This window comes from Mirounga leonina, unplaced genomic scaffold (assembly GCF_011800145.1).
Source record: "Mirounga leonina isolate KUSES-001 unplaced genomic scaffold, KU_Mleo_1.0 Mir_101609, whole genome shotgun sequence".
Classification (NCBI taxonomy): Eukaryota; Metazoa; Chordata; class Mammalia; order Carnivora; family Phocidae; genus Mirounga; species Mirounga leonina.
This window is the reverse complement of record NW_023270164.1, coordinates 11,069,022-11,141,110: the sequence shown is the minus strand read 5'-3', so window position 1 is coordinate 11,141,110 and position 72,089 is coordinate 11,069,022. Positions and strand designations below refer to the sequence as shown.

General features: G+C 39.6%; 1 protein-coding gene across 1 annotated transcript; it reads right to left on the bottom strand.

The window, feature by feature from the left end:
- Nucleotides 1–14,877: 14,877 nt before the first annotated feature.
- Nucleotides 14,878–69,348, bottom strand: RP2 (RP2 activator of ARL3 GTPase). Its single transcript, XM_035003683.1, has 5 exons — nucleotides 69,090–69,348; nucleotides 47,701–48,366; nucleotides 43,136–43,250; nucleotides 19,072–19,157; nucleotides 14,878–17,316 (listed from the first exon to the last, which is right to left on the bottom strand). The coding sequence occupies exons 1-5, from the start codon at nucleotides 69,189–69,191 to the stop codon at nucleotides 17,233–17,235; spliced, it is 1,053 nt and encodes a 350-aa protein (XP_034859574.1). The 5' UTR covers nucleotides 69,192–69,348; the 3' UTR covers nucleotides 14,878–17,232.
- Nucleotides 69,349–72,089: the final 2,741 nt, after the last annotated feature.

The following is a 72,089-nucleotide window of genomic DNA, read 5'->3' as shown; positions in this document are numbered from 1 at the left end:
CCCTCCCCAGTGTCTATCACCCAGTCACCCCATCCCTCCCACCCCACCCCCCACTCCAGCAACCCTCAGTTTGTTTCCTGCGATTAAGAATTCCTCATATCAGTGAGATCATATGATACATGTCTTTCTCTGTTTGACTTATTTCACTCAACATAATACCCTCCAGTTCTATCCACGTCGTTGCAAATGGCAAGATCTCATCCCACCTGAAGGATGTTTTTTAAAAAGATTTTATTTATTTATTTGACAGAGAGAGACACAGAAAGAGAGGGAACACAAGCAGGGGGAGTGGGAGAGGGAGAAGCAGGCTTCCCACCAAGCAGGGAGCCCGATGCAGGGCTCGATCCCAGGACCCTGGAATCATGACCCAAGCCAAAGGCAGACCCTTAACGACTGAGCCACCCAGGCGCCCCACCTGAAGGATATTTTTGCTGAACATGGAATTCAGAGTTGGCAATTCTTTTATTTCATCATTTGAAAAATGTACCTTTTGATTTCAGATGAGAAATTTGCTATCAACTGAGTCAGCGTTCCTCTACAGGTAATAATTTTTTTCTCTCTAGCTGCTTCCGAGAATTTTTCTTTATCTTTAGTTTACATAAGTTATTTATGATGTGTCTCGGTATTGTATTTTTGGGTTTTCCTGTTTGGGTTTCACTGAGCTTCTTAAATCTGTAGGTTTATGTCTGCCAAATTTGGGACATTTTTCAGCCAATTATTTTTTTGTTTTTTTTGTTTTTTTTGTTTTTACATTATTACTTTTGTTTATTGATCTATTCAATATTGTGTTTTTTTAAATGTTAGTTCCAGTATAGTTAACATACAGTGTCATATTAGTTTCAGGTATACAATAGAGTGATTCAACACTTCCATACAACACCCAGTGCCCATCAGGACAAGTGCCCTCCTTAATCCCCATCCCCTATTCCACCCATCCCCCCCCCACCTCCCCTCTGGGAACCATCAGTTTGTTCTCTGTAGTTAAGAGCCATTATTTCTTTGAATTCATTTTCAGTCCCACTCTCTTCTCCTTCAGGGACTTCAATGATATGAGTATTTACTTTTGTTATTGTCCAACTGGCCTCTGAGACTCTGGGATATTTTTCCCTCATTTATTCTCTCTCTTTTGTTCAGATTGGAGAAATTCTATTGTTCTGTCCTCAAGGTCACTGATTCCATCCTGTCATCTTCATGCTACTATGAGCCCATCCAGTCTGTTTTTAATTCTGATTATTTTTCACTTCTGTAATTTCCATTTGGTTGTTTTTCGTAATCCCTGTTTCTTTGCTGTAATTTTATATTTTTTCTCCATTTGTTTCAAGAGAATCTGTAATTTGTTGAAGCATGTTTATATATATATATATATATTTAAGGATTTTATTTACTTATTTGACAGAGAGAGAGAGACAGCGAGAGAGGGAACACAAGCAGGGAGAGTGGGAGAGGGAGAAGCAGGCCTCCCGCAGAGCAGGGAGCCCGATGTGGGACTCGATCCCAGGACCCCAGGATCATGACCTGAGCGGAAGGCAGACGCTTAACGACTGAGCCACCCAGGTGCCCATTAAGCATGTTTTTAAATGATGGTTGCTCTAAAGTCGTTGTAAGGTAATTCTAATATCTGATTTATCTCAGTGTTATGTCTTTGTTTTTAAAAAATTGTATTTATTTACTTGAGAGGGAGAGAGAGAGCAGGGGGGAGGGGCAGAGGGAGAGGGAGAGAATCCTCAAGGAGACTCCCCGCTGAATGCAGAGCCTGACCCAGGGCTCAATCCCAGGATCCTGAGATCATGACCTGAGCAGAAACCAAGATTTGGACACCTATCCGGCTGCTCCCACCCCCCCCCCGCCCTCCCCCCTCCATTATGTCTGTTGTCTTTTCCCATTCAAGTTGTGATTATACTAGTTCTGGGTATGATGAGGGCTTTTCCATCGTCTCCCGGACACTTGGGATGTTAGGAGACTCTGGATCCTACTTCAGTCTTCTGTGTTAGCAGGCAGTTCCTCCAGGTGTAGTGCACGGGGCGTGGCCTAATTTTGTGGACCGTGGTTCCAATGGCAGTTTGGTTTGTAGGACCCTTGCCCTGCTATTCTGGTCTACGTTGTCCTTGCGCCGCTTAAAGCCACTTTGAAAACTTAGGTGGTATTCCGCACTGTGGTTCTGTTCTCAGACTTTTGGGCACGTTGATTTAGTTTTACCTTTGGGTCCCGCAGGTGTCTTTCCTTACTTCCCGTGCAGATTTAAAGAATCCCTTTCTCCAGCTCCCTCCTCCCTGAGATCCTTCCTTCACGTTCTAACTGGAAGCCTGAGGGGCACCAGCTGCCACTGGCAGACCAGGGTGAAAGTCCAGATTCCTCACTCTGTCTCGGCTGACACGGCAACACCCTGTAGGGGAAGCATCTCTCTGGATCCTCCCGCAGATGCCAGGTGGGAGGGAAAGCGGCAGATGTCCACACTCCCCCACAATCTCTCGTCGGACACCACTAGAGGGAGAGGAAAGTGCCTTCCCCGCCACCTGCCACGTGGTGGGGGTCAGGAGATCACCAGATGGGGGATTGGGAGATGCCGGGCCTGCAGGGGCTGGAAGTGCTCACCCTGGTTACCTGCTGCTGGGGGCGGGGCACAGTTACGTGGACCCTTTGCTGGGTACCCGCTGCTGCTGTTGGCGGGGGCAGAGCATGGGGCTGCCTGGGGCGGTGGGGGCTCCAGCTTGCTCTGGATGGGTGCCAGGGGCAGGGGAGGAAAGTGCTTCCCCAGGCTGCCTGGTGCTGCCGACACTCCCACTGTCTTGGCGGGAGTTCCCAGAGGGAGAGAACGGCATCCCGCCCTAGCCTCCTGAGGCTATTGGATGGGGAACCGAAGTCTCTAGTCCCTCTTCAGTCTCTGCTGACACCCTGGCTGGATTAGGGTAGGTGCTGTCAAAGGTTTCTCTCCTACTGCACTGGGATTCTCTCCTACTGCACTGGGATTCTCTCCTTTCCTGGTCTTTGGCCAGAAAGGAAAAGTTTTTCTTTGGTTTTGTTGGTCTTTGTTTGTTTGTTTTTGTCTGCTCTGGAGAGTCTAGGTTGCAGGCTTCTCCAGAACCCAGGCTGGGATTTTGAAAAAACAGGGAGCCACACCACTGGGTTCCCTCAAGTCCTGTGGTCTCCGGCTGGCCCACATTCCTCTTGCCACCACCAGAGTCTCTTTATTACGGGCTTTAGTATTATTTACAGGGATTCTAGTTAGCTGTACTTAGCAGGGAGGAGCAAGGAGAAACGAGTCTATGCCCTCTTGTCTGGAGCTTGAAGTCACCTCCTATTTTAAAAGAAATTAATGAAATGATTAACAAAGGGTTTGTTTCCGTTGGAAAACAGAATTTGCCTTTGGTGACTTCAGTTTGCACTTTTTTTTTTTTTTAAAGTCATCACTACGCCCATTGTGGGGTTCGAACTCACCACCCAGAGCTCAAGAGTGGCAAGCTCTGCTGACTAAGCCAGCTGGGCGCCCCCAGTTTGTACTTGAAAGCCACAACTATTTTTCTTCTTTTTTTAATTTGTAAAATGGAACTGATAATGGACTTCAGGGGAGTGAGACTTTCAGGAAGGCATAGGGGGCTGTGTATCTTTGTTGACCCCACCCCTTGATGAGACTGGATCTTGCAGACACTTTGATGGCGTAACTTGCCAGAAATAGGCTCAGAAGACCAAAGTGAGAGGCCAAAGAAAAAGAAGTAAATGATCACTCTTGGCAAGACCTCTCTTCCTTTTCTCCTTCTCTCCTCTCTCCAATCTCTCTTACCCATCACACCAAATTTTGCATGATCAAAATCAATAATGCTCCCCATTTTCCTTAGGTAAGTAAAATAGCTACTTTCCATCCAAGTTTATCTGCCTATACATGTAATATATGTGTAAATCCAGAGACAAATGGTCTGGAAGAATACAGACCAAACTGATCATTGTAGCTACCCATGAGTAGTGGGGATCAAAGTGGATTTTAGATTTATTTCCATTTTTTAGGGCAAATAAAATGGTATTATTTGTATACTTAACAATAAGAAAACAAAACAACCTGTGCATCTGCCAACCTGCAGATCAGACATGAGAAAATCTGAGATGGAGAAGAATTTAAGAATGCTCCCTTTTTCCTGAGTCAAAAGCTATTTCAAACTTGTGAAATCTGGTGGCATATCTAACATTTGTTCTGAACTTCACCACTATGACTCACAGGAACATGTTCAGATGAAATTTGGAAAAATGCTGATTTTTCAAACAAAAAAGCAATTGTAAATACCTGGCAAATTTCTCTGCACTCATGGTTGAAATGATTACTTGTAAAAATGGTCTTTATATGCACATAAGTAAATACAAAGGAAACTACAGTGAGAGAGTGTATGTAGCCAGTGTGACAAGTTCATGGGCACTGGTAACCTCACTTGATTCTTTGCTACATATTGATAATCCAACATAATGCTGTCAAATTGAGACTATATTCATGGAAAGAGGCAGAAAATCAATATTTATAGGGCATCTGCCGTGTTCCAAGTGTTTAACATATTTCCTCATCTAATCCTCCCCCAAACCTTCAAGAACACCTCAAATAACCCCCATTATTTCCATTTTACAGGTAAGCAAACTGAGGCTCAGAAAGAAAATAACTTGCCTCACATCATTAGTAGATGGTAGGTACACTTCAAGACAAAATGCTTTCTACCCTTGTATAGGTTTGAGTATTTAAAGCATCCACCATTTTTAATGGTTATTTATTTAGGTTTTATTATTTTTTAAAAGATTTATTTTGGGGGGGGGAGAGGCAGGGGGAAGCGAGAAAATCCTGAGGCAGACTCCCTGCTGAGTGGGGAGCCTGATGTGGGAGTGGGGCTCAATCCCAGGACCCCCAGATCATGACCTGACCGGAAATCAAGAATCCGATGCTTAACCGACTGAGCCACCCAGGCGCCCCTGTTTATTTAGGTTTTTAAAAAATGTATCCTTAAGTCAGTTTTGGTAATATTTTTCTACAAGTGTAATGGCAGCCACCATTTTTATCCCAAGGGAGAGTGGAAATAGCCAGCTAAGCTAGCCCAGTACTCATTAAACATTTGTGGCATGAGGAAATGATTTACAAATGAAGAAATACACACGGGTTCCTTGAAATACTTTCTTTTTTATGTGTTTCCCTTGAACTGGAGAACTAATTTTCCTACCAATAAACTGAAAACAGTTTAGTGGAATCAGGCAACAGCAGACACCCAAAGGATGAATTGTAATCAATGAAGCTTCCTTTTACCAGATGGTTAATGACCTTCATAGACCAAATATGTATTAATGCCAATGCCACAGATTGATGATATTGACTCTTCTCTCTTCTTGGAAGCCTGTCTGGGTTTGTGATTTATTTTCACAAAGAATAAAGTGTTCACTGATGGAAACTGAAAACAAAATGAAACACCAACCATCACTGTAATGGTCAGTTTTATATGTCAATATGGCTAGGCTGCAGGCCCCAGTTTTTCAATCAAATACTAATCTAAGTTTGGGGGTATTTTGTAGATGTGATTCACGTCTATAATCAGTTGACTTTAAGTAAGGAAGATTATCCTAGATAATCTGGGTGGGCTGGACTCAATCAGTTGAAGGCCTTTAAGAGCAGAATTGAGCTTCCCTGAAGAAGAAATTCCACCTGTGGATGGCAGGATCAACCTGTGCCTGAGTTCCATCCTGCCCTTCTTGATGCCCTGCCCTACAGATTTAGCATTTTGGATTTGACCTAGCCAGCCCCCACAATCACCTAAGCCAATTCATTGCAATAAAATTCTTAAATTAGGGGCACCTGGGTAGCTCAGTCGGTTGCGTGTCTGACTCTTGGTTGGGCTCAGGTCATGATCTCAGGGTCCTGGGGTTGGGGCCTGCATCGGGGTCCCCACTCAGTGGGGAGTCTGCTTGTCTCCCTCTCCCTCTGTCCTTCCCCCCACTCACTCTCTCTCTCTCTAAAATAAATAAATAAATCTTTAAAAACTCTTAATATATGTATCCTAATGATTCTGTTTCTCTGGTGGAATTCTGGATGGTACACTCCCTATTATCACTTTTATGTATAAAACCAGAATCTATATGCACTTAAGAAAAACATTAATTTTCCCTGAACTTTGTATTCTCACTTTAGATTGGATTTCCTAAGTCAGAAATTTCGGAAGGGATTAAGGAAGTATCTGATTCCAGAGAATACTCAACGTTAGAGACTAAACATCATTTTCCATATTGAAAGTAAACCGCACCATGTGTGGCTTAGGAGTAGTTCCTCTTGGGAACCATCATCTAAATGAATTCTCAGAGTCTGTATTCAGCTTTCTGAAGATAGAAGCACCACGACTTTATGGGACAGAAGCCCATGAAAACTGTCGCAGCCGTTCTATGCTCCATCCAAGTCCATCCATAAATCTTACATGTCTGATGGGATACGTGAACCAGTTGTTCACAACAGCAATAATTTTGTTCCTAAAGTTTTTTTTTTAAGATTTTATTTGACAGAGACACAGCGAGAGAGGGAACACAAGCAGGGGGAGCGGGAGAGGGAGAAGCAGGCTTCCCGCGGAGCAGGGAGCCTGACGCGGGGCTCGATCCCAGGCCCCTGGGACCATGACCTGAGCCGAAGGCAGACGCTTAGCGACTGAGCCACCCAGGCGCCCCTGTTCCTAAAGTTCTTTTGAAATTTCTTGGGAATTTACTTTCTGGGAGACCTTACCCAAATTATTTCATCCCATTCTTTATATCTCTGAAAGAACCTTTGGGTTACTTTTGGATATGTTCTGTTTTTGTTTTAAAAAAGGTTTTATTTATGTCAGAGAGAGAGAGAGAGCAAGTGCACAAGCAGGGGGAGCAGCAGGCAGAGGGAGAAGCAGGCTCCTCACTGAGCAGAGAGCCTGATGTGGGGCTCGATCCCAGGACCCTGGGATCATGACCTGAGCTGAAGGTAGATGCTTAACTGACTGAGCCACCCAGGCATCCCACTTTTGGATATGTTCTTAAACTTTTCTCCTCCATCTGTTCATGGTGTATTCTAACTAAACAGATGGTAAGCTTCATGTGGCAAACACTGGTAGTCGCTTACCCAATATCCATCCTTTTCACCTTCACTGCCAGAACCTCCATTTCTCAAGGAGATGATGTACCCAGGAAGAATACTCACCTCCACAGCCTCTCTAGAAGGTAGGATGGCCATGTGATCCAGCTCTGGCAAATGAGACAGTAAGTAGATGTCTATTGAGTAAGGCTTCTGGGAAAGTGTTTTCCTGACAAAAAGGACAGACTTAACTGGCCTTTTGCCATTCACCTTCTCCATTCTTTCTACCTAGAATGCAGTCACAAGACTTAGAGGTATTGATGATGAGAGCCATCTGACCAGTGCAAAGAAAAAGCTAGAGGTTTAGGATGGCAGAGCAGGGAGAGCCTGGGGTCTTACAGGCATCATGGAGTAGCTGGGCTGACTCGATGCTTACTGCAAGACTGTGTTACATGGGACCCGGCATGTTCTTCTTCTTCTTTTGGTACCCTACTAACAGTTCCCTCCATCTTCCTACCCCATCCTACAGTGCTCAGCTCACAGGTTCGATACTCATAGCTATTCAAAAGAAGTTCCTGGTTAAGTGGCATCTATAAGAGCAGTAGAGCCCCCTCAATCATGTTCATATTTGTATTCATCCAAACAGTACTTATTTGTCTCAAGTGGCCAACAGGGGGCAGGTACAGAAGTCTTGGTGTCTGTCCAGTGAGTTTGGTGTCATTTTGGAAAAACAAGACATGAGAAAAGTAATACTCGAAGGTTTTGTATGACTAAGGAGAAGAACTAACACTGAGGCTCGTCCTTTTACTTAATTTCACCAAATACTCAAAATAACGGCAAAGCAGTCATAATTCTCATTTTACAGATGAGAAAACTAAAAACAACATAGCCTGTGGAGATCTACACGGGGAATATGTAGCAGAATGTATACCAAACCCAGGTATAATGATGCTCAAATCTACACTGCTGTTCTTCGCCACTCTGACACGACCAGTTCAAACGATCAGGGGTTGGTGGCTTACCAGAGCATACAGAACTCATGCCAGTCCCAAAGGAAGGACAGAACTTGAAGATTTGGGGTAAGGGAGTGGGAAAAGGGGGATAGTGATCAAGGGATTCCAGACAGGGGGAGGAACATAAGCAAAGACCAGTTTCCATTGATCATGTCGTATTTGACAAGAGATCAAATGGCTGAAGTGGAGGATTGAGTTCTTCAAACAGGTAAGTATCTGTTGGCTTATCTCAACATCCTGTGATAATCATTGTGGGATATACCGAGGTTAATTTTATGAAAGTACCTGGCATGTAAGTTTCTGCTCAGTTTTTTTTTTTTATTTAAAGATTTTATTTATTTATTCATGAGAGACAGAGAGAAACAGAGGGAGAAGCAGGCTCCCAAGGAGCGGGAAGCCCGATGCGGGACTCGATCCCAGGACCCTGGGATCATGACCCGAGCCGAAGGCAGACGCTTAACCATCTGAGCCACCCAGGCGCCCTCTGCTCAGTTTTTGAGGTTGTTTTTGTTCTCTAAGAAAGTGGTCCCAGGCTTAAAAACAAAGGTACACATTATTTGGATTACTCAAAAAGTAAACAATCTAGTTTGGGAGAAAATGAAATGATTTAAGAGTTCCAAAACAGAAAGTGTCACAAGATGATACGAAATTATTGATAACAAAACCACCCCCAAGGGCTACGCTCTTAACTTCTAAGCTCTTTTCCCCTGCTGTGTATGGGACGCACGGCAAGAAGTAAGCAGAGATCTTCAGTAGGTGCTCCAACGAGGAGGCTGATGGAATAACCATGGGGCCAACAGCACACATTAGGTTGACAAGGATGGGCATGAAAAGGAGAGGATGGAGAAAAGAAATATTTCAACAACCAGGCTAGTTAAGAACAGATCTGTTGTAGTAGTAGCTCTCTCTTGGGGTTGCTGAGATCAAATGAGATTTTTTCTTTTTTAAAGATTTTATTTATTTATTTGACAGAGACACAGCGAGAGAGGGAACACAAGCGGGGGAGTAGGAGAGGGAGAAGCAGGCTTCCTGCGGAGCAGGGAGCCCGATGCGGGGCTCGATCCCAGGACCCCGGGATCATAACCTGAGCCGAAGGCAGACACTTAATGACTGAGCCACCCAGGCGCCCTTCAAATGAGATTTTATATGTAAAGTGCTTAACACAGAGCCTGACATATATAATAAGTAGCTGCTCTGTCTAGCAGCATTTAAAAACCCAAACCCAACCACACTTAAAAGATTTCTGCCTCTTCAAATAAGGTGGGAGGTACCTCTTCACATGTATTTGAGGTGGGGGCGGGGAGAGGATGCAACATTTTCCCATAAAAATGCACTCATTTAAAACTTAAGAGGGTAGCTCTCATGTTGTGTCCTTTTTCACAATTTAAAAAAACCCACTCATGGGAATGAGTTTTATAAGGGTGAAGGAAGGGCACTGTAACATTCTGAGCATCTATTTACTATGTGTCCCATGGTTTACATTTTTCCTTATACAGTTGACCCCTGAACAGCGTAGGGATTACGGATGCTGACCCCCACCTAGTGTAACTTTTGACTCCCCCAAAACTTGACTACTAATAGCTTTACTGTTGACCAGAAGCCTTACCAATAACACAAACAGTGGATTAACACGTATTTTATATGTTCTGTGTATTATATACTATATTCTTACAATAGAGTAAGCTAGAGAAAAAAAATTAAGGAAGAGAAAATACATTTACAGTACTATACTGTATTTATCCAAAAAAATCTGCAGAGAAGTGGACCTGCACAATTCAAACCCACATTGTTTAAGGGTCAACTGCACTTACTGCTGTTATAACCATCATCAGGATAGCGCCTATATGTAGTGCTGTCAGATTCAGTATGTAGAATACCATATAGGCCTCAAATGCTGCCCCATGGCCATAGCCTTCGATCATGTAGTTTCCTTTACATGTTAGCACCAAAAGATTTATAATACAATACACTTGAACAAAGATGTATAAAGAAGATCAGCATTTTTTTTTTTTATTTCAAGCTGAGTCCTGGTTCAAGTTAGAAACCTCTGACTTTTCAAACCTGAGCATCACATTTATGCACATTTTTCTCTTTTCGGTGTTATATTACCTTTAAAACAGTAATAGGAAGGGAGTGATCATATGCCACCTGAGTCTTGGTCCACACTGACTAAATGCAAAGAAATACTTTCTACATAAGAAATTACCATTAAGGGGCACCTGGGTGGCTCAGTCATTGGGCGGCTGCCTTCGGCTCAGGTTGTGATCCCAGAATCGCGGGATCGAGCCGCATATTGGGCTCCCTGCTTGGTGGGAGACCTGCTTCTCCCTCTCCCTCTGCTGCTCCCCCTGCTTGTGTTCCCTCTCTCACTGTGTCTCTCTCTGTCAAATAAATAAATAAAATCTTTAAAAAAAAAAGAAATTACCATTAAGTCTCATACAAAGACATCAGTATATTTCTACTGAGGAAACAGAAAGAAGAACCACTTAAAGTAAGTGACAGGTAGAGTGTGCCGTTTAGGGTTTTACTTTTCTTTCAAATTTCACATTTATAACGAAGCCTTTGTTCCAGGAAAGAAACAAGTCATCGCCAGCACCATATTCCCCCACTCCGACCACTCCCCTGAACAGTCCTGCACGTGGCTTGTGGATGATGGCCAAGCTCATCCCTGAACACCAGAAGTGGGAAGATATCAAGAGACAAAGAAGGAGGGTAACAGATCGGAGAGAGACTAAGTGACTAACTTTCCCCATAAACCCAAAGCAAGTAGCCGACTGATTTTTTATTTTAACTCAGCCCCGGGCCTCAACAAGTGACCACAGTTGGCTTTATGCAACGTGTTGCCCAATCGAATGAGACAAACTTGAATACAAACACACGTCAGAAGAACATTTCAGTCAGAAATTGCTGTGCTCTTATCTGTTTCCAGTGAATACCACTGATGCTCTCAAAGCTCCCCAAGAGCCCCAGTGGGCAGAGACCGTGGTTACTATTTCAACACAGACCAGTTGGGGGAAAATAAATGCTGTGGAATGTCTTTATTCCAAAGCCGGTCAAGGAGAGTAGAATGAAGCATTAAAAACATTTATTCAATGTAGATCAGCTTATTGGACCCTAAGCTACTTTCTAGGATATACAAAGATTTCCAAGCCTTGATGCTAGTGCTTGAGGAACTACTGGTCGAGGGCAGAGCTTCTTAAACTTCAACGTGGCATATGAATCCCCTGAACATCTTGTTAGAAGCTTGGTCAACAGATCTGGAGTGGGGCTGGAGGTTCTAACAAGCTCTAGGTGCTGCTGTTGCTGGTCCACAGATCACACTTTGAAGAGCAAGGGAGGCATGGAGAGAGAACTAGTATAAGGTGTTAGAAGTACCTGGACATCTATACAGAGTACCGTGTGAGCGCCGAGGAGGAAATGCACCTGAGAGTTAGAAAAGGCTGCATATAGAAGACGGGTGAGCCGAGTCTTGTTCTCCCGGTGATCCCAGGGGAAAGTCAGGGAGCCTACACTGTAGTTCAGTGATGAAACTCTCTGACCCTCGGTTTTCGCATCTGTAAGATGAGGGACTGAAAATGTCCAGACCCTTCAAAGTCCTAAAACCAGAGGACTCCACTGAGATAAGCTTTCAAATCGCTTAAGATATGATCTGTTTGGAAGTTAAGGTGAAATAGTATAAAAGATTGGACTTTTACTTATTTACTTTGCTAGGCAAAGAACTTTATTAACCTTGCTTCAAACTTTATTTCCAGGCTACTTCAGCTTAATCAGCAGCAAAGAATGAATTACGTATAAGCAAAACCTGAAAAGAGTGGAGGCGTTCAAGGGGCTTGGGCTTAAAAATATTCGAGATCTATGTCTTATCAGATCCATGAACAACATTTTTTTTTAAAGATTTTTAATTTATTTATCTGAGAGAGAGAATGGGAGACAGAGAGCATGAGAGGGGGAGGATCAGAGGGAGAAGCAGACTCCCTGCCGAGCAAGGAGCCCGATGCGGGACTCGATCCTGGGACTCGATCCCGGGACTCCAGGATCATGACCTGAGCCGAAGGCAGTCGCTTAACCAACTGAGCCACCCAGGCGCCCCATGAACAACATTTTAAGAAGCAGTCATAATATCGAATAGCAGCTCCCAGTAACTTCCTCAGAAGTTTTATCTTCTTCAGAAGTTGACTCAGTTTGGTTTGCTTTGGAAGCCTCCTCAAAATTCTTGGAAGCCTCCTCAAAATTCTCCACAAGATCTGGAACTTTATTATCATCCTCCTCTCCGGTAGCGAGTGGTGCTTTTCCGTGTACAGATCACTTGGGCAGAGCTTCAGCCAGTCTTCTTCAAGCAGTCAGACGGTTGGCACCATCCTGGCTGAAGATGCTAGGTAGCATTCCTGTCAGCTGCTTTGTCTCAGCATGGCCTGGGATGGTGCGGGTGTTTGCTGCCGGGGATGGCCGCACTTCAGGGCTGTGAGAGTGGACCACTCACTGTTCCTTGGCTTGGGAACATATTCATCTCTTCAGTATGATACTGTTTACCCCTAACTTCTGTAAGGAGAGCTGAAGTTTTTGTTTTCACCATCTGCTTTAGCTGTTCCAGGAAGCATCCTCTTTTGGCGAGCAGTCGCTTTCCCACCAATGCACACATGTGCCTACCGTTGGGCGAGTTTCTCCTGGTTCGTGCTAGTTTCTTCGGTCTTGTTGGAGTAGAACCGCGACAGTGCTGGGGACTAGGGTTGGCGCTCAGGGGGTCTCCAGCAGACCAGCTGGGGTTAGGTGGGCACACACAGGGACACCTATAAAAGGTTTTATTAATGGGCCTAACAAACTGACCTACATTTGACACGTGGAAGTGTGTCAATCATAAGAAAACAGCACTTAAGTCTTAATAGCCTCTTATACTTGTTTTCTCCTATTCAGTTGCCTATTTGTAGGTGGGTGTACGGCTCCCCAGCTGAACTCCTTAAAAAGAACACCATACTCACTTTATGAATATTTAACATTCATAAAGTGTATTTTCAAGGTATACTTTATAAACATCATTTCATTACTTGTCATATAGGCCAGTTACTTTTCATTAGGACAATTACAAGCAGATCAGATTAAACTGAAATTGGGGGCACCAGGCCCCCCTGAGGAGGATCAGTGCCCAGCTGACGATGCCAGGGCTCTCGCCCACCTGTGCTCCTGCTCCCTCACCATCTATTTATAGGTGAGAACCTGCCCTCCCCAGGAAAGCCCCAAACACTAGAAAAGGAAGAGATTGCTTTTTGGAACATCTTGCTGGAGTTTGCCACTAAAAGCTGAAATGTCAAAAGAGAAAGATGTGGTTTAAGTGCTGACTGCTTTTCCTCCTGTGTAGGACTGATTGCCCTCCAACACTATCTACCAAAAAAGAAAACCAAGTCAACAGTGAATTATTCCATTTTTGCAAGAAAAAAAAAAAAAAAAAGGAAAGAAAAAAAGAAAGGTTTTCATTACTAAAATTCAAATTTTTTAGTGTTAGGCTTTTAAAGGATGAAGTATTTTCTAGAATGGATTTTGAAGGAATAATCACACCCTAATTACAATATCATTTCTTTCTATAGAGAACAAAGTTAAATATGTCGCTTTTAAATGAGAAAAATAAATTTTAAACTCAGCACAGCAAGAACTACCCAATAAATAGGAAATAATTTGTTTTCTTTTTTTTTTTAAGATTTTCTTTATTGATTCATGAGAGACTGACAGAGAGAGAGGCAGAGGCAGAGGGAGAAGCAGGCTCCCCGCTGAGCAGGGAGCCCGATGTGGGACTCGATCCCAGGACCCCGGGATCATGACCTGAGCCGAAGGCAGACACTTAACCAACTGAGCCACCCAAGTGCCCAGGAAGTAATTTTTCTTTTTCTTTTTTTTTTTTTTAAGATTTTATTTATTTATTTGACAGAGAGAGACACAGCAAGAGAGGGAGCACAAGCAGGGGGAGTGGGAGAGGGAGAAGCAAGCTTCCTGCCAAGCAGGGAGCCCGATGAGGGGCTCGATCCCAGGACCTTGGGATCATGACCTGAGCCGAAGGCAGACGCTTAACGACTGAGCCACCCAGGCGCCCCCAGGAAGTAATTTTTCAATTGTCTGGTACATTTCTATTTCCCCTTCATGCTCTAAATGTACATGGAGACGCTTCATACATAGAAAAAATAACGAATGTTATTTACAAACTAACCAATCTGTAGTTTCAGTATTTCTGATTTTATTGAAAAAACTAACCAATCTGCAGTTTCAGTACTTCTGATTTATGAGCTAGGAGGGGGAGAGGTTGAATACAAATGGCTGGTTAATTTGGTAAATAAGGTCCATTTGTATAAACCTGCAAGAAATTATACCATAAACAATTCATTGTTTTCTTAAATATGGAAGAGAGAAATGCCTAATCTTAGTATTCAATCATAATAAAATGTATCTTTCAACAAAGGAAGCATTATATTGGAAATTCCTAAGATATAAACAAGTTTTCTACTTCCTTTGCATTTCTCTAGAGTGCTTTGTACACACACACACACACACACACACACACAGGGTACACAGCTCACGTCTCATTAACATATGACAGAGATTAGAACCATCTATTTTACTTTTATCATTAAAAAATTTGTGCCATGATCAAATCTTGGCACATATATGAGTAGCTGTATGTTACAGAAGCGCACCTCAAAAATTAGTGTTAAGCCATTTTCATTTTATTTTTTTTTTAAGTAACTCTACCCCCCCAGCGTGGGGCTTGAACTCACGACCCTGAGATCAAGAGTCGCATGCTCTACCGACTGAGCCAGCCAGGCGCCCCAGCCATTTTTGTTTTAACAACATTTATTACAAATCACGTTTTATAAACACTAGATAAATTACATACAAAAGCTAGACAGAAATATACAGAAGCAAAAACAGCAGTACTAATAACACAAGAGAAATAAGCTAGTATAATGTTTAAACATGTATAACTTAATAAAATTACTAATTTTTCCTTGCTAATAAATGTTCATGAGTTAAAAGGCTATTAAAAATGAAATGTAGTATAATTACTATCAACATTTGTTATTATAGAAACAACAACCATAGCACTACTTATTTTTAAAAATCTTTTCAAACATTCAGAGGCCAAATGACTGTCCTTAAAGACAAATTAAGCTTGGGTGAAAGCTCTTACCCAACTGAAGAATATAAAATTTTAGGCTTTGGTTAATAGATACTAAATTTAGTGGGTATTTTAAAATTAACATCTCCCTTATATGTTATATTCCTGAGTTTTTTGCTAAAATACTAGATAAAGAACTCAGTTTACAGCTTTGTGTACCATATTTATTTTTAAAAAACAAAAGGTACTATAATTACTGTAAGTGTGAATAATGGGATTTAATAATGTAATCACAATCAGAAGAATAAGTTTAATTTAGCTTAACCGTGGGAAAAATCAATGCCCTCTGACTACTAATTGCAAAGCTTATTTGTAAATTATGATTATAATTATGTTAACCCTGTCACCAAGTTTTATTTGCATCTCATGAAATCATTCTGATTTAAAGAAGAGGTTGAGAATGTAGTATAGAATGCTCTTACAAAAGACTGAAATGATACAATGCTAATGGTTAGCACGAGGCCAGACACAGGGTAGGCAGTCAATTTTACTTATTAAAGTGAGAAGTCTTTGAATGTATTATTTCGGAACATCAACACACAGTTCAATATAGTAGTTATAAATTAATCTGATATATTCAAAAGCAGTTTACACATGAAAATACATTTTTAGTAACAATCGTAAGAGGGATTTTTATAAGCGGCTATTTTCAGTCTTGGTTTTACCAAAATAGATTTAAATTTAAGGTTCCTTTTAAAAATAGACCTATGAAAGCTCATTTCCTATTAGCTGCTATATACGATGTGCAAGGAAGGTTCAGTCCCTTCTTCTCCAGATCACCCAATCAACATCTTCTGAACTGATTACTTTAGCTTACAACAAACTCCTCACAACCGGGTTTCCCCTGGAGAATGAAGCAGGGTATCTGGGGCCTGGGTCCAAGGATGTGGATTTTTAAACAAGTAGCTCTCCCCTGCCTCCTGGTAAATAATTACAGTCAGGTTGATTTGGGAAATAATGCTTAAAGCAGCCAAAAACAGTTTCATCATGCTTGAACACTGCTTGATAAATTAGGTGTATCTGATGAAAATCAAATCTCTCTAGTTTTTTTTTTTTTTAAATAATCTGCATAGCTTATCATCATGATTAAGCATTTCATACCTAAATTCACAAGATTTTGTTCTAATTCTCCTGAAAAACCACAAGAGCTAGTGATCTCACCTTTCGGAAAGCTGCCTGTGGTCGGGCTTCTATACGTTTAGCCTTGGCCTTGCATATGCCTTTCCTTACCAGGAAGTACAAAGGTCACCTAGCAGTTGTGTTCAAAAACTAAACGGTGTAGAATTTATTCACAGAATCCTACTACTCACAAAGTAGTCTTGAAACAGCTACACCAACATCAGTTAGTAGAGTTAATTGCAAAACTGGTTATCAAACCCCTATTAATTAAAAAAATGCGATTTACAAAGTACTATATCAATTCTGCGTACAAAATCTCACTTGCCACATTAAGCAATTATTTAACTGGCTATGTATACATGAAAAAAATGTGCAGAGGTTCATTCTAATTGATCAACTAGTAATGAATCTCTAAATTAAAAAAGAAAAGCAGCAATGGAATGTATTCTCAAACAATATGGAGCACTGAGGAAAGTTTAAATTCTTAGAGATTTGAAAGGATATTTAATTATGATTAAAATCATGAACTGCTAGCCACTTCTATGTTCTAATAACGATACCATAAGCAGAGAAACAAAACCACAACCTTACTGAAGTAGGTTAAATAGTTTTTAAGCTGATTAAAACTACTGAATTTAAAATGAACTTTTTTTTTTTTTTTTTTTTTGGTAGGCTCCATGCCCAACACGGGGCTTGAACTCCCAACCCTGAGATCAAGAGTCCTATGCTCTACCGACTGAGCCAGATGCCCCAAAACAATTTTGAACCTGAAGTAAATGATGCAGTATTCAACAGTTTACTAAAAAATAAACATTAACAGTTTTATCATTAGTAAAAACCGTTGTTAATACACAAATTAAAAAGGGCTTAATACCAAGTCCTTGGTTCCACATTGCACTTCATATTCCCATCTGTATGTCAGCAAAGTTGTAGAAGCTGTCTACATCTGCAGATGCTGTCTCCTTGCTTTCTGATACAAACATCTATTTTAAATATAAAAGAAGCAAAAAATAAATACCAGTAATCCCCAAATTCCAAAGCCCATGTTGTCTACAGAACAGTCACAAGCTTGCTATTAGAAGAAATTCAAGTACACCATTTATATAATATATAATCAGTATTCTACAGAATCCATACAATATAGTTTCAGTAGCTATAGTGTAAATTGAGCTCTTTTAAAAGCACTTACGATATAATTAAGGTCTTCGCTTCCATAATACTTCAGTTGTACTTTATCACACTTGGAATTTTACTGTTTTTTAAATATACAAGAGTCAATATTATGAAAGCTACTGAATAGAGGTTTATTTAAAGAATTCTTAGTTTCTTCTATTTCCTAATAACAATCTCAATAGGCTGAGAAGCAAGACTTGAGATTATCATTTTTAAAGCTGCTAAAGATATATTACTAATTTTAAATGAACTATCTGCTAAACATAAGTAAAGCAGTACTCAGCAGAACCCTCCAAAAATCGTTTTTACAAATGTCAGCCAGGAATTAGAGGAGACCTGGGCTCTATTCTAGCTTTATCATAAACTAGCTGTATGATGCTGACAATTCATTCAATAAATCTCTGTGGGCTCACTTTCCACACCTGCAAAATGAGAACACTGGAATTAGATAATCTTTGACTCCTCATTCAGATCTAAAACCTCCAAATCATATAACCATTTTCTCTTTGCTTCCTTTTCTATTCAACCTAATCATATTTGCCCTTCCCCTTAGTACTGTTGTGATGGTAAAATGAGACAAAAGACAAAGTACTTTAAATTATGCGAATTCAAGAAACTATTAGCCAAATCAGACAGCAAAACCAAAAATTTTATCTCAGATATTTATCAAAAAATTATTAGTTATATCTATACTCATTTAGTACTCTTAGATGTTTGGTTTTTAAGTTATATTAAGTCTGAAATTCTTAGATACACCAACCTAATCAACATATCTAGAAACTACCTACATGTAACGACTTCTAGATATAGCTCAAATTCATTTTTTTTTTTTTTTAATGGGCTCTGTGCTGGGCTCGAACCCACCACCATGAGATCAGGACCTGAACTGAGATAAGAATTGGGACACTCAAACGGCTGAGCCACCCAGGTGCCCCCAAATTCAATGTTTGATGAAGCATTACTGAAACAAATAAAAATGAACAGTGGGCAACAGGATCATCCATCTAAAGTATATAATCTTAGAAATATAACATTTTTCAACATATCACTAGTTTTCAGAAAAGGAAGGACTTAAAGAGACATTTAATGAGACTTTTTACTTTAGAAACTCATGTGTTATTGATGGTTTTTAAATTAGTAGATTCTTGGGACGCCTGGGGTGGCTCAGTTGGTTAAGTGTCTGCCTTCGGCTCAGGTCATGATCCCAGGGTTCTGGGATCAAGCCCCACATCGGGCTCCTTGCTTAGCGGGGAAGCCTGTTTCTCCTTCTGCTTGCCATTCTCCCTGCTTGTGCTCTCTCTCTCTGACAAATACATAAAAAAAAATCTTTAAATTAGTAGATTCTTATTTTGTAAATTTTTAAGCAGTTAAAATTTTAATTTGGCAAGGAAAGACCAAAGCTTAGCTCCCAATTGTTTACCATAGATTCTAAAAATCATGGTCTGTTCTTTTTTTTTTTTTTTTTTAATTCCAAGCAACAACGGGGATAAAAGTACTATTTAATTGTAAGGAAAAGGAAATGACATGAAAGGTCTGACTGAAATAGAAATAATAAAATCTTGTACCTTGGTCCCATTGAATATCTCATTGACAATAAGCTGGCATCCTTCTACAGCTCCATCTCCATTAAATTCCAAGGCAATAACAGGACCTATAACCAAACACAAGAAGTGTTGTCTGAATATAACTACAAATCATTTATTTATTTACCTATTTATTTATTTAGAGGAAGTGTGGGGAAGGGGCAGAAGGAGAGGGAGAATCTTAAGCAGGCTCCACACCCAGCACGGAGCCCGATGCGGGGCTTGATCTCACAATCTTGAGATCATAACCTGAGCTGAAATCAAGAGTCGGATGCTTAACCGACTGAGCCACCCAGGTGCCCCCAAATCTATTTTAAAATTTATCTTTTTATTCTTTACATTGTAAAGACTCTCCAGCCTCTTCCTTGGGGGGTAAGAGAAGAAGTAGTAGACAGATGAGACACATCACCTTAGCTACTTCTTCCAACTGTAATCATAAAACAAATTAACACAGTCTCATCTTATTATGATGGGTAGCTTCACTGTTATTACAGGACTACGGCCACATTCTTAAGTGTTGTAAATAGTCTGACTTTTCTGGATTTCATTCGTTAAAAACCATAAAAAGTCGACTCATTGAGCAGTACAAAAAAACAGTTGATAAGATGACAAATAAGATCAAAAGCAATTCAAGTCACCCCAAGTAGGTTTTGCCAGGCAGCCAGTCTTGCTTCCAATTCTCCTACTTATCAGCCAAGTTCTGGGCCACCAATAATGAAGCTAAGCCAAGCAGGAATTGAAGCCAGGCACCAGAAGTAATGACCATCTGAAAGTAGTTTTCTTGAGTGTGCCTTAAAACTACATTCTAGAACCAAAGACCAAGTTTTTATTCTCTGAATAGAATATTTGTGCCTCCTTTCCCATACATTAATTTGAATACTTCTAAAGCCCCTGTACTTGAAATTCAAGTGTAAAGGTTTATGATTAAGTTTGGCTTGGATTTAAATACCGCATTGGCACTGCTGGTGTCAAACTGTTGGCAAACGTGGCCATAAGTTAGCCCAGCAAAATATGTCCTTCACTTCAATTACTACTTATTCAGTTATCACTATATTCCTTAACAGATTTTCTTTTTAACTTATAAAGTAGTGGATATGTCCTAACCTGTAGAAAATTATAAATTTCTTGAAAAAAGACATAAACCCATTACACAAACATGGAGCAACAGGGACTAAGAAGTACTAAGCAGGGCGCCTGGGTGGCTCAGTTGGTTAAGCGACTGCCTTCGGCTCAGGTCATGATCCTGGAGTCCCGGGATCGAGTCCCGCATCGGGCTCCCTGCTCAGCGGGGAGTCTGCTTCTCCCTCTGACCCTCCCCCCTCTCATGTGCTCTCTGTCTCTCTCATTCTCTCTGTCTCAAATAAATAAATAAAATCTTTAAAAAAAAAAAAAAAGAAGTACTAAGCAATGAAGTACTAAGGTGAATGTAGGCATGTGCCATATGACGAGACACAAGAACAAGGGAGAAGACCACGCTACACTAGGCACCAAAAGACCTGAGGGCCTGTGATTTAATATAAACAACAAATACAGAAAAGGCATGATACATAACAGTAAACTGTACAATGAGATACAGAGAACAAAGTATGAGTTTTTCAGGATCACAGTGTACAGAGCAAGATAGGCGCTATATAAAGAAGATAACCACGGAACATTTTCTCAGAAAAATGCATGATTCTCTGTCTGGGGCAAGAAATGGGTAAGATTAACCTGGAATATCTTGTTGAGCCAAAAAGCAAGGAGGCTATCAAAGGCCAATACAGTTGTACCAAAAGGACACAGGAGCCAGCTTGAAGGGGCTCCCAGTGGCCAAAGATGAGACACTGACATCAGAAGGAATAATGACTGCGATTTATTAAAACCTACTGAATATATAAAAAGTCATGAGCTCAAAATGATATTTAGAAGAGAGAAACAAAATTCACTGGACGCCAATGTAGGTTGCTAATGCATCAATTCATTACTGTGAAAACTGATAATTATTTTCCCTTTATTTATTCTGCTTTTCTGTTATGAAGCATATTTCAAGTTAACCAAACGGCTCTGGTATACAAGAGGAGTTCTGTTAACATCCATTAACATATGCAGAGGTAGTGACATGGTTAGCAAATGATCACTTTGCAACTCCTAATAAAATAATTGGATCCTGGGGCGCCTGGGTGGCTCAGCTGGGAAAGCATCTGCCTTCGGCTCAGGTCATGATCCTGGGACCCTAGGATTGAGCCCCGCATCAGGCTCCCTGTTCAGTGAAGAGCCTGCTTCTCCCTCTCCCTCTGCCTCTCCCCCACCCCCGCTCGTGTGCTCTCTCTCTCTTTAATAAATAAAATCTTTAAAAAAATAATTGGATCCAGGCAATAATCATCAATGGTTTTAGCATCCCACAGAGAAGACTGACAGGAAACCCTATGATGAAAAGCTAAGACCGAGATCACCTAAACCTATTGATCAATCAACTAAAGGTTCAACAAACATTATAAGCCTTCTCATTTAATACTATAGGAAATAGTAACACCAAAAAAGTAACTAAACCTGAGTTTAAGAAGGCTTTGCTCTAACTTCTGGTCTACAATAACTCTAGAGGAACAAATGAAACAAACCCATGCATACTACAGGACAACTGACCAGGTTTTTTGTGTTTTGTTTTTGTTTTTGTTTTTTTACAAGAGAAAGGCATGTAACAAAAAGGGCGGGGGATGACAGACCACCTGTTTCTGGTTAAGAGCGATATAAGGTAACAAAACTACACACAGTGAGTGGGCCAATTTTCGATCTGGATCAAATTAACTGAAAATACAGAAAGAATGTTTTCAGATTTGAGGAAAATGTGAATATGGACTGGGTATTAGATGATATTAAGGAATTGTTGTTAATCATGATAGATGTGATATTATATTGTGGTTACTTAAGAAAACATCCGTCTTTAATTTGGTTTTAAGATACACACAAATACTTAGGAATGAATAACAGCACATATCAAAATTTGATTAAAATATTTCAGCAAAAAGGAGATTATAGATTACTTTTTGAAGTATGGCAGGAAGTTGATAAAACTGGGGGAGAGGTACACATGAGGTCATTGTGCTTTCTACTTTTGAGTAGTGATAGTACATTTGGAAATTTGCAAAAAAGAGTTTTAAAAGGCATATTAAACCAAATAAATACTGAATTAAAAAGAAAAAGTTGAGGGGTGCCTGGGTGGCTCAGTTAAACATCTGCCTTCGGCTCAGGTCAAGATCCTAGGGTCCTAGGATCGAGCCCCACGTCAGGCTCTCTGCTTGGCAGGGAGCCTGCTTCTCCCTCCCCCACTTCCCTGTTTATGCTCTCTTTCTCTCTCTGTCAAATAAAAAAATAAAATTAAAAAAAATAAAAAAATACACAAGGGACAGAAGACTAAGACTGGAATTAAAAAAAAAGAGAGAAAGTTGATAATAAAAGTAGGGTTTCCAGTTTTTACGAGTGGAAAGTTTAAATTAAGGTAAAATAGAGCATGCTTTTATTCAGGATCACTACAAGGAAATACAATAGATACATTGTTTAAAGTCAAACATTTATTACTGAAAGTTCCTGTATTCTATAAAGAGAACATAAGCTAGAATTCAGGAACACAATTTTGGTGGAATTACCCATGCATGTAACTTGGTTGACAGTCGTCTTTTTTGTTTGTTTGTTTAAGTAAGCTCTATGCTCCATGTGGGGCTTAAACTCAGGACCCCGAGATCAAGAGTTGCATGTTCTACCAACTGAGCCAGCCAGGTGCCCCAACTTGGTTGATATTCTTTAAATAGAATATGATGAACTTCCAGGAAGTGACCTAATAATCTTCCAACAAAGAAACGCCAACAAAAAAGGTAGACTGGTACATCAGTTTTGGTTAACATGTTGTGGATAATTCTAAATTAAAAAAAAAACAAACCCTACAATGCTGACAATGCACTTTTTAAGCAGTCCTACTTGTATAATGATGCTGACTACAATTACTGTGATTATTTCAAGCTTAACTATGAGGTCAATAAAGATCACTGGTTAACTTTTTAAAAAGTATTTTAGTGTGAACATCTTATCAAATAGTTTGCAGTAGCTTTGGGGCACCTGCACCCCAATGTTTATAGCATCAATGTTCACAATAGCCAAAATACAGAAAGAACCCAGATGTCCATCAAGAGATGAATGGATAAGTAAGATGTGGTATGGAATATTACTCAGCCATCAAAACGAATGAAATCCTGCCATTTCCTACGATGTGGTTGTAACTAGAGGGTACTATGCTAAGTGAAATAAGTCAGAGAAAGACAAACACCATATGATTTCACTCATATGTGGAATTTAAGAAACAAAACAGATGAACATAGAGGAAGGGAAGGAAAAATAAAATAAGATAAAAACAGAGGGGAGGCAAACCATAAATGACTTTTTTTTTTTTTTAAAGATTTTATTTATTTATTTGAGAGAGAGAGAGCATGAGAGTGGGGAGGGTCAGAGGGAGAAGCAGACTCCCCGCTGAGCAGGGAGCCCGATGCGGGACTCGATCCAGGGACTCCAGGATCATGACCTGAGCCGAAGGCAGTTGCTTAACCAACTGAGCCACCCAGGCGCCCCAAACGACTCTTAACTATAGGGAACAAACAGGGTTGCTGGAGGGGCGGTGGGTGGGGGGATGGAGTAACTGGGTGATGGGCATTAAGGAGGGCACTTGATGGAATGAGCACTGGGTATTACATGCAACCCATGAATCACTAAATTCTACTCCTTAAACTAATACACTATATGTTAACTAAACTAATACACTATATGTTAACTAAATTAAAAAAAATCTAAATATTTGAGCTGTCATGAAAAACTGAGATTTTGAAGCAAACAAAAAAGATTCCTGGAAGTCCTAATACCCTCCTTCTATGTTGTTAAATGTGACCTTAGAATAAGTCCCTAGCATGTCTTTTTTTTTTTTAAAGATTTTATTTATTTATTTGACAGAGAAAGACACAGCTAGAGAGGGAACACAGGCAGGGGGAGTGGGAGAGGGAGAAGCAGATTCCCCACTGAGCAGGGAGCCTGATGCGGGGCTGGATCCCAGGACCCTAGGATCATGACCTGAGCCAAAGGCAGACGCTTAATGACTGAGCCACCCAGGCACCCCTATTATGTCTTAATTAGATTATAGCAACAGCCTCCCAGGTGGTCTCTCTGCTTCCCCCTTAGTAAGACTTACATTTTAAAGGGACCATGACATTCTTCTGCTCTAAAACCTCCAGTAAAATATGACCTATATTTTTATTTTTAATTATTCTAAAAATAACTGAGTTTTTCAGATTTTTATTTTCATTGAAGTATAGTTGACATACAGTATTTTATTAGTTTCAGGTATACAAAATAGTGATTCAACAATTATATACATTATAAAATGCTCACCATAATAAGTGTAGTTACCATCTATCACCTTATGAAGTTATTACAATATTATTGACTATAGTCCCTATGCTGTACTGCTTTTCATCCCTGTGACTTAATTATTTTATAACGGGAAGTTTGTACCTCTTTATCCCCTTAAAAATAACAGACAATTTATTTTATTTTTTTTAAAGATTTTTTTTTTTTTTTGAGAGAGAGAGAGCGAGCGAGTGCAGGAGTAGGGGGAGGGACAGAGGGAGAGGGAGAGCATCTCAAGCAGACTCCCTGCTAAGCATGGAGCCTGACGCAGGGCTCGATCTCACAACCCTTAGACCATGACCTGAGCTGAATGAAATCAAGAGTTGGACGCTCAACTGACTGAGCCACCCAGGTGCCCCCAAAATAACAGATAGTTTAAAGCATTAACAAAGCTATACAAGTTAACAAGGTATTTAGGTGTTTATAGCATATATAATAGTAAAATATATAACAACGATACAGGAATGGGAGGGAAGACTTGAGAATATAATGTTATTAAGTCCTTATATACAACAGGTAAAGTGTTATTCTTAGAAGATGTATTTGAATTATTTAAACATACATACTGTAAAACCTAAGGTGACCGTTAAATAAGTTTTAGAAAAAGTAGTATAAATAATAATAGAGGAGATTAAATGGAATCATAGAAAATGCCCAATTAAACAGAAGAAGAGGTAACAAGAAACAAAGAACAAATGGACTAAAAAGCAGCTAGCAAGATGGTAGATGTTTGTCAAGGCATATCATAATCAAATTCACAAAATACACAAAGAAAGAATCCTGAAAATAGCAAGCAAGGGAAAAAACCCCTTAACCTACAAGGGAAGACAGATCAGGTTCACAGCAGACCTGTCTATAGAAACTTAGCAGGCCAGAAGAGAGTAGCAGGAAATATTCAACATGCTGAATGGTAAAAAAAAAATATGCAGCCAAGAATTCTTTATCCAGCAAGGCTGTCATTCAGAATAGGAGAGATAAAGCTTCCCAAACAAAAACTAAAGGAGTTCATGACCACCAAACCAACCCTGTGATAGATTTTATAGGGGGACTCTTTGAGTGGAGGGAAAAAACCCCAAAGCAACAAAGACTAGGACCAGAGAACAACACCAGAAACATCAACTCTACAGGTAACACAATGACACTAAATTCATATCTTTCCATAATCACTCTGAATGCAAATGGACTAAATGGTCCAATCAAAAGACACAGGGCATCAGAATAGATAGAAAAACAAGATCCATCTATATGCTGCCTACAAGAGACTCACTTTAGACCCAAAGACACCTGCAGATGGAAAGTGAGGAGATGGAGAACCATCTATCATGCTAATGGACGTCAAAAGAAAGCTGGAGTAGCCATACTTATATCAAACTAGATTTTAAAACAAAGATAGTAACAAGATATGAAGAAAGGCATTATACCATAATTAAGGGGTCTAATCAAGAAGATCTAACAATTGTAAATATTTATACCCCCAACTTGAGGGCACCCAAATATATAAATCAATTAATAATAAACATAAACTCCTTGATAATAATACAATAATAGTAGGGGACTTTAATAGCCTACGTACAGCAACGGACAGATCATCTAAGCAGGAAATCAACAAGGAAACAATGGCTTTGAATGACACACTGGACCCGGACTTAACAGACACATTCAGAACATTTCATCCTAAAGCAGCAGAATAAACATTATTTTCGAGTGCACATGGAACATTCTCCTGAATAGATCACCTACTGGGTCACAAATCAGCCCTCAACAAGTACAAAAAGGGGCACCAGTCGGTTAAACATCTGACTCTTGATTTCAGCTCAGGTCATGATCTCAGAGTCATGAGATCGAGCCCCGCATCAGGCTCCACAATGAGCATGGAGCCTGCTTAAGATTCTCTCTCTCCCTCTGTCCCCTCCCCTGCTCATGCGAGCGCGCGCGCTCTCTCTCTCTCAAAAAAAAAAAGTACAAGAAGATCGAGATCATACCATGCATATTTTAAGACCACAATGCTATGAAACTTGAAGTCAATCACAAAAAAAATTTGGAAAAACCTCAAATACATGGAAGTTAAAGAATATCCTACTAAAGAATGAATGGGTTAACCAGAAAATTAAAGAAGAAATTAAAAAAATACATGGAAGCAAATGAAAATGAAAACACAATAGACCAAAACCCTTGGGATGCAGCAAGGCAGTCCTAAGAGGGAAATATATTGTAATACATGCCTACCTCAAGAAACAAGAAAAGTCTCAAATGCACAACCTAACCTTAAACCTAAAGGAGCTAGAAAAGGAATAGCAAATAAAGCCTAAAGCCAGCATTAGAAGGGAAATAATAAAGATTAGAGCAGAAATAAATGATATAGTAACAAAAAAATCAGTAGAGTGGATTAATGAAACCAAGAGCTGGTTATTTGAAAGAATTAATAAAATTGGGCGCCTGGGTGGCTCAGTTGGTTAAGCGACTGCCTTCGGCTCAGGTCATGATCCTGGAGTCCCGGGATCGAGTCCCGCATCAGGCTCCCTGCTTGGCAGGGAGTCTGCTTCTCCCTCTCCCACTCCCCGTTTGTGTTCCCTCTCTCGCTGTGTCTTTCTCTGTCAAATAAATAAATAAAATCTTAAAAAAAAAAAAGAATTAATAAAATTGATAAACCCCTAGCTAAACTTATTAAAAAGAAAACAGAAAGGACCCAAATAGATAAAATCATGAATGAAAGAGGAGAGATCACAAGCAACACCACAGAAATACAAACAATTATAAGAGAATACTATGAAAGATTATGTGCCAATAAACTGGGCAACCTGGAAGAAATGGACAAATTCCTAGAAATTTACAAACTACCAAAACTGAAACAGGAAAACATAGAAAATTTGGACAGACCAAAATCAGCAAAGAAATTGAAGCAGTAATCAAAAATCTCCCAACAAACAAGAGTCCTGGGCCAGATGGCGTCCCAGGAGAATTCTGCCAGATATTTAAAGAAGAGCTAATACCTATTCTTCTCAAACTGTTCCAAAAAATAGAAATGGAAGGAAAACTTCCAAACTTACTCTATGAAGCCAGATTACCTTGATTCCAAAACCAAAGACCCCATTAAAAACGAGAATTACAGGCCAATATCCCTGATGAACATGGATGTGAGAATTTTCAATAAAATACTAGATTTGCTAGTACATTAAAAGAATCATTCACCATGATCAAGTGGGATTTATTCCAGGTCTGCAGGGTGGTTCAACATTCACAAATCAATCAACATGATACACAAAATTAATAAAAGAAAGGATAAGAACCGTATGATCCTGTCAGTAGATGCAGAAAAAGCATTTGACAAAATACACCATCCTTTCTTGATAAAGTCCCTCAACAAAGTAGGGATAGATGGAACATACCTCAAAATCATAAAGGTCATATACGAAAGACCCACAGCTAACATCATCCTCAATAGGGAAAAACTAAGAGTCTCCCCTGCATCAGGAACAAGACAAGGATGTTCACTCTACCATTACTATTTAACATAGTACTGGAAGTCTTAGCCTCAGCAATCAGACAACAAAAAGAAATGAGAGGCATCCAAATCGGCAAGGAAGAAGTCAAACTTTGACTATTTGCAGATGACATGATACTCTATAAAAAACCCAAAAGATTCCACCAGGAAATTGCTAGAACTAATACATGAATTTAGAAAAGCTGAAGGATAGAAAAATCAGTGTGCAAAAATCTGTTGCATTTCTTTTTTATTTATTTATATGTTTATTTAAATTCAATTAACATAGAATGTATTTGGTTTCAGAGGTAGAGGTCAATTTTAACTCTTACAGTTAGACCTATTATCCATTTTGAATTAATTATTTGTGTATGTATGAAGGGTCTAAATCCACCTTTTTACATTTGGCTATCCAAATGACCTAGTACCATTTGTAGAAAAGACAATCCTTCCCTCACTGAATTGCCTTAACAGCCTTGTAAAAAATCAATTTACCATAAATAAAAAGATTTCTGAACACTCAATTCTGTTCCATTGATCAATATGTCTATCCTTATGTCAATACCACACTCTCTTAATTACTGTAGCTTTATAGTACATTTTAAAATTGGAAGGTATAAGTCCCCCAATTTTGTCTTTCAAGATTGTTTTTACTATGCTGGGAACCAGGCTTGCATGCCTGGACCAACTCCCACCTGTTCATGGTGTAGAATTATTTTTATATATTAAAATATTTGGCAATATTCTGTTAAAAAAAAGAAATCTGTTGCATTTCTATACACCAATAATGAAGCAGCAGAAAAAGAAATCAAGGAATTGATCCCATTTGCTATTGCATCAAAAACAATTAAGATACCTGGGAATAGACCTGACTAAAAGCAAAAGATCTGTACTCTGAAAACTATAAACACTTACGAAGGAAACTGAAGAAGATATAAAGAAATGGAAAAGCGTTCCATGCTCATGGACTAGAAGAACAAACATTGTTAAAATGTCTGTACTACCCAAAGCAATCTACACATTTAATGCATTCCCTATCAAAATCCCACCAGCATTTTTCACAGAGCTAGAACAAACATTCCTAAAATTTGTATAGAACCACAAAAGCCCCAAATAGCCAAAGCGATTCTGAAAAAGAAAAACAAAACTGGAGGCATCACAATTCCGGATTTCAAGCTATATCACAAAGCTGTAGTCATCACGACAGTAAGACACTGGCACAAAAACAGACACATGAATCAATGGAGCAGAACAGAGAACCCAGAAATGGGCCCATAACTATACGGTCAACTAATCTTTGACAAAGTAGGAAAGAACATCCAATGGAAAAAAGACAGTCTGTTCAACAAATGGTGCTGGGAAAACTGGACAGCAACATGCAAAAGAATGAAACTGGACCACTTTCTTACACCATACACAAAAATAAATTCAAAACAGATGAAAGACCTAAATGTAAGACAGGAAACCATCAAAATCCTAGAGGAAAACACAGGTAGAAACCTCTTTGACCTTGGCCATAGCAACTTCTTACTAGACATGTTACCAGAGGCACGGGAAACAAAAGCAAAAATGAACTATTGGGACTTCAAGATAAAAAGCTTCTGCACAGTGAAGGAAACAATCAACAAACTAAATGGCAGCCTGTGGAATGGGAGAAGATATCTGCAAACAACATATCTGATAAAGGGTTGGTAACCAAAATCTATAAAGAACTTCTCAAACTCAACACCCAAAAACCAAATAGTCCAGTTAAGAAATGGGCAGAAGACATGAATAGACACTTCTCCAAAGAAGACATCCAGATGGCTAATAGACACATGAAAAGAAGCTCAACATCACTAATCATCAGGGAAATACAAATGAAAACCATGATGAGATACCACCTCACACGAGAAACAACAGGTACTAGTGGGGATGCAGAGAAAGGGGAACCCTCTGGCACTGCTGGGAATGCAAACTGGTGCAGCCACTCTGGAAAACAGTATGGAGGTTCCTTAAAATGTTAAGAATAGAATTACCCTATGATCCAGCATTTGCACTACTAGGTATTTACCCAAAGGATACAAAAATACAGATTTGAAGGGATACATACACTCTGATGTTTATAGTAGCATTATCAATAATAGCCAAACTATGGAGAGAGCCCAAATGTCCAACGACTGATGAATGGATAAAGAAGATGTGGTATATGTATACAATGGAATATTACTCAGCCATCAAAAATGAAATCTTGCCATGTGCAATGATGTGGACGGAGCTAGAGTGTATTTTGCTAAGTGAAGTAAGTCAGTCAGAGAAAGACAAATACCATATGATCTCACTCATGTGGAGTTTAAGAAAGAAAACAGATGAATAGGGGTGCCTGGGTGGCTCATTCGTTAAGCGTCTGCCTTCGGCTCAGGTCATGATCCCAGGGTCCTGGGATTGAGCCCCACATCAGGCGCCCTGCTCAGCAGGAAGCCTGCTTCTCCCTCTCCCACTCCCCCTGCTTGTGTTACCTCTCTCGCTGTGTCCCTTTCTGTCAAATAAATAAAATCTTAAAAAAAAAAAAAGAAAACAGATGAACATACAGGAAGGGGGGAAAAAGGAGAGAGGGAAACAAACCATAAAAGACTCTTAACAATAGAGAAAAACTGAGGGCTGACGGAGAGAGGTGGGTGGGGGATGAGCTAGATGGGTGATGGGGTATTAAAGAGGGCACTTGTTGTGATGAGCACTGGGTATTGCATATAAGTGATGAATCATTGATTTCTACCCCAGAAACCAATATTGCACTGTATGTTAACTAAAATTTAAATTAAAAAAAGATGGCAGATGTTGGTCCAAGTATATCCATCTCTTTTAATGTGAATGGTCTAAACACAACTGTTAAAAGACAGAGATTGTCAGACTGAATTGAAAAGGAAGAACCAAGTATATGCTATCTACGAAAACTCACTTTAAAATTAAAATTTTTTTTAATGGAGAGTTTTTTAAATTAAAAAAACTGTGTGTGTGTGTGTGTGTGTGTGTGTACGCGCAAGACAGAGAGAGAGGAGGAGGAGTAGGAGTAGAGGGAGACAGAGAGAATCTTAAGCAGGCTCTACACCGAGCATGGAGCCTGACGTGGGGATCGATATCATGACCCTCAGATCACAACCTGAGCTGAAATCAAGACTTAGAGGCTTAACCGGCTGAGCCACCCAAGCACCCCTAAAAACCACTTTAGATATACAGACATCAATAAATTAAAAGAACGGGGATAAGGATATATGATGAGACACTAAAGAACCAAATGAAAGCTGGAGTAGCTATATTTTAGACAAAGTAGATTTCAGAACAAGGAAGATTATCAGAGACCAAGAGGGACATTACATAATGAAAAAGGATTCTCTAAGAAGACGTAACAATCCTAAATGTGTATGCATCTAACAACAGAGTTTGACAGTTTACAAGACAAAATCTAATAGGATCTGACAAGAGAAACAGACAAATCCAGTTAACGTTGGAAACTTCAACACTCTTCTTTCATTAATTCACAGAAGTAGGCAGAAAATCAGTAAAGACATAGGTGAACTGACTAGCACTATGAATCAAATTGACCTAGGGGACATTTACAGAATATTCCACCAAACAACAAAAACAAAAAAACAGATTATACATTCTTCTTGCATGCAAATAAAATATTCACCAACATGGGCTATATCTAATTAAAGAAAATAGAAATCATACAATGTGTGTTTTGGGGCCATAACAGCTTTAATTTAGAAATAACAGAAATACATCTGGACAATGTCCAAATGTTTGGAAATTAAACAGTATACATCTAAATCAATGAATCAAGTAAAAAATCTCAAGGGAAACTAAAAAATATTCTGAACGACATCAGGGGTCAACACACATTTTCTGTAAAGGGCCAGATAGGAAATATTTTAGGCTTTGTGGGCCATATGGTGTCTATCACAACTAATCAACTATGCTGTTGTAGTACAAACAGCAAAACATGATAGATAAAAGATCCAATAAAACTTCACTTATAAAACATACAGTGAACCATATTTTGCCAAAGCCTGAATTAAATAAAAATACATGTCAAAATATGTAGGATGCAGTTAAAGCAGTGCTTAAAGGAAAATTTTTAACATTGAATACATATACAGTTGATCCTCATTATTCACAGATTTCTTATCTGCAAATGTGCCAACTTGGTAAAATTTATCTGTAACCCCAAAATGAGTACGTGGTCTTTTCATGGTCATTCACAGAGAAACACAGAACAGCAAAAATTTGAGTTGCCTGACATACACATTCCTAGGTGAAGTTGAACAAAGTGATCCTCTGCCTTCTTGTTTCAGCCCTCATACTGTAAACAAGCATCCTTTTCAGTTTTAGTGCCACATTTTCCACATTTTGTGGGTTTTGTTAGTGGTTTTGCTGTTTAAAATGGCCCCCCAAACATAGTGCAAAAATGCTGTCTAATGTTCCTAAGTTTAGGAAGGCTGTGATATACCTTTCAGAGAAAATACCTGTTAGATAAGCTTCATTTAGGCAAGAATTATAGTGCTGTTGGCTCTGAGTTCAATGTTAATGAATCAATAATATATACTGAATAAGATGTCTTTAAACAGAAACAAACAGGCATGCCTGGGTGGTTCAGTCGGTTAAGCATCCGACTCTTGGTTTTGGCTCAGGTCATAGACCCGAATCAGGCTCTGTGCTCAGTGCGGAGTCAACCTGAGATACCTTCCCCTTCTCTTTCCCTTCCCCTCTGCTCCTCCCGTCCCCCCAACCCCCGCAGCTCGTGCGTGTGGGCTCTCTCTAAAATAAGTAAATAAATAAAATCTTTAAAAAAAAAAGAAAATAAATAAACAGAAACAAACATACAAAAGATTATGTATGGATTGACTGACAAAAATGTTATGACCAGAGACTTGCAGGAACTTAACCCCATATTTCTCCTAGGAGCAGGAGCTCAGTACTCATTAATTCAGTGTTCACAGTGACTTTACAGAATATAACTACTGTAAATGATGAAAAGCAACTGTATTAGAAAAGAAGAAATACCTAAAATCAGTAACCTAATCTTAAATCTAAAGAAACTAGAGAAAGAAAAGCAAATCAAACGTAAAACAAGTAAAGGAAGGAATAATAATTAGTTCAGCAGAAAATAATAAAATTGAAAAGAGAAAAACAATAGAGAAAATCAATGAAACAAAGAGGTGCTTCTTTGAAATTATCAATAAAACAATAAACCTTTATCCAAGCTGATAGGAGAGGGAGAGGACTCAAATTACCAATAGCAGGAATATTAGTGGGACATCACTACTGATCCCACAGATGTTAGTAGGAATAAAGAAATACTATAAACAACTCTATGTCCATAAATTTGGTAACTTAAATGAAATGAAACCATTTCCTAAAAGACAAAAACTATCAAAATTCGGGGCGCCTGGGTGGCTCAGTCGTTAAGTGTCTGCCTTCGGCTCAGGTCATGATCCCAGGGTTCTGGGATCGAGCCCCGCGTTGGGCTCCCTGCTCAGCGGGAAGCCTGCTTCTCCCTCTCCCACTCCCCCTGCTTGTGTTCCCTCTCTTACTGTATCTCTCTCTGTCAAATAAATAAATAAAATCTTAAAAAAAAAACTATCAAAATTCATTCAAAAAGAAAGCCCTAAGTGCCCTGTAAGTAAATAATTTAATAAGTAAATTAAACATACAGCTAAAAATCTCCCCAAATCTCCAGGCCCAGATGGTTTCATTGGTGAATTCTACCACACATTTAAAGAAGAAATGATACCCATTCTCTAAAATTTATTCAAGATCATAGAAGAGAAAGGATACATCCCAACTCATTTTATGAGGCCAGCATTACCCTAATATCAAAGCCAGACAAAGATATGATGAGAAAACTATAGACCAATGTCCCTCATGAACAAAGATGCAAAAATCTTCAATAGAATATTGGCAAATTGAATTTGGCAACATATTAAAGAGGTAATATATTATGATCAAGGGGTTCATCTCAGGAATACAAGGCTGGTTCAACATTCAAAATTAACAAGTCATTCACCAGATTAAAAAAACATATTATCTCAATAAATTCAGAAAAAAACATTCAACAAAATTCAGCACCCATGCATAATAAAAACTCAACTAGGGACAGAATGAAACTTCCTTAGCCTGATAAAAGGTATATATGAGAATCCTATAACCAACATCATTCTTTACAGTGAGACTGAACACTTTATGGTGAGATTGAATTCTGAAATCAGTAACAGTGCAATAATGTCCTCTCCTCACTATGCTCTACAACACGATAGTGGAAATCCTATCCAGCATAACAATGCCAAAAAAAAAAAAAAAAGAAAGAAAGAAATAAAAGTCATGTCAAAATGACAGAGGAACCAACCTAAAAGAATTTTCAATGGCTAAAACTGGAACAATTTGATAGTACTGGATTATAACCCAAAGAATAAAATGCATATTCATGAGTCTCTACTGATAGAAATGATTGAGTAAGTAAACAGGGGAGAAGGGCAAAATATTTCTTAACAGAAGAATTCCAAATAATGTGAACAGATACTACCCTCTCCAGGAGGTGTAGCTTAATTCTCCTTGCCTTGAGTGTAAGCTGGTCTTAGTGACTCAACTTCCAAAGAACGAAGTATGAGAAGGAAAAAGCAGGAACTTTATAGTGTTTGGGAAACCTGGCAGATAACACCTGAACCAAGCCACTAAGGTCAATGCCCCAGTGATAAATCATGTTGATATCCTGTACCCCCGGATGTGATGTGATGAGGGGGGGCATTTCACCTCTTCCCCCAAAACCTCAATCTAATCAGAGAAACCCAAATTGAGGTACATTCTACAAAACAACTTATCAGTACTGTGAAAGTATTTCAAGGTCATGAAAAACAAGGAAAGACTAAGAAAGTATCACAGATTAGAGGAGACTAAAGAGACATGACAACTGAATGCAATGTGGGATTTTAAATTGAATTCTGGAACAGGAAAAGGACATAACTGGAAAAACGTAAAATCTGAATAAAGACTATAGTTTAAGTTAATAGTATTTTACCAGTGTAAATTTCTTAGTTTTGATAAATGTATCATATACTAACATTAGGGGATGCTGGATAAAGGGTATATGGAGGTTCTCTGTACTACCTTTGCAATTCTTCTGTAAAACTAAAACTAAAATTATTCCAATAATAATATAAAATTATTCCAATATAAAACGTTTATTTAAAAAAAACAACTGAGGGGCACCTGGCTGGCTCAGTCGATACAGCATGTAACTCTTGATGTTGGGGTCATGAGTTCAAGCCCCATGTTGGGCCTAGAGCTTAAAAAAAACATGGGGCACCTGGGTGGCTCAGTCGGTTAGGCATCCAACTCTTGGTTTTGGCTCAGGTAATGATCTCATGGGTCATGAGATGGAACCCTGCATTGGGCACTGCACTCAGCGGGGAGTTTGCTTGAGATTTTCTCCCTCTGTCCCTCCTCCCACTGGCATGTGCACACTCTCTCTTCTAAAATGAATAAATAAATCTTTAAAAAACACAACTGAATGGGAGAACATATTTGTAAATCTTATATCCGGTAAGGGGTTAATATTCAAAATATATAAAGAACTCATATAACTCAACAGGAAAAAAAAGCACCAAACAATCTGATTAAAAAATGGGCAAAGGGGGTGTCTGGGTGGCTCAGTCAGTTAAGTGTCTGACTCTTGATCTTGGCTCAGGTCTTGATCTCATGGTCGTGAGTTTGAGCCCCGTGTTGGGCTCCATGGAGCCCACTTAAGATAAATGGGTAGAAGATATGAACAGACATTTTTCCAAAGAAGACATACAGATAGACAACAGGTATATGAAAAGGTACTCAACATCACTAATCATCAGGGAAATGAAAATCAAAACCATGATGAGATTGATCATCTCACACCTGTTAGAATGGCTATCATCAGGGGCGCCTGGGTGGCTCAGTCGGTTAAGCGTCTGCCTTCGGCTCAGGTCATGATCCCAGGGTCCTGGGATCTAGCCCCACATCGGGCTCCCTGCTCAGCAGGAAGCCTGCTTCTCCCTCTCCCATTCCCCCTGCTTGTGTTCCTGCTCTGTGTCTCTCTCTGTCAAATAAATAAATAAAATCTTTAAAAAAAAAAAAAAAAGAATGGCTATCATCAAAAAGATAAGAAACAACAAATGTTGGCGAGGATGTGGAAAAAAGGGAAACCTTGTGCATTCTGGGTAGGAATGTAAATTGGTGCGTCCAGTATGGAAAACAGTATGGAAGTTCCTCAAGAAATTAAAAATAGAACTAAAGTATGATCCAGCAATTCCACTTCTGGGTATCTATCTGAAGAAAATGAAAACACTAACCTGAAAAGATCTATGTACTCTCATGATCACTGCAGCATTATTTACAGTAGCCAAGATATGGAAACAACCATTGATGTCCATGAATGGATAATGAAAATGTGGCATATTTACACACACAGACAATGGAATATTACTCAACCATAAAAAGGAAACTTTTCCATTTGCAACAACATGGATGGACCTTGAAGGCATAATGCTAGGTGAAATAAGTCACAGAAAGATAAATTCCATATGATCTCATTTATATGTGGAATCTGAAAAAACAAAAACAAAAAACCCTAAACTTATAGGTAACAGAAACTTATAGGTAACTTATAGAGAACCTAAACTTTTAAGTACCTTATAGAGAACAGAGTGGTAGTTGCCAGAGAGGGTAGGGTGAGGGGTGGGCAAAATGAGTGAAGGGGGTCAAAAGGTACAAGCTTCCACTTATAAAACACATAAGTCATGGGGATATAATGCACAGCATGGTAACTATAGTTAATAATACTGTAGCACATATTTGAAAGTTGCTAAGAGAGTAGACTGTAAAAGTCCTTATCATAAGAAAAAGAATTTTGTAACTACATATGGTGACAGATGTTAACTAGATTTATTGTGCTGATAATTTCACAATACGCATAAATACTAAATCATTGTTATACATCTGAAACTAATACGTATATGTGAACTATACTTCAAAAAAATATCTAGTAGCTTCTCATCTCAGACTAGAAGCCAAAGTCTCTACAATGGCCTACAAGGCCCTCTATCATTGGACTCTTCCGCCATCTCTCAGACTTTATGTATGTTTATTGAATGAATGAATGACCCTCTAAGACAAAGGAACCCAAGTCTGATTAATCATCAGAACCATCTGTGGAACTTTTTAAAAAGCAGATTCCATCAAAAACTAATGATGTAATGTATGGTGATTAACATAACATTAAAAAAAAACACATCAGAAAAAAAAAAAAAGCAGATTCCGGGGGTGCCTGGGTGGCTCAGTCGGTTAAATGTCTGCCTTTGGCTCAGGTCATGATCCCAGGGTCCTGGGATCGAGCCCCACATCGGGCTCCCTGCTCAGCAGGGAGTCTGCTTATCCCTCTCCCTCTGCCTGATGCTCCCTCTGCTTGTGCGCTCTCTCTCTCTCTCTCTCTCTCTCTCTCTAATAAATAAATAAATAAAATCTTTTAAAAAATAAAAAAAATAAAAAGCAGATTCCAAGGGTATACCTCAGAAATTTTTTAATCAGTCTTTCTGGGGTGGGAGGTGGAAATTTATATTTTTAAAAGCACCCTAGATGGTTCTGAGGATTAGTCAGGTTTAGAAGATTCTCAAGATGGAAAACACAATGAATTCTCTCACTAAGCAGACCAAAAGCTTTATCAATTCAAAGTAAATAACTGTGACTGCTTTAACCGAAGAGGAAAATTTAGAGAGTCTGAGGTGCAAAGTATTTGAATAAAAGTGAATTTTCAAAAGAAAAAGTTCACCCTTGGCTCAGAACAGTGGTTTGAAACTGGGAGCAATTTTGCCCCCCAAGGGGCGTTTGGTAATATCTAGAAACATTTTTGGTTGCCACAACTGGGGGTGTTTGCTACTGGCATCTGGGGGCTAAAAGCTAGGGATGCTGCTAAACATCCTATAATGCACAGGACAGCCCCCCACCCCGCCACAATTATCTGTCCTAAAATCTCAATAGTGCTGAGGTTGAGAAACCCTCCTTAGAATGACTGATGGCGGGCGCCTGGGTGGCTCAGTTGGTTAGGCAACTGCCTTCAGCTCAGGTCATGATCCTGGAGTCCCTGGATTGAGTCCCGTATCGGGCTCCCTGCTCAGCAGGGAGCCTGCTTCTCCCTCTGACCCTCCCCCCTCTCATGTGCTCTCTCTCTCTCTTTCAGTCTCTCTCTCTCAAATGAATAAATAAAATCTTAAAAAAAAAAAATGACTGATGGCCATTTTTAGATAAGGATCCAACCGACCCAAGTCCTGCTAGAATATTTCCTGTGATAGCCTGCTCACTATTCCATATCAGTCAATGCAATATTGAGCAGCTAAAAAATTTTCCCCTATTTTTTATTTTGAAAAAAAAGAAAAATTTCAGACATAGAAAAGTCGAAAGACTAACATAAACATCCATCTGCCCTTCACCCACACCTATCAAATGTTAACATTTGATCCCATTTGCTTTATCCCACACTACATACGCTTTTTGTTTTTGTTTTGCTGAGCCATTTGAAAGTAGCTGACATCATGACACTTCAGCATGAATTTCCTACATAACCACAATACCATTATCATACCTAAGGATACTAACAGTAATTCCATAACATCATCTCCAAACTTCCCAAATTTTCCCCCCAAATATCTTACAGCTTTACAGTTCACTGCATCCCAATCCAATGAAGGTTCATTCATTGTACTTAGTTGTTATGTTTCTTTTAATCCACAATAGTCCCCCATCATTTATGTTTGTTTTCCAGGACACTGTCTGAAGAGTCCTAGCCAGCTGTCTCGTGGAATGTCTTCTTTTTTGGATCTGAGTCATCATTTCCTCATAGTGTCATTCAACATGCCCCTAAAATTTCCTTTCTTTCTGATAAGCTAGAAGTGAAGTCTTAGCTTGATTAGATTCAAATTAAGTATTTTGGGGAAGAACTCTTCATAGGTGATGTTGTGTATTTCTTACTGTGTCGCATCAGGAGGAACACAATGTCAGGCTGCCCTGCCTTCAGTGATGCTAAGTTTGATGAGAATGATCACCAAATCTCTGCTGTAAAGGTACATTTCCCCTTTGAATGAGAATGTACAAATATCCTAGCAACCTTCTTAGCAACTTTTACCCCAGTAGTTTTAGCTCCACTGATAATCTTTATCTGAATTAATTATTACCCTGGGGATTGGAAGATGGTGATTTCCAAAGTCTATCATTCCTTCTGCATTTATTAGCTCACAGTATTCTATAAAGAGCAAAGAGCTTTCCTTTATTTCTTCCTCCCCCCCTTTTTATTATCACTATGGATGCATGGATTTCTATTGTTAAATCAATTCCCTTCATTATTCTTTGTGATGCCTAAATTATCCCAAATTTGGCCAGTAGAAACGGATTTAAGCCTGCTCTTATGACCTTTTGGCATGACCTCCTTAGTCTTTGAGTACTTCCTATGGATATCTCTGGTTTTAAAAAGTTAATTATATGATGTTTATTTGCTGAAATTCCTGTAACATCTGCCCATTGGTTTTAGTTCTACTTTTTAAAATTTTTTTTTAAATTTTATTTATTTGATAAAGATTGAGAGAGAGAGAGAGACAGAGACAGAGACAGAGAGAGCGCGCGCCCAAGTAGGCAGAGTGGCAGGCTGAGGGAGAAACAGGCTCCCCGCTGAGCAGGACCCTGGGATCATGACCTGAGCCGAAGGCAGACGCTTAACCGACTGAGCCACCCAGGCGCCCCTACTTTTTTTTAGTTCTACTTTTACTTCCTCCATGTGGAATGTTGTATTACTTAAACACAGATATTCTATTTGGGGTTGGAGCATTTCTATGAAACCACTCCACTAACACTGCATGAGCACATAAATCATTAATTTAGACCTACTTGTATACTTACTTCATCCCTAATCTCACACATTAGGATGTCCATTATACTTATTACTTGACTCAATTTCTGAAACCTGTTGGGAGTTTAAAGGCTTGTTTTCAAGGTTCCACCAGAATGCTCCCATGTCAAAACAGCTACATCAAAGGAGCCACTATAAAACACTGATGAAAGAAATTGAAGACAAAACAAACAAATGGAAAGATAGTCCATGCTCATGGATTGGAAGAACCAATATTGTTAAAATGTCCATACTACTCAAAGCAACCTACAGATTTAATGTAATCCCTATCAAAATACTAACAACATTTTTCACAGAACTAGAACAAATAATCTTAAAATTTGTATGAAACCACAAAAGATCCTGAGTAGACAAAGCAATCTTGAAAAAGAATAAAGCTGGAGGTATCTCAATCTCCGATTTGAAAGCTATAGCTAATCAAAACAGTATGTTACTGGCACAAAAAGAGACACATAGATCAATGAAACAGAATACAGTCCAGAAATAAACCCACACTTAAATAGTCCACTAATCTATGACAAAGAAAGCAAGAATATACAATGGGGAAAAGACAGTCCCTTCAACTGGTGTTGGGAAAACTGGTCAGCTATATGAGAAAGAATGAAACTGGACCACTTTCTTACACCATACACAAAAATAAATTCAAAATGGATGAAAGATCTAAATGTGAGACCTGAAACCATAAAACTAGTAGAAGACACAGGCTATAATTTCTTTGACATTGGCCACAGAAACATTTTTCTAGGCATGTTTCCTCAGGCAAGAAAAAAACAAAAGCAACAAAGAAAAAGGCAACCTACTGAATGGGAGAAGATACTGCAAATGAATATCTGATAAGGGGTTAATATCCAAAATATATAAAGCTCTTATGCAACTCAAGAGCAAAAAACCAAATAATCCAATTAAAAATAGGCAGAGGACCTGAACATTTTCCCAAAGAAGACATACAGATGGCCAACAGACACATGAAAAGATGCTCAACATCACTCATCATCAGGGAAATGCAAATTAAAAAACCATAATGAGATATCATTTTATACCTGTCAGAATGGCTAACATCGAAAATATAAGAAATAACAAAGTGCTGGTTAGGATGTGGAGAAAAAGGAACCCTCATGCACTGTTGATGGGAAAGCAAATTGTTGCAGCCACTGTCAAAGACCGTATGGAGGTTCCTCAGAATGTTAAAAGTACAACTACCCTACAATCCAGTAATTGCAGTACTGGATATTTACCTGAAAAATACAAAACACTAATTCAAAGGGATACATGCACTTGTATGTTTACAGCAGCATTATTTACAATAGGCAATTTATAGAAGCAGTCCAAGTGTCCATCAATAGATGAATAAATAAGATGTGGTGTGTGCATGTGTGCATGTGTGTGTGTGTATAAAATGGAATATTATTCAGCCATTGAAAAGAATGAAATCTTGCCATTTACAACAACATGGATGGAGTTAAAGAATATAATGCTAAGGGAAATAAGTCAGAGAAAGACAAATACCATAGTGAAATCACTAATTTGAAAAGATACATGCACCCTATGTGCACTGCAACATTATTTACAATAGCCAAGTTATGGAAGCAAGCCATGTCCATCCATAGATGAATGGATAAAGAAGGTGTGGTATATATATAAAATGGAATATGACTCAGCCATAAAAAAGAACGAAATCTTACCATTTGCAACATGGATGAAACTAGAGGGTATAATATTAAGTGAAGTAAGTCAGCCAGAGAGAGACAACTACCATATGATTTCACTCATATGTGGCATTTAAGAAACAAAACAAAGAAAAAAAAGACAAAAAGCCAGACTCTTAAATACAGAAAACTGGTGGTTGCCAGAGGGGAGGTGGGTGGGGAGAGGGGATGAAATAGATAAGAGACTAAGAGTACACTTATCTTGATGAGCACTGAGAAATGTACAGAATTGTTGAATCATTATACTGTATACCTGAAACTAATATAACACTGTATGTTAATTATACTTCAATTAAAAAAAAGGAGCCAATCATAATTTCCAATATATATTCTAGAGTAGATTCACACACTGGGTTAGAACAAATCCTTCATACTGCTACAATAACCACAAAGGTATATGAAATACTGTATTAATGGCTGAGTCATACCCAGCATTAGTTATTAAAATGATCCCAACAATCCTCCAACATTTTCTTTTTTTTTTAAGATTTATATATTTATTTTAGAGAGAAAGAGCATGGGGGAGCAGAGGGAGAGGGAGAGAATCTCAAGCAGACTCCCTGCTGAGCACGGAGCTAGACGCAGGGCTCAATCTCACAACCCTGAGATCATGACCTAAGCCAAAATCAAGAGTCCGACACTTAACCACCTGAGCCACCCAGGCGCCCCTCCTCCAACATTTTCATACAGGTTTTGCAGTTATTATAATTTACACATAAAAAGCATGTAAATGCAGATGTACCATCTTTTTAGGGTATACTCAATCAGCATTGCATATTACTATACATATTTGCTCAGGCCAGTAAAGAAAAGCCTGATGAGCCTTGAGCAAACAATGTCCCTGCTCTGACAGATAAACAGAACTCTGTCCTCTAGAATCAGTATGCCTTCAAATACATACAGACAGACATAACCCTTCCGGAGGGCATATGAATTCCAGTTTCTCTGTTTGCAGACGTATTTCCAGTATCTGAAATTTGTTGGTGGCATTTGCCCACTGGGGAAAACAATTCTAGTTATGCATGAGAAGTTAATCAATCACATTAAATACATAAAATAGTATACCATTTTATTTGTATTTCTTATTTCCTTTCCAGTATGGTCAAAGCCCACTGAAGGCAGAAAGAATCCTTATGAAGTGCTTTGTAACTCTGGGCAGGGAGAATGAAACAGTCACTCACTGTAGTACAATAATATAACAACAATAAAATAATAATTAAAATAACAAAATATATAATAATAGAGTATGACTTTCAAGTACTAAGATGACAAAAGAGGAAAGAAAACCTAATGCCTAGTTAGTTACATAGGAATTTTTGAATGATGTAAAATTTTGACATTTTTGAACAGTAACAGAAAAACGATAAAACAAACAAGAAGGAGAAGGCAATGTAAGAGAAATGCTAAAGGCAAGAGCAGATCTAATCACATGTCAAGTGGATAAGCACACAAGTACACCAATCATCCAGAACGTACCTTTGTTCAGAAGAGGAAGGAAGTCAGGTGCTTTTTCCCCAAAAACCCTTTGAGCATCCTCGGCTTTCATTGACACTTCCTTTGTCTGAACTAGGAAAAAGCCTTTACCGACCATCTGTGGAAAATAAAATTTCATTTAGAGTTTAAAATGAACTTCTGAGATTAAAACAATATTTTTCTATTCTAGTATTTTTCTGTACAAAATGCAACACAGCATGCTGATTTTTGTTTGAATCATCACTCTAATTCAAGGCGTTTGCTCTAACAAGTTTTCACGTACACAAGATTTTTCCAGATGGGTAGTCTGCAGTGCCTAATTTGTTTGTCCAATGAGAAGAGAATGGTCAAGTAGGTAAACTAGGGTACATTCATCGCATGATGAAATAGCATAGTTCATTAAACATAACAAATAATAAAATGGGGAAAAGCTTATGTAATAATTTTGAAAAGCATGATACAAATATATACAGTATAGCACAATGGTGATAGACCACATTTATGGAGCCCTACTGTGTGCCAGGCAGTTTTATGCGCTTTACATGTATAGCACATTTAACCCTCTCATGAGGTAGGTACTATTATTACCCTCATTTTACAGGTGAGAAAATGAAGGCACAGAGTGGTAAAGAAACTTACTCAAGGTCACATAACTATCAAGTAACAGAACTGTGATTCGAACCTAGTTAATCGGATGATAGATGAAATAAATGAAAGATTATTCCTAAAAAGACTATTCAAGATATAGTATGTTATGGATGATTTTTTTTGTTATGGATGATTTTTAAACATTTCTACTCTTTATTTCTACAATTCTGTACAATAAGTACACATTAATTTTTAGAATAATGATGAAAGTAGTTTTTAAAAATGCAAAGTATTCAACCACTTTAATTTTTTTTAGCAAAGCCTATTGGATTTTTAAGTATAAAAGTAACATACATATATGCTCAACACAGAACACCTGAAAAATGAAAAAAATAGAAACAAATATGAACCAAGGTGCCACCACTCAAAGGTGCCACTGCCATTTGGGTATACTTCCTTTTACCCTCCCAGTTTTCTTTTTCTCCTATTACAGAAATGACACATGTTCATTGTAAAATCCATATAACCACAAAAAGAAAAGAAAATCCTAATCTTAATCCAATTCCTAAGAATAACCACAACTGTTAACATTTTAGTATATATAACTTTCCACACTTAGATCTCTAAAAAAAATTCAGATACTTATATAATATTCTACAAATTTTCACTTACTTGACTGTGAATATTTCCCAGCTATTCCACTATAAAATTACTTTTAATGGCTGATAGTATTTCATCCAATCAGCTACATCATCCCATACCATTCCATCAAATTGGATTCAAACTCAAATCCTTTTTCAGAACCCTCAATGCTGCCTCAGAAAAAAGAAACATACATAAAAAAGTAGCAGAAAATTGCGTGGACATCCACTGCCAGGTGATGACTGCAAAGTTACTTAAAATATCAGAAATAATCCTACATCTGTTTCTAATTTTCTAGACGGCTCACTATCTCTCATTTTATAGTCAGACACATAAACTGACAAGATGATTAATTCAAAATACTGTTACCTAAAAACAAATAATGAATTACAAAACTTGATCTATTTTGATATCTCACTGCAGATATCTGGAGACTCTTTTTTCATGGAAATTCTTCTACTTATAAAGACTTGAAAATAGTGGTAACTACCCAACTTAAATTATGCATTACTTCCAAACAATTCAAACTACTTTTACTCTAATTTATCCTGTGCATATCTGTGATGTACCTAAGAGGAAGCAAGAAATCTGATTTTTAGGAGAGAAAATTGAGGCCCAGTAACTTCTCTTGATTCCCTTTGGAATGTGCTTTCTGCTTTATTCAGCTTTTCTGGACTTCCTATCTCAAAAAACTATTATGATACATTTAATTTATAAAAACAATGTGAAACAAAATTCTGTGATACTCCTAGGGTTTAACAAAACCAGAGTTAGCAATCACAGTTCCAGTCGAAGCTGTCTTAAGGTATTCAGGTTATGATATGAGAAAGACTCAAGTTTTGTGGGGTTTTTGTTTTGTTTTGTTTTTCATCTCAGAATTAGGTAGCTCCTACACATATTTTCCTGGGAACTTGAGCTTCATTTTTTTTTTTTTTGAAAAAATATGTAATCTCTCCCTTAATATGTAAGTCAGTAATCTTTTAGCATGTTTTGATACCCTCTTCACATGTACTTGGCATTTTCTTCTTTTTGTTCTTTTGTCATTCCTTAATTCTGTGCTTTCAGAATTAGGTAGGATAACTCCAACCACAAAGTCCCAGGGTTTTTCCTTCTAGGCTGAAGGGTAGTATCTGCCTTGACTCCCCACACTTTCAGTCACATTCCTGCTCCACCAGGCACTCGTCAACGTTCCTTTACCACTGGGGCAGCAGATTAGCATCATGCTTAAGGGTTCAGACTGTGCTTTAAAGCCAATTCCTACCAAAAAAGGAGTTTAACCTGAATAATTACATCGTCTGAAAACTGTATGTAGATTTCTTTCTAAGTCTGGATTTAAATCATGGCTCTGCTGTTTACCAGCTGAGTGACCTTTTGCAAGTTACTTGCTCTCTCTGTGGCTCATTTTCCTTATCTGTAAAAAGGGGACTAAATGGCACCTATTTCATAGGTTATTCTAAATTAAGTGAGTTACTTCATTTAAATTCCTTATAACAATGCCTGGTATACAGTAAACACTATATAAGTGTTAGCTATTATTACTGCTGTTGTTGCATTTTTGTTTTAAAATATCTTGTACTCCAGAAGGATATCTAAAGAACATCATTCTTCCTGGTCACATGTTGCTTTCAAGTGCACACAACGCTGCCATTTCACACATCAGATACCCAAAATTAAAAGGTTAAGAACATCTGATGACTCATGAAGAAAGACTGTTTGTTTTGATGGGATTTTTTCCCTTTAAACATGCTATCTATTCTTTATGTCCACTTCTCAGTTCTTACCAAAAAAGGAGTTTAACCTGAATAATTACATCATCTGAAAACTGTATGTAGATTTTTTTCTAAGTCCCCATGAAGTATAATGAAAATGCTGACCTCTCAGATGTTGGATTAGCATGTGATTAGATTGCTCAAAGGCCAGAAGTACTTTTTCTATATCTTACCAGATTCATAGCATGTTTTCAGCAGATTGGCATGAACAAAAAATAAAAATACCACAGTCTTAAAATTATACTTTGGTTTCTGTTGTTTTGAAAACTAGACTTCAGATATACTTTGTAGGTTTCAGACATGGGTTTTCTACATTGTAGGATGTATAGCTACAGAGAGGTGGTCATTTTTAGTGTTTTTCCCCCCTATAATCTTCCTTTCGACAGAACAGTTTCAATTTTTAGGGATGCCTGGGTGGCTCAGTCATTAAGCATCTGCCTTTGGCTTAGGTCATGATCCCAGAATCCTGGGATCAAGCCCCGCATCAGGCTCCCTGCTCGGCAGGGAGCCTGCTTCTCCCTCTCCCGCTCCCCCTGCTTGTGTTCCCTCTCTCGCCGTCTCTCTCTGTCAAAAAATAAATTAAAATCTTTTTAAAAAAAAAAAAAGAACAGTTACAATTTTTTTAAAAATCCATTCAAAAGGAGACTTGAGTTTTCCATTCACTTCTTCATTTCCGGAAGTTTGATTTTTAAATTTGACCACTCCTGCAGAACATCTGATTAATGGGTGACCAATACATCCCACTGCTGCCTCCCTACTGGAGCACCCACCAACATAGGAACTGCTGCTTCTGGAGCCCCTAATCTCTACGTCCCCAGTTATTTTTCAAGTGGAAGCTGCTTCCGCTAGAAGGACTCTTCTTTAATCCCAAACTCACCGAGTCCCTGCTCCTGAGCCCACCACCTCTGCTATCCCAGCTCCCACCTCATTCTTACACACCAACCTCCCCTTCCCATAGCAACAGGGCAAAGGAGAATAATGTGGAGGTGGTTTTCACAGTCGCCCCAGTGGCCAAAAGTTGTACTCCTAAATGTTTTTGCCACCCCTTCCAACCAATTAAAACTCCAAAAAAATATTCCCAACTAAGTAAGGTCATGCTTTACTATGCAGTACTATTGTAAGCTTCCGTGGAAATCATTCATTATAACGAATGGAAGCTCTCCGAGGGCAGAGAATTTTGCCTATGGGTCTCCATCTCCAGCATATACTATAGGTCATCAGCTTTAAGTTGCCATCAGTTGTAAGCAATGTAAAGTTGCATTTCAGATAAGCAAAAATGTGGAGAACAAATGTGCATCCTATAGTCAATGAAATATGGCAACAGAAGTAACTCTTCACATAATAAGTGCTTAATAACTGCCTACTGAATTATATATTTTTTAAGTTTCTTTGGGAAAGTCTTTTGAGGCCCAAGCAATCAGCTTACAGATACATCTGCAGGCGGGAGGGGACTAGAACTTAAGGATTGCCTGTATTCCTAATAATCAATTTTGAAAAGAATAGAAGTTCTCCAGAAAGTGGTGTGTTCCTATCTAGGTGTGTGTCTGTCTCTCTTCTCTCTCTCCTTACCTCATCAATTAGTTTTCTGGCATTTGCAATAGTGTAATCACCAGCAAATAATACCACTAAGCATGACTCATCGCTGCTCTTCTGTCTCTGACCCCGAGATACTGGCACAATACTTCTATTGACTTCTGTGGAAACTCGGACAGCTTTGAGCTCTTCGGTAGTAGGTAGAGGAACATGGTCTTGCACTACAGCATTCTCTGGAAGAAGGCTCCAGTTGAGTTCTCCTGACACAGGTGTAAAGTCATGAATGTTGCTCCAGGTATTATTGAAGATACTTAGCCCTGCATCTTTGAACTGGAACGCTAATTCAGGGTAGTACCATTGGAAGCAGCCAAACTTGATGTTTGTGGAAGACTCAATGATGGGTTGAGTGGCACAGCACAAAAAGACTTCCAGCTTTCTACAATCCCTCACACGAAACTGCTGGCAGGCTAACGTGCACTTGCAATCTCTGCAATTCCGGAAAAACACACTGCCTTTCACAGGTCCCAGAAAAATTACGCAGTTAGTACAGTCGTCGATAGTAATTGTAGCAGAGTGATCAAAGATGTAGATGTTACAGTTCTCACAGTCTTGAATGAGAAACTGTTGTCCTGCCACTTGGCCAGGTAGGCGACCTACTGTTTCATCCTTCAGGCCACTGAACATGTAGTCTTTTGGATCAACCTGCAGGGACAAAACACAGGCCTTGAGTATTACTAACATTATTCAACAAATACTAGTCAAGTGTCTACTGGGTACCAGGCACAATTCTTGGTGCTAAAATAAGAAGTTCCTACTCTCACCGACTTTGCAACACAGTAAGAAAATGAACAGCACAAATTATTTTTTTCCAATAATTAAGAGGAATGAGGGGGGGAAAAAGGGAGAGGAAACTGTGATACAGAAAGACTCAAGGACGTATCAACCAAACAATGTGTGAACATTGTGTGGATCCTGTTTCAACATACCAACTATAGAAATACTTTCTTGAAACAATTGGGGAAATTCTCACGCACACAGCATTTTGGATGATATTAAGGAATATTTCAGCTCTGACCCTTTCTTTTTTCCTGATGCTTCAATTTTTAAATTTTTTAAATTCAAGTGTAATTAACATACAGTGTTATATTAGTTTCAGGTGTACAATGTAGTGATTCAATAATTCCATACATCACGCGGTGCTCATCACAAGTGCCCTCCTTAATCCCCATCACCTATTTCACCCATCCCCCCACCTACCTCCTCTCTGGTAACCTCCAGTTTGTTCTCTATATTAAGAGTCCGGTCTTTTGACTGTCTTTTTCCTTTGTTCGTTTGTGTTGCTTCTTAAATTCCACGAGTGAAAATGTAAAACAACTTCTGCTGCTTCTTTAAAAACTTCTGAAATTGGAAATACACCCAGACTGAAATATATTTCTCTATCCTTCAATATATGGATGCATGGGTCTTAGTTTCTAAACCCCGACTGATTTCTGCAATATGCTACAGAAAATGGAAGAACCTGAAGGCACAAGAACTACTATATGGCATAACTCCCATCTGCAAGTTTGATTCAAATATTTATTGAGCTTTTCCTACAATGTAATTCTTTAAATGCCACCATTCCTATCTTTAGCTATTCTAAACTAAAGCACACATAACCTTTTAAACCGTATGCCTGGAATTTGTCACATTATATATTTTAAAATTCTAACTGACCTCTAAGAGCCACAAAAAAGCCATTTTGATTTTTTTTAAATTACGTTTGAGTCTACTTGCACTGTTTTACCTTTTTGCAAATATTAAATTTCATGCAAAACTATTCATGTGTCAGAAATAGACTCCCATACAGCAGGTAAAATTTTGATTATTCACCAAGGATAATTTAATCATCCCAACCATTTCCAAACTAACTTAAAGTGACTTATTCAGTATTGCACAATAAATGTGGTACTTATCCAGTTTTATATAATGTACTAGAAGGAGTACTGGTCTGTAGCATGAAGCAATAAGAGAGGCACTTTGTTTCCCAGTCTTAATTTTGTCACCTATAAGCAACATCATCCTGGAAGAGGCACTTCAACTTTCCAGATCTTCAGTCATTCAACCAACATTTGAACACCCAATATGAGCCAGATAGTCTCTTAGGCACTAACATGAGTATGACCAGCTCTTCCCATAAAAAAGTAAACACTAACCTAAACAGATGATTTAAAAACAACTTGGATGTGTAATGCAAGATGCCTAGAATATTGTGGAAACCCAGAGGAGAATGACACCTGGGGTGGGGGAGGTAGGGGTGTAAGACTTTACTAACAAAGTGAGAATGAACAAGCTGAAGATCACCACATAAAACGGGTAGGAGTAAAGGATCCTCCCTTCCCACACCAGGCAAAAGTGAAAGAATTAACAAAATAAACCTCTTTGGAGAACGTGAGGAAAAGCAAAAGTGGTTTGGTGTTTACCAGTGATACTAGAATGGGAGTAGATGAAGCTAGAGAGATAGGCAGGGGCCATATTATAAAGCCTGGAAGTTATCCATGGGCAATCGGTTACCACAGGAAGATTTTAAATAAGAAAAACTTACATTTCAGGAAGATTACTCTGATAAGAATATGGAAGTGGAGCATGGATCTGAGACTGCTGCAGTCAGTCATCCAGTAAGGACTGGACGTAGAGCAGTGGTTAGGAGAGAAGAGGAAGATAGGATAAATTTGAGAAATCCTGAGGAAGTAGAATCAATTTGGCAATTCAATGGCTATAGGAGGTAAGGCAGAAGAATGGATCCAAAATGATTCCTAGTTCTCTAGTCAGTGTTTTTCAACTCTTTTGGACTATAATCCACATTAGTAGATTCTTCAGCACAGCGCAGTACACCTACTTGTGAGCATTTGTGCATGTACACATACCAAAGAAATAAAAGCTTCACAAATAATATTTACCCTAATTTTGTGTTAAGCCCCCCAAATTTTCTATTATCCCACTGATGGGTTTGAAAAAACACTGCTCTGATTTATATGATTGGATGTTAGTGTGCTAAACATCAGAAGAAGGGAAAAATACAGGAGGCAAACACAGGTTTAATGTGGAAAGAAGTGTTCAAGCAATTCTATTTCTAGGATTTTACAGGTGATGCATGTATATAAAGGTACCGGGGCACCTGGGTGGCTCAGTCTGTTGGGTGACTCTTGTTTTTGGCTCAGGTCGTGATCTCATGGATTGTGAGATTGAGCCCCATGTCAAGCTCCGAGCTCCGTGCGGACTCTGCTTGAAGATTCTCTCCCTCTGCCTGCCCCCTCAAATAAGTAAACTTATCTTTTTTTTTTCAAAAGAGGTACAGTATTCCAGTTTGGTCTCTACCAAGAAACTGAATTAGCATGGTTGCTGGTTCCCTATTGCTTAAGATCAACCCCAAAGGGACCATGTAAGAAAAACACCAAGAAAAGGGGAAACTATGAGAAGTCCCTGTGGTGGAGAGTGGGAGGATAAAACAGAAAAGGAACCTCTGGGATTTCTGCTCTTGCTTCTCCCCCACCCTAAATCTTGAGACAACAGTGCTTCTCCAACACCTGCTGGGACTCAGATCTCTGGTTCAGGCTTCCTGTGAGTAAATTCAGGGCAGGACAGAAACCCTGTGCTGGTGAAGAGCTGGGAAAAAACAGGTGGGGACTAACTCTGACAGTTGCTCTGGACCTCTCCAAACCCTCATAACTGGCAGATTAAAATCTAAGGAGTGTCTTCTAATGTGCTTCTCCCAACTACTGATTGGTCAAGGAGACCAAAAAAATTAAGAAAATATATAAGATCTGAACCACACAATGAGAAAAAGCTTGAGTTCTGCATCCAACAAGTAGAGTGTACTCACAGTTTTCTTAAGGACACATTAAAGCTTTTTTAAAAATCATATACTAGATCATAAAGCCTAAACAAATTTTAAACGATAGATAACTTACAGACCATGATACGGGACCAACATGTAATTAAGTTAAAAGTTAATAACAAAAGATACTTTTAAAAATTCTTGCCTGCTTGAAAATTTTAAAAACACACTGCTAAATAACTCATGGGTTAAAGAAGAAATCATAATCAAATCTAAAAATACTTAGAATTAAATGTTAAGGCACCACATTTGGGATGCAGCAAAGATGGTGCTTTGAAAGAAATCTATAACCTTAAATAGCTATAATAAAAACACTCAAAATTAGTTAAATGTCCATCTTAAGAAATTAGACAATAAACAATAAACCTACAGAAAGTAGGAGAAAAAAAGACAAATAGAAGTTAATGACTTAGGGGCGCCTGGGTGGCTCAGTCGTTAAGCGTCTGCCTTGGGCTCAGGTCATGACCCCAGGCTCCTGGGATGGAGCCCCACATCGGGCTCCCTGCTCAGCGGGAAGCCTGCTTCTCCCTCTCTCTCACTTGTATTCCCTCTCTCGCTGTGTCTCTCTCTGTCAAATAAATAAATAAAACCTTAAAAAAAAAGAAGTTAATGACTTAGGTATTAAATATATAATAGAAAACATCAGCAAAGCCAAAAATATGGTTTTGGGGGGGGCAAAAAATAGGCAAACTTCTGGCAAGAATGACCAAGGAAAGAAGAACAAAACACGAACAATATGAATGAAAAGAGGGATATTACCATAAATAGAGGTTAAAAGGAGAATAGTATCAACAACCATATACCAACAAGTTTCAAGAGATTTTGTCTATGAAATGAACAAATCTCTTAAAAAATAACTTCTCACAACTGACTCCAGAGGAAGTTAAAAGCTTAAATAAAATGCTATTACTGCTAACGAAATACAACCAGTGGGCTAAGTGTTCCCACAAAGAAAACACCAGGCCCAGATGGTTTTATAAGCAGATTCCAATTTTATTTATCCCAGGTTTATGCAAACCCATAAAGACAATAGAAAGAGAAGGAACAGTCCTAACTCATGCTATTAGCCTGCCTGGCAAGAACCTAGTAAGAAAAACAAAGACATAACAAAAGAAGAAGATTTTAGGTTCATTTCACTCACATCTGTAGATGGGAAGAAAAAAAAAAAACAAACACCCTGCAAATTAAATCAATCCTATAAAAAGAGAAAGCACCACAACCAAGTTGAGTGCAAATGGTTCAGTATTAGAAAAATCTTTCAATGTAAGTCACTATTATGTGATAACAACTTATATTTTGCTCCTAATTCCTATTGATCTGCTGTGGGAATGTATTCCTCAGTAGATCTGAAGCACTTGTTGTGACTTGTCTATGTCCTCTGATTCTCCTTTGCCCAGACAGCCTTCTCCTAGTTCTTCTTGTCCACCTGTCAAACTTGTTTCTGTGAAGCTCTCCAGTTTCCTCAACCAGGAAGCCTGCTCCCCCTTTTCGGAGGATCTATATTGCATTAAATAGCAGCTTCTATCCCTTCCTGTACAGCGATCTTTGGGCTGGGATCCTGTAACCAATCTACTTAAAACGGAAACACCTCCTCCAATACTACCTCTTTACCCTTCTTTATTTTTCTCCAAAGCACTTAGCTTCCTTTTAATGCACTACGTATGAATTATATTTATTGTCCTTATTCCACCAGCCCTCCATTGGGACATAAGGTCTATGAGGGAAAGGATTATCTGCCTTGCTCGCCCTTGTTTTTCCCTGCACCTAGAACAGTGCTCAGCACCACAGGAGCACTCCATACACCCATGTTGAATCCATTTTAACTACTTAATCTTTGTTACCTCAGAGTGTAACTGGAGGTAGGTGGTCCCCAGGGGTCGTTTTAATATACAAATGTGAAGAGTAACTAAGTTTGGTAATCACACACTTCCCCACTCCCCCATTCTCCACGCCATCCCCAAAGAAGAGAGATCCCGATAATGATCAAGAACAACATGATATTCCTAGGGACATTTAGTCAGGTCACTGTGCAAGTTGGCCAACTTCTGAGTAGGAAGATAATTATACACAAAGGAGGCAAAGGCACTCTTAATACCAGTCCTGGGTTTCTCCTTTTTACATTCTCTTCTCTCCCATACCTGTGGTAAAAGAAAGCTGCGGCTGCCTTCCACTTGGAAGAGCCAGTCAAAAGGGATGGGAATGTGGTCATGGAGCAGGCTAATGGGATCTGGATCTAATCCAGGCCTTAAAGTGGAGAAAAGAGAACATGCAAGAGTGGTTTCAGTCAGTTCTGCTTTAGGCCTTAAGGAGGGTAAAAACATTGTCTGGTCTTCTTCAGCCTGTCACCTTGGCACCAATCCACCTCCCACAGTGGGGGTGAGAAGATCAAGAGCACCAGGATTAGGTGTAGGGAAAAGGAGCCCAGGAGTTGGCCTGTCTCTACCAAGGCCTCAGACTCAATGGGCAAGTAGAATCTTCAAGTTTCAGTTTACGGTTTATCTCACTGTACCAGAAACTCCTTAAAACTCTGATGTAAGGGGTGCCTGGGTGGCTCAGATGGTTAAGCGTCTGCCTTCGGCTCAGGTCACGATCCCAGGGTCCTGGGATCGAGTCCCACATCGGGCTCCCTGCTAGGAGGGGACTCTGCTTCTCCCTCTGCCTCTGCCTCTATCTCTCTCTCTCTCATGAATAAATAAATAAAACAAACAAAAATTAAAAAAAAAAAAAAAACCTCTGATGTAAAACTTTGTATTTTCCTGGGGAATTAATTTGGGGTTCAAGATTCTGGCCAAATTGTCTTTGCCTGAGATATGGATAACAAGTTCAAACATTTGCAAGCATATTTACCTGAGAATTAAGTAGGGAACAAACCAGTGTTTGGATAAAAATAAAAAAACAGTTGGGGCGCCTGGGTGGCTCAGCTGGTTAAGCATCTGCCTTTGGCTCGGGTCTTGATCTTGGGGTCCTGGGGTCTGCAGGTCGGGCTCCCTGCTCAGTGGGGAGTCTGCTCTGCTTTCCCATTCCCTCTGCCCCTCCCCCCCCCGCTTGTGTGTGCTCTCTCTCAAATAAATAAATAAAATCTTAAAAAAATAACAGTTAATACCTGTTACTTAAAGGAATTTGGCAAATTTGTTTTGCATGGAAATGATACGTAAGATGTATAGTATTTGAGAAGTTTCAACTATATTAATTATAATTAGTACTATATCAGTAGTTGCAGTTAAGACTTGTTGCAAACGCAGAAATAATATCCACTCTTTCTTAACTTTGAAATTACTGAGCTGCTGCCTTAGTCTGCACAGGAAGTGTTATGTACTGAATACCTGTATCCTCTCAAAATTCAAATGCTGAAGCCCTAACCCCCAAAGTGATGGTACTTGGAGTTAGGCCTTTCAGGTTTAGAAGAAATCATAAGGGCAGGGCCTCATTATAGGATTAGGGCTCTTAGAAGAAAAGAAGAGATCTCCCTCTCTTCCTCCCTCTGTCTCCCTCCCTCCTTGTGCACACACTAGAGGAAAGGCCATGAGTCCACAAGAAGGTAACTGAATATGAACCAGGAAGTAGGTCCTCACCAGTGAGAACTGTGGAACTCTTGGCACATTACAATTCCGTCCAAATCCCTGCAGTAAGAGACCTGACCAAACTCCAGCATGTCTTCTAGCAGCACAAAGCCATGTCTCTAGAAGGACCCTACCCCCTACCCCCATTAAAATTCCTGCCTGGAAAATTTTCCTGCCAGGAAAATTTACTACTTATTCTAGCCAATGCTTGATAATAGGCCCCTGACTTCCCTTTCTTAGAGCATTTATTAAAAAGGGCTTAACAGGAGCGCCTGGGTGGCTCAGTCAGTTAAGCGTCTGCCTTTGGCTCAGATCATGATCCCAGGGTCCCCGGATGGAGCCCCGCACTGGGCTCCCTGCTCAGCGGGGAGTCTGCTTCTCCCTCTTCCTCTGCCGCTCCCCTTGCTTGTGCACCCTCTCTCTCTCTCAGATAAATAAATAAAATCTTTTTTTAAAAAAGGGGGCTTAACAGTTGTGAATATGTAAGTCTTAAAACTCAGAGATATCTTTCTCAAGGACCGAGAGTCATTCCTTTGAAATATAATTACCAGGAAGGATAGGGCCTCTGTGTACCAGTCTCTGTGGGAGGAGAGAATCCTAAGGTTGATAACTGCGAGTGAACAAACACAGCTGGTTTAATCACATTTACACTGACCAACTTTGTAATTTTCACTTCTCTGACTTTACGGAGCCCCTGCTCTCCCTGTTCCCTCATTTTCCTGATAAAATTGCTGAAATCAGCTCTACACAAATTGGTACGGAGCTCAGCTCTGTCCCCTAGTGTCAGCAGTTACTGAACAAAATCTGTTTTCAATGCTTTAACTAATGTCCAGCAGTATTTATCTTTGACACCAGACACTCGATCTGCTGGTACCTTGATCTTGGGACTTCTCAGTCTCTAGAACCATTTAATAAAGAAATGTCTGTTGTTTAAGCCACCTAGTCTATGCTATTTTGTCATGGCAACCTGAGATAGACTAAGACTGGTCGTCATAACAAAATAACAGACCAGGTGGCTTAAACAACAGAAATTTGTATCTCACACTCTGGAGGCTGGGGAAGTCCAAGATTATGGGTGCCATCACGGTTGGTTTCCTTCCTGGGTGAGTGCAGGGCAAGCTCTCTGATGTCTCTTCTTATAAGGACACTAATCCTATCAGATCAGGGCCCCACCTTTATGATCCCTTTTAACCTTAATTACTTCCTTTGAGGCCCCATCTCCAAACACAGCCACACGGAGAGTTAGGGCTTCAACACAGGAATTTTGGAGGGACACAAATACTCAGTCCATAACAACTGCTAATGGTGAGGAGTTAAATGTAATTTACTATTCTTCTAAGTATTTTATCCAGACACCTCAGTTCTTCTAGTTATGGGGAGAAATTAATGCTGTAGTCAAAGATCCTCTAAGCTAAAAAGTTCTATAGTACAAAATTATTTGGACTATAAATATGGTCTACAAAGGAGAAATTTAGGATTTATGTTGCTGTACTTTCTCAACAAATCCTGAAAGTTCTTCAAAACAAAAAGTAATAATAGATAACCTGAAGCTTAGTACAATAGTAATTTTGCAAAAGTTAACTCTTTCTCAAATAAAGTGCCCCAAACCACAAACATGGAAAGGTCATATTTCAAGCTACCTTTTCACAAGAGCCACTTATGAAATGAGCTTAGTTTAGGCTGTATTTCTTACTACAATCCATAAAAGGTAGTAGATACACTTTCAAAATCAAAGAAACATTTCAACAGCTGCAATTCACCCGATACAGCTACTAAACTAAGTTAAGCATTATTTTCCTAACAGAAAACGAAAGTAAACATCTTATTTTTTTACCGAGTAGCAATGCAAATTTTCCATTAAAATTCATCTCCACAGGTAAACTTCCATAATGATAATCTGAGATGAAATAATAGAATTTTTAAATTTTCATGGAAAGCCTGTCTGCACAGAAGTCCAAAATAAAGCTCAGGCGTATAAGAAGCATGTATAGGTACAAGGCACCAATCCCAGTGCTTTATAATCATTCATTCAATACTCCTAAAAACCCCGGGGCGCCTGGGTGGCTTGGGCTGTTGAGTGTCTGACTCTTGATTTCAGCTCAGGTCATGATCTCAGGAAGGCGAGATCCAGCCCTCCCTCGGGCTCTGCCAGCCCTCTCCCTGCCCCCCTGCATGTCCACGCGTGCAGCTTTCTCTCTCTCAAATAAATAAATAAAATCTTTTTAAAAATACTCATAGAAACCCCTATGAGAGTTGTGTACTATTATCTCTGTTTTACAGGTGAGAAAATTTAGGCACTCAGAGGCTAAATAACTTGCCCAAAGTCACACAGTTAGTAAGTGCTTGAACTGAGTCTCAGACCTAGGCAGTCTGGCTCCTAAGTACATTTTCTTGGTTGTTTCTTCATATTTAACCATATTCAAACAGAAACCAATGTTTACTAGGCACATAAATCAATGGAACAGCATAGAGAGTTCAAAAATAGACTTATGTATACACTGGCAAAAGTGCAAAGGCAATACAATACAGAAAGGAGAGTCTTTTCAACAAATGTTATTGGAACAACTGGAAATCTATAGGTAAAAAAAGAAAAAGAATCTCTCATATTTTGCACCATATATAACAATTAACTCAAAATGGATCACAGAACCTAACTGGAAAACCAAAACTCTACAACTTCTAGAATAAAGCGGAGGAGAAAATTGTTGTAATCTTGGTTAGGCAAAGATTTTCTAGATGTGAAACCGAAAACATAATCCATAAAAGAAAAAATTGAAAACTGGACTTTTATCAAAATAGAAAACTTTCATTCTTCAAAAGACACTGTTAAGAGAAGACAAATCATTAATTGGGAAAAACAAAATCTGCAAAACACACATATGACAAGGGACTTGTATCCAGGATATATTAAAATAAGTCTCAAAAGTCAATTAAGAAAACAACCTAGTAAAAAAGGGGCAAAAGATTTTAATAAACACTTCACCAAAGTAAATATATGGATGGCAAATAAGTACATGGAAAAATGCTCAACATCATTAGTCATCAGGGATATGCAAGTTAAACCACAATGAAATACCACTACATGCCTGAGAATGGCTAAAATTTAAAAAAAAAAAAACCCTGACCATACCAAGTGCTGGTGGCGTAGCTACTGGATCTCATACATGGCTGGTAAAAATGCAAACTGGCATAGCCAGTTTGGCAGTTTCTTATAAAATTTAACATACAATTTCTATATGAGTCAGTAATCCCACTCCTAGGTATTCGCCCAAATGAAATGAAAAATCATGTTCACTCACAAACCTGCATGCAAATGTTTATGGTAGCTTTATTCATAATTACCCAAACTGAAAACAACCCCAACGTTCCTCAACCACTGAATGGATAAACAAACATGGTACACCCATATAATGGAATACTACTCAACAGTAAAAAGGAACTCCTGATACATGCAGTAACATGGATGACTTTTAAAAGTATCATGCTAAGTGAAAGAAGGCAGACTCAAAAGGTTATATACTACATGATCCCATTTATATGACATTCTCAAAAAGACAAAACTATATATAGGGATAGGGGCACCCAGTCCGTTCAGTTGGTAGAGCATGTAACTCTTGATCACCGGGTCAAGAGTTTGAGTCCCATGTGGGGTGTAGAGATTACTTAAATAAATAAAACTTTTTTATTTTTTTTAAAGATTTTTCATTTATTTATTTGACAGAGAGAGACAGACAGAGAGCACAAGCTGGGGGAGCAACAGAGGGAGAGGGAGAAGCAGACTCCCCACCGAGCAAGGAGCCCGATGCAGGGCTTGATCCCAGGACCCTGGGATCATGACCTGAGCCGAAGGCAGACGCTTAACTGACCAAGCCAGGCGCCCCCAAACATTATGCAAATTCAAGGTGTACAACGTGATGACTGGACACGCGCGTGTATTTGATATGCATATATACTGCAAAATGTTTACCACGGTAAGGCTAGTTAACACATCCTTTACCTAACATAACTACCATTCGGTTGTTATGGCGAGACCGTTAAAGCTCTGCTCTCACAGCAAGTGTCAAGTACACAATACTGTATTGTTAACTATAGTCACCATGTTGTACATTTGATCCGCAAAACTTTCTCATCTCATGCGAGCATCTTTTCATTATGTTATTGCTAATTGCTGCAGGGAATCGCCATTCATAGCTTTCTTTAGTCATAGTTTCTGTTCTCTCATCAGAACCACCAACTGTCCAATTATTTGGGTATTCCCCAGTTAAATTTCTCAGAGTAGAATATGACCCAGCTAATTTCTTGGTAGGCGAAATCCTAGATTGCTGGCCCGACTATGGATTTGTTGCTTTGGGTCAGAGGAGTCCCTGGCCTTCAGTCTAAACATGTGTGGCTAGCGGGCCATCATAGGGCCCAATGACGCATGCACAAGGGCTTCCCCTTGAGTGGGAGCTGTGGGTGACCCACAGTACACTTGGCACGTGGATACAAAGTCCCATGACTCCAAGGGGCCCCTGGGTGGCTCAGTCTGTTGAGCATCTGCCTTCGGCTCGGGTCATGATCCCAGGGTCCTGGGATCGAGTCCCATGTCGGGCTCCCTGTTTGGCGGGGAGTCTGCTTCTCCCTCTCCCACTGCTTGTGTTCCCGCTTTCGCTGTGTCTCTCTCTGTCAAATAAATAAAGAAAATCTTTAAAAAAAAAAAAAAGATAAAACTATAGGGATAAAAAAGTGATCAGAGGCGACTACAAAGGAGCATGAGGAAATCTGGGGGGATGATGGAACTGTTCTATATCTCAATTGTGATCAGTTACTCGACTATGTTCATTTGCCAAAACTCGTAACTGTACACTTTAAAAGGGTAAATTTCACTGTATGTAAATTACATTTCATTTAAAATAAAATTACTTAAAATTTCAACATTGTTAAATTAGTTTCAGGACTACACAGCTACATAGCTGAAAGGTTATTTCATAAATGAAAATGGCAGTGCCAAGTAATTATAGAAATAATAATAAATACCAGTACCTTGAGCTTATGTACACTGAGGATAAAAGAAGGTGAAGCACTGTATTTATATTAGTTCACCATGTTGCTAAATTGATAACCACAAAATAGGATTATAAAATTTTAGGATTGAAAAGGATTTTCCAGGGGCGCCTGGGTGGCTCAATCGTTGGGCGCCTGCCTTCGGCTCAGGTCATGATCCCAGGGTCCTGGGATCGAGCCCCGCATCGGGCTCCCTGCTCAGCGGGAAGCCTGCTTCTCCCTCTCCCACTCCCCCTGCTTGTGTTCCTGCTCTCTCTCTCTCTGTCAAATAAAATCTTTTTTTTTTTTTTAAAAAAAGGATTTTCCATACCATCTAATTTAATCTTAATCTAATTTTACATCCTATCACATTCCCTTTGTTTACCCCAATTTGCCTGAATGCATCTAGCAATGCTTACCGCCCCGCCGCCATCCTGAGATGCTCAAAGAATTAGAGAACTCGAGTGGATCTTGGGAAATTGAAAGCTGGAAAAGCTAAAGGCCTTTACCAATGAGGTATACTGGTGTGTAGAATACAAATTAAAACCCCAGTCCCATATACTTTTCACTCTCTGTGCTTTTCCCCTTTACCAAAACTTTATGTAAGTGAAGAAATTTGAACCCTCAATACACTGTTGGTAGAAATATAAAATGGTACAGACACTTTAAAAAAGTTCAGCAGATCTTCAAAAAGTTAAACATAGAGTTACTATATGACTCAGGAATACCTAGTCTAGGTATATCCCCGAGGGAAATAAAAACATATGTCCACATAAAAAATTGTACACAAATATTCATAGCAGCATTATTTGTAATGGCCAAAAAGCGAAAACAACCCAAATGTCCACCAACTGATGAATGAATAAACTGGACAAATAAAATTTATAAGTAATTATTCTGTGGAATATTATTCACCAATAAAAAGGAATAAAGTACTGATACATGCTACAATATGGATGAATCTCAAAAACATGCTAAGAAGCCAGTAACAAAAGGACAAATACTGTGTGATTCCATTTATATGAAATGTGTAAAATAGGCAAATCTATAGAGATAGAAAGTAAAATTGTGGTTTCCCAGGGCTGGGGGGGGGACGTGGAGAGAGGGAAGTGGGAATAACTACTAATAGGTATGGGTATTTCTTTTGTGGGGAATGAAAATGTTCTAAAATCAGATCATAGTAATGGCATCATAACCCTGTGAACTTACTAAAACTACTGAACTGTGTACCTTAAGTAAGCTGTATGGTAGATGTATCGCAATAAAGCTATTTTTTATATTAAAACTGTTTAATTTTATTGGCTTCATTATTATATGTGCTTAAATTTTTTTTATTTAATCACTTTAGAATAGTGTAAACATAAGGGATTTATGCCTGGCTTTATGTTTATACATATTTGAATAGAATTATAATAAAATAATAGTCAAGTAGAAATCTATATTAGTCTTTTATAGGTATCCATTACTTATATATTTTTCCCCCAGAGATCGCATTTTTATTAATATTTCTATTTATATACACTGCATATATATCCGACTATAAAAATAAGGAGTGCTTATTATAAAAACTTTAGAAAATTTAGACATTTATTTCTAGTCCTTTTTAGGACTAAACATATTTTTTTCTGTTTTTAAAAATTTTAATTCCAGTGTAGTTAACATAGAATGTTAGGTTTCAGGTGTACAATACAGTGATTCAACAGTTCCATACATTACCCAGTGCTCATCAAGATAAGTGTACTCTTGATCCCCTTCACCTATTTTACCCATCTCCCCACCTACCTCTCCTCTGGTAACCATCTGTTTGTTCTCTATAGTTATGAGTCTGTTTTTTGGTTTGTCTCTCTTTTTTTCCTTTGTTTTGTTTCTTAAATTCCACATGAGTGAAATCATATGGTATTTGTCTTTCTTTGACTGGCTTATTTCGCTTAGCCTTTATACTCTCTAGCTTCCATCCATGTTGTTGCAAATGGCAAGATTTCATTCTTTTTGTGGTTGAGTAATATTCCATTATATGTATACCACATCTTCTTTTTCCATTCATCTATTGATGGGACACTTGGGCTGCTTCCATAATTTGGCTATTGTAAATGATGCTGCAATAAACAAAGGGGTGCAAATTAGTGTTTTGTATTCTTTGGGCAATTATGCAGTAGTGCGATTACTGGATAGTGGGGTAGTTCTATTTTTTATTTTTTGAGGAACCTCCATACTGTATTCCACAGCAGTTTGCATTCCCACCAACAGCAACAGCGCAAGAGGATGCCTTTTTCTCCATATCTTGGCCAACACTTGCTGTTTCTTGAGTTTTTGATTTTAGCCATTCTGACAGGTATGAGGTAATATCTCATTGTGGTTTTTTTTTAAAGATTTATTTATTTATTTGAGAGAGAGAGAGAATGTACACGTGAGCAGGGGGAGGAGCAGAGGGAGAGGGAGAGAATCTCAAGCAGACTCCCCACTGAGCACCGAGCCCAACACAGGGCTCTATCTCATGACCCTGAGATCATGTCCTGAGCCGAAATCAAGAGTCTGAAGGCTTGGGGTGCCTGGGTGGCTCAGCCGTTAAGCGTCTGCCTTCGGCTCGGGTCATGATCCCAGGGTGCTGGGATCGAGCCCCGCATCGGGCTCCCTGCTCGGCGGGAGGCCTGCTTCTCCCTCTCCCACTCCCCCTGCTTCTGTTCCTGCTCTCGCTAACTCTCTGTCAAATAAATAAATAAAATCTTAAAAAAAAAGAGTCCGAAGGCTTAATCGACTGAGCCACCCAGGTGCCCCTCACTGTGGTTTTAATTTGCATTTCCCTGGTGATTAGTGATAAAGCTGTTTTTAAAATGAATAAACAAAGAGCTAGTTACCTCCTTTAAAAAACAGTAACAACAACTTTACGTAAAAGATTTAAAAACATGTGGACAAATTCGTTGATCCTCCTCTCATCAAAAGGTCTCTTCCCCTTGAACGTGGGTGGGCATTTGTGACTACCTCAACCAAGAGAATGTGGCAAAGTAATGCTACATCACTTAAGAGGCTAGTTAGAAAAAGCCATGCAGCCTCTCCTGGTCTCTCTTAGGACACTTGCCCTTGGAACCCAGCCATCATGCTGTGCAGAAGCCTGGGCCACATGAAGAGGCCCCTGGCCCTCAGCCCTAGCCAAACGCCAGAATCAACTTGCCAGCCAGCTCTGTTATTAAGCCATATTGAAAGCAGATCCTCCAGCCCCCAGTCAAGCTGCTGCATCTGATGCGACAGAGAGCAGAGAGCCAAACTTGATAAACCCTACACAAATCACAGAGTTATGAACAAAATAAGTACTTGCCATTATTCTAAGCCACTGAGTTTTAGAGTGGTTTGGTATGCAGCAATTGATAACTAGAATATGTACTTTACATACTTAAAAGGCTAAAAACAGCATCTAGCCCCCTACTCAATGCAGATACTTCTTTCTAGTAAGTGGCCATCCAACCGCTGTCTGAATCTTTTGACTAATACGGAGATCAGTTCCTCACAAATCCACTCCTTCCACTGATGAACAACCCCGGGAGTTATGATCTGCTTTATAGTAAGACCGGTTCTGTCCTGTCCAATCTCTGGTCTGAGTTCTATCTTCAGAGGTGACCATTACTGTCTAACCCCCTTTTGTCAGGACAGGGCTTCACCCTGTTAAATAGTAACCTTTAGCATTGTCCCATTTTATAGCCAAGGAACCTGAAATGCACGAATTGACTGCTTTATCCAAAGTCATGAAACAGACACCAAATAAAATGCAGTTACTTGAATCTTTGGTATAAGGCTTTTGTCTAGTTTTATTTCTATCAAATATGAGACAAATGTAATGGATACAAGATGTGTTGCCCATACTCAAACTCACTTATGCCATCATTGTTTAGAGGACAAATCCTCATTTCTATCATCTAGGAGGAGTATTGGTATGAATAACTGGAAAATGAAAACTACTTTTCTGTACCACTCATCTTTTCCTTGTTTGCACTTAAATATTTCCTGTTTTAACTCAATAAAAGCAGACAGCTCTTTAAGGGCAGGGATAATTTTTATAATTTTGAGTCTTCCTTGGTGTTTGAGTACTTATATATTAAATAATTTGCCTAGCCATGAGAGGCAGCATACAGATAAAAAGTGTAAAAGCATTTCTTTCCAAATAACTTAAAAATGGATGGAACTAGAGGGTATTAGAAAGACAAATACCATATGATTTCACTTATATGTGGCATATAAGAAACAAAATTGATGAACATAGGGGAAGGGAAGGAAAAATAAAATAAGGTAATAATGGACAGAGAGGCAAACCATAAGAGACTCTTGACAACAGGGAACAAACAGACGGTTGCTGGAGGGGAGGTGGGTGGGGGATGGGGTAATTGGGCGATGGGCATTAAGGAGGGCACTTGATGGAATGAGCACTGGGTGTCATATGCAACTGATAAATCACTAAATTCTACCCCTCACACTAATAACACACTATATGTTAACTAACTTGAATTTAAACTAAAAAAAATCTTACAATCCAAAAATATTTCTCATGCCAATGTAGTAATTGTACAGTAAGCTTTTCACTTTTTCCAAGTTAGCAGCAATAGAAAATAAGCTTCATACACTGCTGATTACAGTATATCAGTTGCCATGACAACACTTAGTCTCCAAACATTCTGAGGCAATTTCTCCTAGCTTCAGTCCCCTAAGACTGACCCAATTACACAACTCAAAACCCAAAACCCAGAGGGTGCCTCTCAACAAAGACACTCTGATTACACAACCTAAGGAAAAATTTAAACACCACTTTTCCAAATTGCAAGGAAACTTTTCAGGCAATGAATTATGTTTTTACATCTAAAGTTGAACGGTAATTGTCTGATGTAACTTTAAAACGTATCTCACTTATGTTCTCTGGGCTGTATTTGCATTCTGTTCCTTTTAAGGTACAACTGAAATCTTCTAGGGGCAAGCAAGACCATACTAAACTCAGTAGAAGTATCAATGGACTAATACAGAACATTTGTACACTAGCCTAGATCAGCCTTATGAGAGATAAAGAACTAGAAAAAGAATCTTTAAAATCATATAAAATTTAGCAGGCTACTATAAATGAGGCACCCTAGAGTGCACTCCTAATAATTCCAAAAGAAGGGATGCCTGGGTGGCTCAGTCGGTTAAGCGTCTGCCTTTGGCTCAGGTCATGATCCCAGGGTCCTGGGATCGAGCCCCGCATTGGGCTTCCTGCTCCGAGGGAAGCCTGCTTCTCCCTCTCCCCCTATCAGTCCCCATGCTTGTGCTCTCGCGCACTCTCTCTCTGACAAATAAAATAAAATAAAATATAAAATAAAATAAAAAATTCCTAAAGAAAAATCCCAAAAAGGTAAAGCAATGTTGGGAAATGTGGTACCTCCACTGTCTCAAAATGTAAGCTAGTAATTCTCTTTCTCTAATAGGCCAACAGAGCTTTAAACTGGGTTGTTTTCAAAATATAATGCTCATCTAGTAAGAAAAATTCTGATTAGGTGAGTTGATCAATATTTTAACTTTTATTATGTACAGACCCAGAAGCATGAGCTTATTTTACATATCCAGTAATATGTCTTACACCTCTACAACTACAGTATCTACTAGTGTTACCCCCCAAAATGTTCCCTATAAGCTCAAAACTGTCTACAAATGGAAGTTTACATGCTCAGATGGGGGAAAAGTTTAGATGTTGGTGTCCACTATTCTATTTTTCGATGCATTTACTTAGCCAAAAAGAAAAAGAAAAAAAAAATCACAGAATACATCCATGTATCTAAAAGGAGAAAGGGGCGCTTGGGTGGTTCAGTCGGTTGGGCCTCTGGCTCTTGATTTCAGCTCAGGTCATGATCTCAAGGTGATGGAATTGAGTTCTGCATTGGGCTCTATGCTCAGCCCAGAGTCTGCTTGTCCCTCTCCCTCTCTCTCTCTCAAATAAATAAATAAATAACATCTAAAAAAAATAAAAAGAGAAAGATTAACATATGAGATTCTAACTAACCTGAACATTATGTTAATAAAGGTCAACTGTTGGGGCGCCTGGGTGGCTCAGTTGGTTAAGCGACTGCCTTCGGCTCAGGTCATGATCCTGGAGTCCCAGGATCGAGTCCCGCATCGGGCTCCCTGCTCGGCAGGGAGTCTGCTTCTCCCTCTGACCCTCCCCCCTCTCATTTGCTTGCTCTCTCTCATTCTCTCTCTCTCAAATAAATAAATAAAATCTTTAAAAAAAAATAAAAAAAAATAAAGGTTAACTGTTTGCACAGCAAAGGAAACAGTCAACAAAACCAAAAGACAACCGACAGAATGGGAGAAGATATTTGCAAATGACATATCAGATAAAGGGCTAGTATCCAAAATCTATAAAGAACTCATCAAACTCAACACCCAAAGAACAAAGAATCCAATCAAGAAATGGGCAGAAGACATGAACAGACATTTTTCCAAAGAAGACATCCAAATGGCCAACAGACACATGAAAAAGAGCTCAATATTGCTTGGCATCAGGGAAATCCAAATCAAAACCTCAATGAGATACCACCTCACACCAGTCAGAATGGCTAAAATTAACAAGTCAGGAAACGACAGATGTTGGCGGGGATGCGGAGAAAGGGGAACCCTCCTACACTGTTGGTGGGAATGCAAGCTGGTGCAGCCACTCTGGAAAACAGTATGGAGGTTTCCTCAAAAAGTTGAAAATAGAGCTACCATATGATCCAGCAATTGCACTACTGGGTATTTACCCCAAAGATACAAAAGTAGGGATCCAAAAGGGTACGTGCACCCCGATGTTTATAGCAGCAATGTCCACAATAGCCAAACTGTGGAAAGAGCCAAGATGTCCATTGACAGATGAATGGATAAAGAAGATGTGGTATATATATACAATGGAATATTATGCAGCCATCAAAAGGAATGAGATCTTGCCATTTGCAACGACGTGGATGGAACTGGAGGGTATTATGTGGAGCGAAATAAGTCAAACAGAGAAAGACATGTATCATATGATCTCCCCGATATGAGGAATTCTTAATCGCAGGAAACAAACTGAGGGTTGCTGGAGTGGGGGGTGGGGTGGGAGGGATGGGGTGACTGGGTGATAGACATTGGGGAGGGTATGTGCTCTGGTAAGCGCTGTGAATTGTGCAAGACTATTGACTCTCAGATCTGTACCTCTGAAACAAATAATGCAATATATGTTAAGAAAAAAAAAAGAAGAACAAGGTAGCAGGAGGGGAAGAATGATGCGGGGGAAATCGGAGGGGTAGACGAACCATGAGAGACGATGGACTCTGAAAAACAAACTGAGGGTTCTAGAGGGGAGGGCGGTGGGAGGATGGGTTAGCCTGGTGGTGGGTATTGAGGAGGGCACATTCTGCATGGAGCACTGGGTGTTATGCACAAACAATGAATCATGGAACACTACATCTAAAACTAATGATGTAATGTATGGGGATTAACATAAGAATAAAAAAATAAATAAAAAAATAAAAAAGTTAAAAAAAAATAAAGGTTAACTGTAAGACCATTTATTACGAAGTAATGAGTCAAAGGGCAACTGAGACTACTCTAAATAAAAAATAAATAAATAAATAAAAGCACTTTAGTTTTAGCCTATGGTTTCAAAACACAAAGCTAAAATAAAAATCAAATACACAAGCTTCTCTATGGCAGACAGTTCAAGGTTAAAGAGCATTGTTAGAAATACTAAGGCTGAGGAAATGAATCTTTTAAAAACTGTCCACCAAATAACTTCGAATGATAGGTGCAATCTTCTTGTATGACAGAAAGCACACTACTTTCCATGCCTACGCAATAAAATGATGCTATCATATATAGATAAGAGAATTAATATACCATGCAACCCAAGAAGGATCTGAGAAACGGGGTAGAAAGATGCGGCTCAGAATTCTGCAAAAAGCTTCCAACTGCTTAAATCTGACACTTGGAGAACTGAGTTTCCATGAATAAATTATTCTGGCGATTGAAAACCACGCAGGAAGGGCTATGAAATCATAACAATCAATACGAACTTCACTATAAAATATCCATGCGTAAAGATATGTTGCATTAAGCAAGGAAGTAACTGTTTACAACGTTTATTTAAACATCTTTTTGTTTGGAAAAGAAAAATTGCCAAATCTATCAAAGTATTTTACTAAGCACAAATGCAGAACTATGTAGAAAGAGGAAACATTATGAAATTTATGACTAAGTGTGTTTTGTGCAACACTAGGGGACGTTTCAAAGCTTTCTCGTTTCTGGCTGTATACAAAAGTAAAAAGAAGGGCGTTTCCATTCATTGAAAACAATAGTAAAATATTGCCTGGCTTATGCTGGTTATTTTCACCATACAGTCCTGACATAACGTCCCAAGACTGATTCGATTTTCATTATTCCTTTCGGGTAACTGGAAGAGGAGGAAAAGCAAAGCCGTACGCTCAACAGTCCGCTTCGTAACTGAGAAAATTCAGCAGTGGAATATACCATTAGGCACCCAAGAGATTTAGCGGCTAGGGCAGACAAAAGAGAAAACAGCCACAGACGAACGTGAGCCGCGAAAAAGATGAGACTCGGTCCCACGTGTAACTCGAGGACTGGACAAAACCCCGCTCGGCGCTGCCGGTGAAACGAGCAGATTTCGGGGCATTCACGGCTCTCCTTGCTTCCCTGGAGTCCACCCCTGGAGCGCAGGGAAAGCCCCCAGGGCTCTGACAATGAGCTCTAAGCCCCCTTCCAGCGCTTCGCAGTCCCCCGCGGCGCCCCCTCCAGCGGTGTATTTCACCGCACCCCAAAAAGTCACTCCCCCCGACTTCAACTACTCGCGTGAGAGAGGAGAGCGCGCGCAAGAGAGCTGCAGCTGCTGGGTCGGCCCCCTCAGCGCTCCCGGGCCGCCAGGGACCCTCGCGGGGCGGCTCGGGAGGGCCTGAGACCAGCGGCCGCGGGACTTTGGTTACCTTCTCGCGCTGGTCCCAGCTGTACTGCTTCGGCCGCTCCTCCCCGCCCTCGGGCTGCGACTCCTTCTCAGCCTTCCGCCTGTTGGAGAAGAAGCACCCCATGGTCCCGATTACTCCCCGCCGGCCCGCTCGTTCAGGTACTCCCTGGGAGTGTGGCGCGAGGCCCGGGCGCCCGGGCCCCGCAGCTCTCCGGACACCGCCCCGCCAAGCCGCCCAGCCGTCCCAAGCCCGGGTTAGCCCGCCAGGCCCAACACCCCTTCTCTTTCTCCTCTCAGTCGCCCAGACGACCCATCGCAGCCAATGACAACTCAGCGCCCGGTGAGCCAATCAAAGCCCGCGAGCCCTGCGCGGCCTATGAAGAGAGGTCGACGTACGCACACAACCAATCCACTCCCCGCTCCGGCGCCAGCCCCCAGGGGCGGGCCCTGTGGGCTCTGGCGCACGCACAGCCGACCCCGCCCCCGGCCCGGCCCCGCCTCTCCGAGGACGCCGTGGGCTTGCCGCTCAGAGTCCTGCTCAGAGCCCTGCTTCGGCGGCCGTGTCTCTTTGCCCTTGGTTCTCAGTTTCCAAGTTCTAGGCGCGGGAAGGATCCCTAGTTGAACATTAAGCTTCAGTTTTATGATGCAAGTGGTGAGGGAACAGGAATTGCAGCTGACACAGGAAGAGGCCCTGAAATTCGTAATTTTCCCCTCCTTTCCCCCCGCCGCCCCCCCCCCATTGTCTGACTAGTGTCGCCCCCTTCGGAAACTTCCCCCAACCACACCCTCTTTTGCCTTCTCTGTGCTTTCTTAATATTCCTACGTATCACTCTAAAATTGCACAAGTACTTAGCAAAATAATTGTGTATTCTCTCCCTATGGCAAATGTGAATTTCTTGAGGCCAAAAGGCCTGTCTTAAAGAGCACGTATCTTTGAATTCCCTAGGCCTGGCTCAGCTCCACGCTAGGTGCTCAATAAAACGTTTGTCAAATGAATGCATGAATGAATGCATGCTAGTGAAGGAAGTATTTATAACCTCTTTTATATATTCCCTATCAAAGAAAGTGACTTGTGTGTGTGTGTGTGGTGAGGGAGAAGGGGGAGTTACAGTAAAGGGGTTCTTCTTGTGAAATTTATAGCCTAGTGGAGGACATAAGCATTGCCATATAAGCAGTCAGCTCTAAGCAAGTGGTATAGGGTTTGTGTGAAGGTATTAAATATATATATATATATATATATATATATATATATATATACACTAAATATTAACATTTGTTACACTTGGGCCAAATTTACTACAATACACACGTATTGCTTATGTGATAGAAAAGGGTGCCTGGGTGGCTCAGTGGGTTAAGTGTGGGACTCTTGATTTTGGCTCAAGGCATGATCTCAGGGTGGTGAGAAGGAGCCCCCCTCCCAAGGCTCTGCTGGGGTGGAGCTTGCTTAAGATTCTCTCTCTCCCTCTCCCTCTGCCGCAGCCCTCCCTAAAAAAAGGCAAGTTGTTGCTTTAATTCTCTGAGTACAGTGTTTTGACATCTTGGTGGGACACCAAAATGCGGATCAGGTCAGGTTCAAATTTGGTTATCTTTTTACTTTCCCACACTTATTCACATCTAGTGTATATCGTAAATGAGTCTCTAACTTAATTTGAGCATTAAGAATGTTCCCTTTTTCACTTCCTGCCTTTTATTGCACAATCAGGAAGAAGAGTGCATGTGCTCAAGTATTAGAAATTACTGCAAATTTAAGTTCCAGATCTTAGGCAATAGGGCCTTTACCCTGTACATACTTTTTCTTCTTCCGATTGAAATGAAAGGTCTAGGTGAGGGTGTTTTGGATAAGACCCCTAGATATTTTATAGTCGTAGAATGTTAAAATTGTGACCACCATGCAGTGCAGTAGGGGAAACAGAGGTCTACAGAGATGAAGGGACTAATCCGTGTCACAATGAGAGTGGTTGACCAGGGACTAGAAAAACCCAGAGCCTGTGTTGTCCAGTGCTCCCTCCTACCCTGAATGCGTTCATTTCTGATTCATCTGAAATAAAGAAGTAAAGAAGTATCTGGTTAGGCCTTCTGATGCCTATGGGAGCTCTGTCCCTCAGTGATGCTCTTCCTCTTAATGAACAAACAACAAACCAATTTTAGAGAAACCATCCCGAAAACCCTCCTAGGTTTGAAGTATTCATTAATGAGAAACTCAAACCTAAAACAAAAATCTATATCCGACAGTGATCTTTTCAGGGACCCTAAGCAAAAGGGAAGATGAAGTCCCCATTCTGTTAAATCCCATCCCACCATCACCCCCAGCCAAAAATAAAATAAAGAATCAAATTAAATGAAAATTTAAAAACTGGGGACTAGAAAGCCAAGGAACAGAGCTAGTAATAGAGCTCTGCCATGCTCTTTCTTACTCTTCCTTTTCTGCTCCTCTCTCTGTTTTTCTCCCCCCTCCCCACCTTGGATTCTCATCGCCACTTTTTTTTTTCATCACCACTGTTTGGCGCAAACCAATTCCCTTTACATACTCATCGGCATACACCATACATGTGGCTGAGAACAGCCATCCCGGCCTGATTCCTCATGACCTTTCTGTCCAAGTGTATGCTACAATCTCTTTATATCCTAGTTCAGATTCTCAAGGAAGATAACCACATAAATTGCTGGCCAGTCAACACCAGAATGGTCCTCCCTCGGTCAAGTGTACACCTTTGGTCTCACTGCTGCAGCTGCACGGATGAACTTCATATCACAAACAGGGGTGGGGAGCAGGCACTAAAGGTGACATGGGCTGGCAGCTCTTAACTCCGAAGAGTCCAGGCAGAAATTGGTTGTTTCTTCAGCCTCTCCCCCTCCTGCTACTTACACCCTTGTGACTTCTTTTCTGTAGACGGTTGCCCTTTGTATTCAGCTTAACAGATATATTCAGCTATGTTAAAAAGGTGGGTTGTGGGTTTGTACCTGGCCACAGGTCCCTGAGAGAGTCTGGGTTCCCCATATGTCTTGGCCACAAAAGTGG

Bases quoted from the DNA above. Each gene is read 5' to 3' on its own strand.
- RP2 (XM_035003683.1), bottom strand. From the start codon at position 69,191: ATGGGGTGCTTCTTCTCCAACAGGCGGAAGGCTGAGAAGGAGTCGCAG. The intron at 48,367-69,089 runs GTAACCAAAGTC...TTGTCCCTGCAG, and splicing joins GCTGGGACCAGCGCGAGAAG to GTTGATCCAAAAGACTACAT. The intron at 17,317-19,071 runs GTACAAGATTTT...TATTTAAAATAG, and splicing joins AGATATTCAATGGGACCAAG to ATGTTTGTATCAGAAAGCAA.